This window comes from Phyllostomus discolor, chromosome 13, assembly GCF_004126475.2.
Source record: "Phyllostomus discolor isolate MPI-MPIP mPhyDis1 chromosome 13, mPhyDis1.pri.v3, whole genome shotgun sequence".
NCBI lineage: Eukaryota > Metazoa > Chordata > Mammalia > Chiroptera > Phyllostomidae > Phyllostomus > Phyllostomus discolor.
In genome coordinates this window covers 29,750,851-29,822,043 of record NC_040915.2, presented here as the reverse complement: position 1 = coordinate 29,822,043, position 71,193 = coordinate 29,750,851, and the positions used below count along the sequence as shown (strand labels likewise).

The 71,193-nt window shown below is 40.2% G+C and overlaps 3 protein-coding genes and 1 non-coding gene across 9 annotated transcripts; 2 read left to right on the top strand and 2 right to left on the bottom strand.

The window, feature by feature from the left end:
* Nucleotides 1-14,195: 14,195 nt before the first annotated feature.
* MAT2B (methionine adenosyltransferase 2B) lies at nt 14,196-25,905 on the bottom strand. Of its 2 annotated transcripts, none has more exons than XM_028528725.2 (7): nt 25,640-25,905; nt 19,835-20,029; nt 18,403-18,517; nt 18,064-18,216; nt 16,421-16,614; nt 15,489-15,602; nt 14,196-15,111 (listed from the first exon to the last, which is right to left on the bottom strand). In XM_028528725.2, the coding sequence occupies exons 1-7, from the start codon at nt 25,667-25,669 to the stop codon at nt 14,941-14,943; spliced, it is 972 nt and encodes a 323-aa protein (XP_028384526.1). In that variant the 5' UTR covers nt 25,670-25,905; the 3' UTR covers nt 14,196-14,940. The 2 variants fall into 2 exon arrangements, with proteins under 2 accessions (XP_028384526.1, XP_028384525.1); XM_028528724.2 differs by lacking the exon at nt 25,640-25,905 and adding an exon at nt 23,727-23,917.
* An 11,324-nt stretch (nt 25,906-37,229) lies between these two features.
* On the bottom strand, nt 37,230-59,067 carry HMMR (hyaluronan mediated motility receptor). Of its 3 annotated transcripts, none has more exons than XM_036014345.1 (18): nt 58,985-59,067; nt 55,780-55,878; nt 55,273-55,352; nt 53,438-53,485; nt 51,871-52,059; nt 50,769-50,855; nt 50,580-50,680; nt 49,150-49,224; nt 48,837-49,015; nt 48,221-48,369; nt 46,792-47,006; nt 45,506-45,622; nt 43,347-43,493; nt 42,696-42,848; nt 42,515-42,614; nt 41,694-41,870; nt 39,013-39,175; nt 37,230-38,367 (listed from the first exon to the last, which is right to left on the bottom strand). In XM_036014345.1, the coding sequence occupies exons 4-18, from the start codon at nt 53,450-53,452 to the stop codon at nt 38,348-38,350; spliced, it is 1,887 nt and encodes a 628-aa protein (XP_035870238.1). In that variant the 5' UTR covers nt 53,453-53,485; nt 55,273-55,352; nt 55,780-55,878; nt 58,985-59,067; the 3' UTR covers nt 37,230-38,347. The 3 variants fall into 3 exon arrangements, with proteins under 3 accessions (XP_035870238.1, XP_028384530.2, XP_035870237.1); XM_028528729.2 differs by lacking the exon at nt 58,985-59,067 and adding an exon at nt 58,431-58,843; XM_036014344.1 differs by lacking the exon at nt 58,985-59,067 and adding an exon at nt 58,431-58,843 and having other exon boundaries at nt 53,438-53,482.
* On the top strand, nt 44,130-44,234 carry LOC114510540. Its single transcript, XR_003685700.1, has one exon. It is a non-coding gene; the product is annotated as a U6 spliceosomal RNA (small nuclear RNA).
* On the top strand, nt 58,995-65,237 carry NUDCD2 (NudC domain containing 2). 3 transcript variants are annotated; one of them, XM_028528730.2, is made up of 4 exons: nt 58,995-59,265; nt 61,388-61,436; nt 61,653-61,804; nt 64,094-65,237. In XM_028528730.2, the coding sequence occupies exons 1-4, from the start codon at nt 59,101-59,103 to the stop codon at nt 64,175-64,177; spliced, it is 450 nt and encodes a 149-aa protein (XP_028384531.1). In that variant the 5' UTR covers nt 58,995-59,100; the 3' UTR covers nt 64,178-65,237. The 3 variants fall into 3 exon arrangements, with proteins under 3 accessions (XP_028384531.1, XP_028384532.1, XP_035870241.1); XM_028528731.2 differs by having other exon boundaries at nt 59,062-59,289; XM_036014348.1 differs by having other exon boundaries at nt 59,076-59,289; nt 61,728-61,804.
* Nucleotides 65,238-71,193: the final 5,956 nt, after the last annotated feature.

Genomic DNA, 71,193 nt, shown 5'->3' with positions numbered 1-71,193 from the left:
TTGAATAGGTTGCTAAGGTAATTCTGCTACAGACGGCCCAGGGATCACGCTCTGAGAGACAGAGCTGGGAAACTTTATCTCATGACACAGGACAAACAGCCAGGGCAATGGAAGTGTCTCCAAGTCTTACACTGTCTCTGACTGATGAAGTCAGGAGGTTTGCCTCTAGCTAGCTGTGAAAACGCTGAAGAGATAAAGATGTTCTGAGCATTTGGGATTTACTTCTCAATTTCTCCTTTTAGGAATGTGCCAGCGTTCTCACCTGGGAACGTTAGGCGATGCTGCTTTGCATTTATAGTTTATTTTGCTCAGTAATTATTCACAGAGTGTTTTACAGGGTATATGTGGTCTCCCCAGCTTGGTCATAAACTTCTGGGTAGCTGGAAGGTTTTAAATTTTTTTTAACGACATGGAAAGGGAACAATTGTGCTTAGACCAGTGTTGTCGAAAAAGTACATCCAAGGTCATTGAGTGTGTATTTTCTACTACCTCAATTCAGCTCTAAATCTGGAATATGATTCCTTTTAAGTTAGAGACCAGGAGTAGGAATTTGAGGGGCAAAAGGTTAACTTTTTAAAGTAAATGAAGCGTATGTTTTATAATCAAGGACAGTTTTGTTTTAATGCGATGGTTCTCAAAATATAGTCCACAGCTGGCATAACAAAGGATGTGACCTTGTCAAAAATGCAAATTCTCAGGCCCATGCTGAATCAGAAGCTCTGGGGGTGCACTTGGCCGTCTTCATGGCAACGGGCTCTCCAGGGACTCTGTCTTAGGCAGCTTGGTTGCTGTGATAGAATACCACAGGCTGGGTGGGCGCGGGGCTGACAGTCCTGGAGTCAGAGAAGGCTAAGCCCAAGGGGCCCGCAGATTTAGAGCTTGGTGAGGACTCCCTTCCTGGTGTGTAGATGGCTGTCTTCTCGCTGTGGCCTTTCCGAGCCGTGCGCACATGGGCAGAGAGAGGGAGAGAAGAGGGAGGAAGAGAAAGGGGGGTAAGAGAAAGCTCTTCTTCCTCCTCTTCTTATAAGGGCACTAATCGCATCATGAGGGGTGACCCTGAAGACACAATGTAAACCTAATTACCTCCCAAAGGCTCACATCCAGACACCATCACATTGGGGACCAGGGATCTGACATGTGAATTTGAGGGGGACACAAACTTTCAGTTCATGATATGTTCCAATGCACCTTTACACTTAAGACATGTTGGGAACCACAGGATGATCTGTTTTGCTACGGATTTTAGAAGCCAAAGAAAGACATACTTGAAAAGTATAAAATAGTCAAGCTACCATGTAATCAAAGTGTACAATCTACTTGCTGGAAAACACTAATCATAACATGTCAGATGTGCATGAAAAGAGATCCCTTCTATTGTTGGAAACTGCCCTGCCTGTTTTTAGAAGCTGTAACCCCCCATGGCAAAGGCTCAGTAACCTTGGGACCCTGAGCCACTAAGGAGAAAAGGCTTATTTCCTTAGCAGAAGCACTGCCTCTGCCCACTTTACTTCACCCTGCCTGGCCCCAAGCACATGACCGGTTAGCCAATGATGGGTAAGATTTCTCAAGGGAGAGACAACCTAAGACAGGCATGGTCATGAAGGGGCCCTCAGGAAAGGACTTGGGGGGCTATGGAGAAGGGGTGATGGACCCTTGCCCCTTGGCTTTGACATAGCCTGAGTCCTCATTCTGTCTGCAAGAAGTCTCCTAATCTCTTTGGCTGCCTTACTTCCCCTGCCTGACTTAAGCTTGAAACAGTGCTGGAGGTGGGTGCGGCCCTGTGCTGGAAAGGGCAGGTTCCCTAGGGTGATGAGGCCTAAGAAAGAATGCATAAAATCCTGTGAAACGTGCTTTGCTAATACCCTCATTTTAAATGATAAGGGTCTAAGCATGAAGTGAGTTCGTTTCCCCGAAGTTTTATGGCCCTTTAGCTATTTGACCCTGACTCAGAATAGGCCCTCAGAGTTCTTTGAATGTTATCTGTCTGATCATTACTGCCTGACAATGACTGATGAGCTTTCCATATACGCCCTGTATTCCTATGCAAATTAAGCCAATACAAGCCTGTCCAGGCAAGGGTCAGAGCTCTCTCCCCTTGAGAGAGTGGCCGTGACTTGGTAGTTCATGTGAATTTGTCTCATCTCAGCCATAATGCCGTGGACACTGTGAGCTGGAGTTTGCGTCACTCGATATATGTATAAAACAAGTAAAAGAAATATATAGAACCTATTGAAAATATTTCCGTTGCTTTTTACAAAGTGCTTTGGCTCACGTGAGCTTAATAGAATCTAATTTCCCCGAGATGAAGAAGAGTCCTATCATCTTCCTATTTTACAGCTGCAGATACTAAATCCAGGGAGGACCTGGGACGAGTCACATAGGTGCAGAGAGCTTCCTAAATCTCTCTTTGCTTCCCTTCACCAAAAAACCATTTCCTTCTTTTACTACAAGTGAACTCCCCTAGCCTCTCCCCCTGCTTTGCAAAGATTGAGGTAAACGTTACTTTTCCAGAGCTCCTTGCAAGTTTTTGTTGTTTGTAGACTTTGACACCTGTTTTCATTCACAAATGAACAGCTTGTCCTCATATTAACCAGATGGAGGGCCACCTCTGGTTCATCGGAGTTGTAAGATGAGTAAGTGGATTAAAGAGCCCAGCATTTGGAGTGCTCGCTGCTGGCCAGATATCATTAAGAAAGGAGGAGCGGGTTCTACTGGGGCTTCGGTGAGGAACAGGCCCAGTGGATGGATGACCCGGGCCTGCTTCCGTTACTGGATGAGGAGCCGAGCTGGCTGCCGCACGGCGGGGACTCCAGAATTCTGCTGCTGAGAGGGCACGGGGTCGGCTCTTTCCCTGAGATGTTCAGCATTTAGATCAATGATTCTGACAGAGCTTCTATTAACCACCCGTCTCGGAATCATCTGAATGTTTATCATAAAATGCAGATTTCTGGGCCTCTTCCAGGACCCACTCGTTTAGGATGAGATTTTGAGTGTAGGGACCAGGAACATGCTAACAATCTCTCTTCAGTGGAAATCACTGACTTATTGTATCCTCAAACAGACAGAATTCCCAGAATCACCTAAAAAGGACTGCACAAATCCACACTCCATGAACAATAACTCTGGTAGAGCTCGTGGCTACCAAAACCTCCAGCCATTTAACCCATGACACACCACAAGTCCTTGATAAAGAGAAGAATCCACGTGCCAGAAGCCTCCTAAGACAGAGATGCCAATTCTCGGCCTCAGCCCAACCTAGGAATTGGAAATTCTGGGGATGGAGCACCTTCTGGATGAGTCTGAGGCAGGCTAAGATTGAAGGACTGCTACTCTACACCCGTGCTCTTCAAACTTCAGCGTGCATACGAACTACCTGGGGATCTCGTTAGAATGCAAATCATTTCAGTAGGTTTGGGAGCTAATGGTCTCCCAAGCGGTGTCGATGCTGCTGATTCACAGACCACTCTTTGAGTTGCAAAACTCTAGCTTATTTTTTATCTAATGTCATGAGGAAAATTTCCTACTGAAAAAAAAAAAAAGACTCAGAAGCAGGTCCCCAGGCCCGGGATGAAATGGCTGGTTGATTAGCACGCTCCAGGCATGGAAAGCGAAGCTGCTACACGCATCGGTTGGCTTTGAGCTTCGCACACTAAGGACGCGTTCATCCTGGTGGTCCCACGTGCCGCCCTCCAGGCCCCTGGGCATCAAGATCACGGAGTTTTCTGTGGCTGGGGAATGAGGCCCGAAATGGCTCCACCAGGCTCAAACTCTGTCTTTGGCAGAAGTGAACAAACGTCACCAGTCGCAAACAGGTGACTGTTGGTTTTTTCATGTGACACTTTCCTCATGACACTAGATAAATAAGCTAGAGTTCTGCTACTCGAAGAGTGGTCGGTGAGTAAGCTGTGCCGTGTCACTCCTAGGGAGTGTCACATGACACCTGGGGCACCTGGGGAGTCCCTACGTCAGTCCCAGCCCACGTGGCTGCCTTGATTTCCTCGTTTTTCCAGTGACGGGTTGGGGGGTCCCCACCTGCACTTCAGTCCTTCGTATTTGTATGTGCTGTATTGCTCCTGGTGCCTGACAACTGCCCCTGCCTGCCCTTTGCGCTTGCCAGTTCAGCAACGCCATGGGCGTTCTGTTCCTCTGCGTCGGCCTCTTGATGATCCCGGGATCACAAGCTTTGGCAACATGTGTATGAATTCAGATGCTACATGGTTCTTGTGCTTGTACTTCTCACCTTTACCTTGGTAGGCTTTAAATTATTCAGCCTTGATGTTCCATCACGCTGAAATCACTGATTTGGAATATGGTCACATACAGGATTAGTTTGCTGGCTGTCAAGGGTTTACTAAGTAGCTCGTGTCTGCCGAGATAAGGTATGTATAAATTAGAGAGTGAGGATTTGCTTATAATAGGGACCTACCAGAATAATTTGTGCAATAAAGGCTCTGAATAGCTAGTAGGTTTATAGAATTTCTCTAGTGTAATTAGGAGAGGCATTGTTGTGTAATGAAGAAAATTAATTAGAACTAAATGTTCAGGGAATGTGTGGTGAGGTAACCGAAGGCATATTTGCAGCCTAATTGTTTTTTGGCAGCTGGAGGCATTTTATACCCTTTCGGGGTGTTTAGTTAATGGATATTTTAACATGCCCTGCTGTTTGCTTTTCCTTAAACTACTCCCATTTTTAAAAAAACGTCGATCAGATGTTTAAGCCAAGTATACATCCTATTGGAAAAATGCCTCGATTACCTGGTTTATTTGATCATAGTCTGTCAAACAGTAGCTTTTCGCAAGAAGTCCACACAGGGTAAGTGGCGTGCCCTCCTATGCCACAGAATTGGAGCTCTACCATATGCTTGTAAAACACAAGCACCAAAATGTTCTCTAACGTACTCTTTGCAACAAGGTAGAGTTTTTTAAAATGCATTATATTTTAAAATAGGACATTACTTATCCAGTTGATTATTTTTATAATATACTTAAAATTTGTATCTCAACCAGACATAGATTCAAATCCTGCCTCTGGCATTTACTGTGTGATCTTGGGGAAATTATTTAAAATACCTAAGGCTTAGTTTCATGATCTACCAAGATAAGAAGCCAGACATTATATGTGAAAATGAGACAAAATAAGTATATTTTATTCATTTGGGGCATTTTTTATTTCCGATGAGAGAAATCCAACGTAAAATAACTCAACAGGGAAATAACTTAATTACAATATTTCTCCAAATGAATTAGAAAAATATTATATAGTTTCTGCATGCCCTTCAACCAGCTTCCCCAAATGTCAACCACTTGACTGCCATAAAGGTATTAAAAACAGTATATTAGTATTGATGACATGCTTTGACCTGCAGACCTGATTCAAATTTTGGTAATTGTCTCTTTTCTGGTCCGGACGCCACATTGCATTAGGGCTTCCTGTCTCCTTAGCTTCCTCCAATCTGGGACAGTTCCTGTCCTTATTTTTCTTGACCTTAACAAGTGCAAACACCTCCGCCATGACTCAAACTGAGGTTACGCCTTTTGGGTAAGAAGACCCAGAAGTGATGCCGCATCCTTCTCGGCGTGTCGTCATCAGGGCACACGCGTCAGCGTGGCACATTGATGTGATGTCAACCTTGATCCCGTGGTCCAGGCAGTGTCCACTGTAAGGTTTCTCCACTGCACAGTTATCATCTTCCCCTTTGTAATAACGAGGATTTCATGAGGTGACATTAAGACAGTGTGAATATACTTTTCTTATACTTTCATTCACTCATTTTAGCACCCATCAATGATTACTGCCTACAATTATCACTGTGGTGTCTGACAAATGGTTTTGTTTCCACCATGCATGCTGTATTTACTAACTGGAATTCTACTTTAAGGGAGAACTGTCCCATCTCCCTGATTTGTTTATTCAATTATTTATGAGTATGGACTCAAATATATTTATTCTATGAAATATACCATATTTTATCATGTGTGTTGGGCACTTTTTGCCCCAATTTTTGAGCAAAAAAATAAGAATACACATTATACATAGGTAGCAATAATTCTGTAACTTTTAAAAATTCTTTTACTTATTCTTATGTTAGAAGTGTGACTCTAGAAAGCAATGATATCTGTATGCAAAGTAATACCCTAAAATATGATACTCAGTTTTATTTTTAAATGTAAATAAAAAATTGAATTTAAAAAATTAAGATGATTTTTTTTCCCTAAAAGTTTGGGCCAAAAACGTGGGAGTGCATTATAGATGGCAAAATACCTTAATCTATTTCTACTAGTATTATTATTGCTAAAGGTGCCCCAGATTTACCACTGGGAGACCTTTCAAATTGGTAGTTTGCAAAAGCTGTAGCTCTAAAAATATTAGTATGCTGGTGTTAACATTATTATGTTTGTTTCTTAGCTCTTTAGATCTTGAGGTCCTTTAGGCCAAGAATTGTTCTTTATTCTTTGCACTATTCCCCACATGCATAGGAAATTACATATATAGTAAATACTCCATAAACGGTTGTGGGTTCACAGACTCGTACTTATATACGGCCAGGTGAAGAAAGGGGTAGAGAGAGAAAGATTTGTGCAAACCGATGGTGAAAATAGTACAAGGGCTTATTTGCAGAAGCACTGGAACACAACAGCCTCTTCATAGTCTTCTCGCTGCACGTAAACAAGTGTAACTGACAGCTGGCCGAGGCCTGTGCACTCACTCGCTGTTGTGAGAAGTGTAACGGCCAAGATAAAACTTTTCCATCTCATCCCCGGAAATCATATACCCTGTCATGCCTATCCTGTAACCCAGCCTTGCGCACAGCCATCTGCAGTTATGTTTGCTGGTGGAAAATTAATAGCCCGTGTGCTTTCCCAAAAGGGTCCAGCTTGGACAAGGAACCGCCCACCAGAGCGTGCAGTTGGCAACAGCTGGCCCCATGGCCCGGGACTATGCCAACCGCTGCCGAAGCATTTGCCACGGGTCATTGCCGTTCTTGGAGCACCAGCCCAGCCCCCTAGCTCTCGGCAATATGATACAAACCCACAAGCAGGTGGCTGCAGCTCCGCTCCATTTCGCCATTCAAAACATTTCCTGAAGATCATATTGATGAGCAGTGCAATGCAGAGGTTCCACATGAAAAGCAAGTACACCCAAGAACATGTAACTTGTCACCGCCTCAGAGAAGGCGCGGTCCTTGCCTAGGTGGAGTGTCGAAGTCTTGTCAATGTGAAGGGTCAGGATGCCTGAAGTTAACTCGTGAGGAAGGGAACATGTTAAACCACATTCCCCATCAACACACAAACATCAGCTCATTTCATTGGCAGAGGATGTAGTTGAGGAGACAGTGAGGAAAAAGGTTACCTAACACTTTGTATTTTCTTAAGCACTGTAGCCATGAACTAATTTTACAGGGCTATGTTAGCTTTCTTCTCGTCGGTATTCCCATTTTACTGCAGAGGAAACTCAAGCTCAGGGAAGGGACTCCACGTGCCCGAGGTGATGCAGCTGGAGAAACGTCAGGACCTGCATCCGGGCCTGCGTCTGCGGGGCTTGAAGCTGACGCTCGCCCTGCACCCACCACGAGAACCTGCGAGCAGCAGAGGTGAGCAGTGAGGGCTCCGGGCTACAGGAATCCTGACTTCACCCCTGACCAGCTGTAAGACAAACAACATGCTTATCATCCCCGTTTCTCCATCTGTCATTTGAGCACAAGAATAATAACTGCCCGAGAGGGTTATTTTGAGCACACATGGAGTTACCCAAAGGCAGACACCTAGAAATGCCCTTCAGCATTGTCATGTCAAATGCGGACTCTGGAGAGCCTCCGCACGCACCCACGTCGCTGAGAGTTAGAAAGGAACTCGGTCAGGTTGTTAATCAGAGGAAGGTGGATCAAAGAGAAATAATGGTCAGGTTTTGGTGTATGGACCTGTGGAAGGGAGCGGGGATGAGCTCACCAAGAGTGAACACGGACACCCACAAAAATCGAATAGAATGCAAATGAAGACCCACATAGAAATCAGAGGTGCCCTGCAGCAAGGGGGTATCCCAATGTTTGCTTTTCCTTGGCTTTGTTCTCGTTCCCTATTCTTTAAACAGAAAAGATATCACTGCATCGAACCATCTCCAAAGGAACCGTGTAAAAGGCAAAGTCTACACAATCTGAACTCCTCCGAGGGACGGAGTTTACCTTCCTCTGCTCAGGCAAAGGCTTCCGGAAACAAAGCACCCACTTTGATTTCTACATGAGCACTGGTCCCTGTGGCTCAGTTCCTTCTCCACAGCTGGGTTCTGAGCCCCGGGCTCCTGGTGACTTTTCAGAGGGCTTCGTGATTGGTTTGCTTCTCTGGGATTCGGATCAAGATGAAAAATGAGCCCAAGGTTATTTGGAAACAGTTCATATTTAAGAGACCTTCAAACCCTCCACAAATAAGTGGCCTATAAATATTGTATAACCCTGGAATCACTTCCACGTGCCCACGTTTGTCACAGGGGAAAACATTAGCGATGGGCACATCCGTACTTCACAACTTTGGGTAAATTTTATTTTATTGAGGATAAAATAGTTTGGAAGAGTTGAAGTTATCACTTGACTCAGAAGGGAATAGCAGTTCATTCATGAGGGAGGGAATCGGTATTTGGATTTCCCAGCATCGTGATGAAAATACTCTATCTAAATGACACCTATTTGTGACTGGGTATCCCCAGCCACCAGCACTCAAACCACGAGCTCCCGTCCCCACCAACTCATCATGGTTGTTCTTGGCGCTTGCGCTGTTCTGTGGTCACTGGGGTGGGGTTATGCAGACTGAAGATCATCTATGTTTCAATTCCTAAGGAAGAAACTGGATGCAACTGTCTCACGCACACTTTACTAAAAAGTAAAAGGGTCTTTTTAATCCCAGTCCGTCACCACCTTCCTGTGGCCCCGGGCCCTTTGGGCCTGCTGGCCCCGCACCGCTGAGCCACACGGGCCACGTTTCCAATGCAGACCTGCTGGCTCAAAAAAATCAGCCTTTGCAAAGCAGCTTGTGACGCACTCTGAAGAGCCCAGACAGAAATGTAATAAACAATGTTTTGAATTACATTTTGGACATTTAAAAATGCTCTGGGCTCAATTTCATAAAGCATTTGCATTTGTAATGGAAAAAAAATACATCTCTGAGCTTCCAGTCTCAGGTTAACAGACTCTTTTATGTTGTAAATTTTTGCAGGAGCAATTACAAACTGTACACAGACTCATTATTTCTCGAGCACTTTATCGGGACATTTCCCCACACGTCTAATTTGTCCTGTCTGAAATGTAACTTCACATGAGGGATTTTCTTAATTGCTTTTGAAGCCCTTCCAAGATAATCAACGGCTTTTTGGAGCATGACAAAGGACAGTAGACAATAGTGCCAGTCTCATCTTCGGATCACACTGAAATTTCTGGGTAAGAGACAGCACAGAGAGGCAGCGCTTGCCTCTGAAACTGTTCCGTGTCTCCATTTTCACTTGGTTTCCATTTTCATCTGTACCACTGTGATGGCTGTCACTTTGGGGGTAGACGCAGTCAATATTTACACAAGAACAAAATACAATCTTTGCTATTGTGAAGAATCTTCACCAAAGATTAAACAAAGATGAAATAAAAATAAAACAACCAGATTTGGGGAGAAGGAAAACTGTCAAAGGCTGGTTTTGTTTCTGTTATCCTGATTTAACAAATTTAAGCAAATGATGAGACATACGATTTTGGAACATTTTTACCTTGTCCTGGCTGGTGTGGCTCAGTGGACTGAGTGCTGGCCTGCAAACTACAGGATCACGGGTTCGATACCCAGTCAGGGCACATGCCTGGGTTGCGGGCCAGGTCCCCAGTAGGGGAGGTGCATGAGAGGCAACCACACACTCATGTTTCTCTCATTCTCCCCTTCCCCCTCTCTAAATTAAATACACAGATTCTTTAAAAAAAAAAATTTTGAGTTTTCAAGCTGCCAATTTTAAATCACTTTATTTTCTAGTTACAGAACAAACTGCATCTAATTTACATGGCAGACAGGAGGATGGTCATCCACAGATATCCGCAACCTGAGCCCCGGTACTTACATGGAAGATTAGACTTGTAGTAGGTGTGATTTAAGGTTACTAACCCTCAGAAGGGGAGATTATTCCTGACTCTCTGGGATACCCAATTTATTAATCACATGCTTCCTTAAAACTGGAGCTTCGCCAACTGTGGCCCGAGAGAGATGAGACAGAAGGGTTGGGGAGAGTCACCATGAGGGCTCAACCCACTCGAGCTGGCTTTGAAGACAACGGAAGGAACGTGGTGACGTAGAAGTTGGGAACAGCCCTCAGCTTACAACCATCAAGAAAATGCGGACCTTGTTCCCACAGAAGCAAAGAACGGAATTCTACCAGCCCAAACAAGCAGGAAATTTCTTTCCTAGTGACTCCAGAAAGGCACGCAGCCTGGAGACACCTTGGTTTTAGCCCAGGGATTCACGCGTCAGGCATTTCACTGACAGGGTGTAAGATCATACATCCGAATGGCTTAAGCCACCATGCTGCTGGTGATTTGTTACAGCCTCGTAGAAAACTAATATACTACAGCAAATCACCCTATTTTGGCACCCAGATCATTCTCAATGCGGCTGAATATAAGATATATAATATTAACCTTCCTATCATTTAATATTTAGTCAATTCCCAGTCAGGGTACATGCCTGGGTTGCAGCCATGACCCCCAGCAACCACACACTGATGTTTCTTCCCCTCTCTCTATCTCCCTCCCTTCCCTCTCTAAAAGTAAATAAAATCTTTAAAAAAAGAAAAAAATATTTAGTCAGCACCACCCTGGGCAAAGGAAATTCAAATACTGCTTGCGATTACGTCTCAAAAATGAAAAATATAAAAATTCCCACCTCAGTAACTTAAGAAAACTGACTGGGACACAGGGTGAAGGATAAACATTAGCCGTCTTCTGGATCAACAATTGTTAATACGCCAAGCCGACCCCCCATCACCTCCCAAGAACTGCTCTTGGCGGAATCAGAGAACTGACTGTTCTTAATTTTAAAGCTTAACCTTAGTAGTCTGTACAAAGTCCCCAGGAGCTCTAGAAATATTTAAACCATTTTAACTCAAAGACCCTCGAAAAGGGAAGGAATCATGCCTAATAACCGTGTCACTTTTTCCAGATGAAATCCGGGCAGTATTAATAGCCAAAAATAAAATGGTTAATTCAGTGCTTTATTTGTATTAAATGATGACCTTATCTAAGACACTTATCTAAGACACCAATTTTGGTCAGCTAGCTTTCCTAAAGGCGTAACAGCAAAGAGCAGCAATTCACGTTGGCCAGATTACAAAATCCGTTAAGGACGATGTCCAACAAAAGGAAAGAGTGGTCAGCTCATACACTGTGTCAGGAAGGGATTCATGGCCCAAGCCTATGAAAACCCATGTAAGAAGTTCCATTTTAAGATGGTGGCTAAAACGAAAGTATCGTATCTCGCTAAAACTCCAGTGAAAAATATATTTTTTGAAAGAAGAAAATAAAAAGACAAAATAACATGAACAAAGAGAACTGGAAAGAAGAGGACAGTAACAAAATCTGGAAAGCTGGAAAGAAAAGGGCACTAATGGTCAACAAGTTAACCAACCCTTAAAGGCTGAACTGTGAACAATGGCTGAGAACATGGAGAACCAAAGCCATTGACTCTGAAAATCCTGAAAAGGCTCAGACCATATACATCCCAGTCTTGGATGAAAGGGAAGGGAAAGAGCATGGAGAAACGAGTGACATTAGATTCCTGGATCCCCTCCCTGAACTGCTAGATTACTGGACTTCTATCCTTTGGGTAGACTACCGTATTTCTGGATTGGAAGGAGGGAGGTGGGTGACATTTCTGAATGAGGGGGAAGGTAGAGCAGTGAAAACAGGAAGACTAAGTGGACAGGTGAAAGCTGAGTGCTGATTACAGGACCTGTGAACTGTGTGGGAACGCAAACACAGGGACCCAAAATCACTCACCCTGGTCTGGGGCCTAGGTCTCTACCAGATGAACTGCACACACTTAGGTATGTTATTATATAATAATATAATATCAAAGGCAAACTTGGTTCTAGCAATGGCTCTTTCCATCACTAATTATGGAATCTCTATGGTAGTACCAAGTATGGCAGCCCCCGCAAGACCCACCCACAGGCACTTGGTAAGGGCAATGCTCCATTGGCTAGTTATCTGTGCTTCAGGCATTTGCACGGCAGACGGGTGAGACAGGTGGTATTCCTCCCACTTGACCCTAAAAACCTGAGACTCAAAGAAAAACACAACTTGCTAGGAGCAAGTGGTTGAATCACATCTGAATCCAAGCTGGATTTTCTTCACTATACCCAACACTGCCTTTCAAGTCAGAACCTTCTCTCGACTCGCCTATCCACTGTTTGCTGCTCGTGACAGGGTTTGGCCCATAGTCACTGACATCAGAGCCATGGCCCAGGGCGGTGAGGGGCAGAGGGGGCACCTGGTGTGATTCGGAGCATGGTATTTATCGATGATGTGAACAAATGAATAAAGGAGCTGCAAATATGGAAAGAGGGAAGCTAAACTAAACCCTGGGGAGCAAGACCAGAATTAGAGGTATCAATGTAAATTTATGGTGTCTTATGCAGAGGTGTCAAAAACGTCAACATCTCGAGAGACTGGGGAACTGCCCTTGACTGAAGCTAAAGCGTGACGACCAACCACCGCCACACGTGATGCTGGACTGGACAGACTCCTGAAGGTCATCACTGGGCTGGCTGGTGAAGTGTGAACAGGGTCTGTGGGTTAGATATCACTTGCATCAATGACGGTAAATTCCTGAATTTGACTGTTATGGCACAGGGCTGTGTGGAAGTGCATTCTTATTTTTGGAGAACATAATTAAGCTTATATACTATAAAGCGCATGATTTGGCATCATGGCTGCAACACACTCGTAAATGGTTCGGGGGAGAACATATACCCTATTGAGTGTGCATCTAAAAAGACAAAGAAAATGACAAATGTGGCTAAATGCTGGCAACTGGAAAATCCAGAAGGGGAATATAGGCATTCTCTATGCTATTATGGCAACTTTTCTGTAACACTGAAATTTCGAAATGAATTATGAAAATGGCATGGCCTTTCTAATATAAACAAACGCCAAGGCATTTAAACGAGAAAAGAGTGTGGGAAAACGAGCACTACGCTGCCCTGTGTGTAAGCAAAGGGATGGCTGAGAACACACACACACACACACACACACGCACTGTGAGACCATCTCACACGTGCAAAGCGCATCTAGAAACACATCCCACAGGCTGACCCATGCTAGTTTCCTGCTCAGTTGGAAAAAGCAGTGGCTAGAGAAGGAGAAAGGTTTTAACTTTGAAAACCTGAATTTTGTACTACATGAAGTAACAAACCCACCCAGAATTTTTCAAATATATGAGCAACAGCTGGCTACCTTAGAAGTACCTAGCAACATTTAAACCTAAATTAACAAGCACCGAAATTCTATTTCTGTGGGTCCAGGGTAGGGCTCAGGAACTGAGCGGTTATTACTTCCCTATTTATAAAACATAGTGTGGTTTGGGAATTGCTGCTTTAACCAAATCACCCAAATCTTATCTTCTCCAAACCCCCAATTCTAGGTAAATTAGGACTTTCTGTCCAATGAGAGAAGAAGAGCATAATCTAGGGAAAGAATACCCCACAAGTAAAATCAGAAAATCTGAAACCAGAGTCTGCACTGACCTCCAAACAGAAGCCAAATCATATAAGCCGTCTACCTTTTCCAGTTCCTTCCTAAGGACCAAAGAGATTGTTGAGGTAAGGTTACCTGAGTATTACTGGGTATAGGTAGTAATTCAGATATTTGGCATTCTTCAGAGGGAATATTGTGTAAATACGTAACGAGATTACACTTATTTTAGTTTAAAAAAAACAACCAAATGACACAAGTAGATACAATATCTGTAACATTCTAGATCTCAAGTGGTAGGGTCATCCTGTTCCTTTTTATCATGTTTTGTGTCTCAATATAGTAACTATATTCTCTTGTATGCATCCGTTATTATGTGATAAGAATGTAATTTTTAAAAATGAAAGCAATAAAATAACACTTAGTTCAGATGGCTGGTTCTTACATGTAAGAAAAGTAAATACAAGAAAACTAACCACTACCATGCCAACAGTACACGTTTATTATTATTCGTGAATGGTCAAAAGACTTACAAGGCCCATTATTATTAGTATAACCACATATATGAAACATCAGTGACATGGAGTGAAAAGGACAGTTTCATATACATTTAAAAATTACAGACACACACTTTCTCAAGTGTTCACCACACGCTGCTACAAAAGCAGGCGGCATTGAGCGGCAGGAGTACCAATAAACATAACATGTGGAAATATTATCTCAAGCATAAAAACTGTACTTAGGTTGCAAAAATAAAGTTTCTTTCTTCAGACATTTTGATCTGGGCTCAAGCAAAGCAAACAATGAACAACAATGATTTTCACACTATTTAACACCTTAAAACAGAAAAGGGTCGAAGCTGCAATAGTCCTGAAACTGCAGAGGTTAGAGGAATGAGCAATGCGTTTCACCCCCTCCCTCCGAAAAGAAGTCTACAGCAGATCTGTTTCACCCTGGCTCTCGAATTCTGCAGAATCATAATCTACTACACTCAAACAGCAAGTGAAGCCAGAACAAACAAAACAGGGAAAAAACCCAAACATCATTACTTCAAACAAGGCATTATTGACCGTAGTTTCTTTACATAATTTCACTAGTGCAAGAACATCATTTACCTGAAAGATCATAAGTCACAATTAAAGAGCACTCATACAAAACTATTTCTTTTTTCTGTTTAAAAAGTGCCACATACTTCTATCATTAAAAAAAAAAAAAAAGACAACACACACACACACTAGTGAAAGACCGTCTGTCTCCATCTCTTATCGATGAGGAAAGGCCAGAGCGACTCTTTGATTCCAATTCGAAACGGTGTTCTCTGGCCAATGCCCAGGGTCTCCAACTTGGAGCAGTCCAGCTGGGCATTCCTTGGACGCTGTGCTCCCAAGACAGGACTGTCAGTTATCTTTAAAGACAAATAAAAACAAAAAATGAAAAATACGTGAAAGGCTGTATGTTGAGGTTTTTATATTCTCTACTTCACTTTGCCCCCAGTGCAAGATACCTACCTGACTTGATCCCTGGAAAAATTCTGTTTTGAAAAGGCTGCCACAATCAAGACAATACTTTTTCCATAAACATCACATTCTGATGGGCTTCTTTATACTTAACAACTTAGTAACAATATAAACCGCCAACATGCAAGTGAAGGTCACTGCGATTAATACTGGAGAACCAAGTCACCAATACATCCCAAGCAATAAGGAAATGTCATCGACAGTACGCACTACAGCGATGGCTCTGGGCTTGGGAGAAGCGGGGCTTTAAATGCCGCGTGCTTACCGGCCGTAAGTGGCTGATGGGGAGGTTGAAGGCATCTGCAATCGCACACGCCATTTCATACTTCGTCATCTGTTCGTTGCCGGACCAGTGAAAAGTCCCCTTTATTGACGGATCCTGACAAGAACAGAAAAATTCAAAATAGCTTCAATTTTCTGAGCTGAGTGGAGTGATAGGGTTTGATAAGGTAATTTAAAGGCCCAGCAATTAAAATGTATCTCTCCTTTCTAAAATGCTCTCTTCAAGACATTTAAAATCAAACCCCTATAAATATTCCCAGCTAACATAAAAAGCAATTTCTAAAATTTAGCCTTGAGAATTTTTTTTTAATAAAAAACATAAATGACTCCATTTTATTAAGCAGGAATTCCAAAATGATTAGATATTTTTCAATCCTCACCTGAGGACCTGCTTGGTTTTGAGAGAGAGGGGAAAGGGGTGGGGGAAATCAATAAATACCCTCAGAGGAGGATTAAAAAAAAAGACGTCACTAGCGATTACTAGAAAAATACAAGTGCGAGTAGAAGAATGACAGACAAGGTCTGCAGTATTTGAGAAAGTAACACAAGAGTAGGATATTTTTAATATTCATAAATACAACCTACTATCTGTAAACTATTTTTGCTTGGTCTCCTTGTAGTTCTAAAAGAGCACATTACAAAGTGCAGCATAGGAAATACAGTCAAAATACTGTAAAACTATCTACGGTGCCAGTTGGGTACTGGAAATATCAGGGGGAGCACTTTGTAAAGTATATGATTTTCTAACCACTATCTTGTACACCTGAAACTAATATAAAAACAGAACTGAATGTAAACTGTTCATTGAAAATAATAAAGTGATTTAAAATAAGAATAAAGCTCTTTAACTTTCACTCATTTTCAGGACTTTCACTAAGATGTAAGATAGAAAATCTTCCTCCCAAAGCCTCTCACCAGCATCCTCTTCTCGGCTAGCTGCCGGCACACGGTGGCTACGTCCTTGACGTGCGTGGGGAACCTCTGCTGCCAGTGGTCCATGTTCGCCGACTTGTTGCTGAACTGCACTTTATCAAACATGACAGTCACAGCGCTTTCTTCAAGCTTTTCAACTTCTCCATACAGAACCGGGATTCTCAAAACAGCAGCCCCTACAGACGAAGAAAAGCAGGTAATACCTGAAAGCAGACTGGTTCGGAAGTCTTGATGTAAGATGAAAGTATGTGGACTGAAACAGTATCGTAAAATACTTACAACAGACCACGATGACAGAGCTTACCTGTAATGCCCATTTAACAAATGTGACCCTAAATGTTTTTAAATTGTTCTCTCATTTGGTTTTTTTTTAACATATAATTTATTATGATCATTAAAAATAACACTGATTATGACAACTAAATGCAATTAGTGATCCTTGATTGGATCCTAGATTAAAAGAATAAAATGCAATAAAGGACATTATTGGGACAACTGAGAAAATTCCTACAGAGTGTAAATTATATTGCAGTAATGTTTAATTTCCTGAGTGTGATAACTGCTCTGTAATTATATAAAGAACATCCTTGTTAGAAGATACACAGCACATTATTTTGAGATAAAATCCAACTAATTCTTAATGAGTACAGAAAAAAGAACCATCTGTACAAAATACATGCGGCAAAATGTTAACAGTAGGTGAAATCTATATAAAGGATATGTGAATATTCACCACATAACTCTTGAAACCACTGATTAAAGAATTATGAGCTATTTAGATTTTATGTTGGTCCCTAATAAGGGGTTACAACAGGCTAGATAATTGACACTTCAATTGAAAATCAAACACTTTAACTTACTGGACAATCATTACAGATATTCAAGAATAATTTCTGCAAGATAATTTACAACACACACAAAAAAAAAAACCCCCTGAAAAATGAAATGTGTATTAGTGCAGTACCTATACCAGGGGACATTTCTCAAAGACATAGCACAGTCTCAGAAAAGCAGTTTAGTGCAGAGGACTGCCAAACTGAATGCTATGCAGCCAGTGATAGGAAAGTGATATCCTAGTGATGTTTCCATTATCCTGAACTGCAATGTCAGGCGGGTGGTGGGGGCAGCACACAGACTACAAAATAACATGCAAATATTTTAAAACATTAATAAGAAGTGCCTTTATACATAACCACATTTGGTGCTTCTTCCTGAGGTAGCACTATAAGAGAACTTACACTCTTTACAATTTTAAATTAAAAGAAAAAATTTTTTTTCCAGGAGAATATATATACATGTAGATACAAACACACAAAGGAGAAAAGAAAAACCACACAAATACCAGAATACCCCAATCTAAGAGAAATGATAGTGACCTAATTTTTTGAAATTAGATCACAAGCATTTGTACTACAGAATTTGTTTTCTATAAATAATGGTATTTATATAGGCAATGATGCTGGGAACTACCTGGAAGGACTCACGAATTCTTCAAGACTTCTAAAATTCTAATCTTTCTTTTTTTTGTTAGCTAAATTCTGTAATAATTTATTTTTTTAAATTAAACACACACATACCCCCCCTAAACAAAAAGGAATCCTCAAAGCAAAAGATTGTTGTCTTACCTAAATTGTTCTCCAGGACAGCCTTTTCTCCTTCTAGTTTTGTTTTGCCGTACAGGTTCAGGGGACATGGTATGTCTTCCTCGCTGTACGGAGGGTTTGTTCCATCAAAGACATAATCTGAGCTAATATAGATTAGAAATGCTCCGACTGCAGCTACAAAACAACAACAACAACAATCTATTAAATTAATACATGACATTCATTCTTTATTGGATTTTGTTAACGGCTTATGCATCACATACAGAAATAAATCTCTTAAAAGCAACCTACAAAACTTTAATCTTCACCAACTCAGCAACCATTTAATATTTTATGACGAGTTAATGAATTTGTCATTACCTGCTTCCTTTGCTAAATTCCCAGAAGCATCCACGTTAAGCTGAGCAGCAGCATCTGGCTGATTTTCTACGACATCTGGCCTTCTCTCTGCTGCACAGTGTACTATCACATGGGGCTGCAAGTCAAGCATTGGTTTTTAACACACACAAAAATAAAATAAACGAACTACAGGCTTCCAACAGTAAATTAGTTCACAGAAAAAAATGTTAGGTCAACATTCTTTCAACTAAACAAGCATTGTACTTTGTCACGCTTCCCTTTTTCAAAATTCAAACTTCCTTAAGAATATATGTAGGATCTGAAAAGGAAAGAGCAATTTAACAATCCTCAGGCAAAACCAGACAAACCTGTGTCAACAACTGTATTTCTAAATCAAAATAAGCTTCATGGGAAAAAAGAGCTCTCATTTGTGTGATTAGTATGACCTACATGTTAATAAATCTATATTAAAGGAAGAGGAATAGCAATTGCAAATCAAATTCATATGATCAAATATCTCAAATCACTCACTGAAAGAAAATCAACTATTACGAAAATGATATTCCCAGCTGAGCACGGAGTGTACCACCTATAATGTAAACACTGTGCAAGGAATGAGGATTTCACTGACTTGGTGGAAAAGACGTACGTGGAGGAACTGTTCCAGTATCAGATGATGGATGTCAAGATAGAGGAATGGAGAGGGTCCTTGGCAGAGAAGGGGCACCTGCTTCCCAGCAGAGCTGAGCCAGTGCTAAGATCTGGGAAGACCCCAGAGAGGCAGGACTAACCTACCCACATACCAAGTCTCCTCCTTCTCAGCGACCCAGGAAGCACGATCTTAACTGTTTTCAAATTTCAATGTGCACAATCTGGGGTGCTTATGAAATGCAGACTCCTGAGTCCTATAACCGACTCACTCAATTAAAATCTCTGGGAAAGAGGCCTAGGAAAAAGTTTCCCAAAAGACTCTGATGCTGGTGTCACTTGGTCCCTATTTTTAGAAAAAACTTAAACTCTCAATTTGATTAGAGGTGAACAGATGCTACATTTTTCTGTAACTGCACTGTGACCATGGCCATAAGTTATTCACCCTCTCTGAGCCTTTGTCGTCTCTGAACTGGAAAAACTGTCCATTTTGCAGTGTTGTAAGGTTTACAGATATTTTAAAAACAGCTGCCTAGAAAGTGGTATTTAGAAAAGTACTACAGAAACACAAGGTTTTTATAAAACGCTTCATACTCTGTCTTTTGTCAACCTATGTCTGAAGGTAATCACTTTAAGGATTACATACACTGGGCAAAGCTCAAGAACAAAGAAGTGTACTGTATGTTGTCACGTGATAGGTCAAAGCCTAAGTACAGCGACTTCCTTGAGAGAAGGAACATTTTCTACATCACCCAGGTGATTCTTAAGTTGGTTGACATGTTAAAATAAGCAGACTGCACCATACCTGAAAATCATAAACGATGTGATGAACGGCATTCGAATCCAACAGATTAACATGTTCGAATTTGGGTCTTGCTCTTCTGAAACCACAGCCAACGGCATGCCAATTACTCTGCTGAAATTCTTTGTATACGGCTCTTCCAAGAAGCCCAGTGGCACCAGTGATCAGAACCCGCCTACTGGGGATGTTAACTTCCTCCTAAGAAGGTGAAGGGGGGAGAAAAAGAATTATTTACTTTAAAAATATTTCCCTCAACGAAGTTAGTCAACATCATCATCCACTAAAGACTTGGAATCTAAGTACTTTTCTTCATGTCCCATATCTATCAGCCAATTCTTAAGTTAGAACAAGATTAATCAAACTACATTGATAACTATATCACTTAAGAAAAGTTTTAACAATCTTACCCCAGGCAAAAAAAAAAAAAACAAACCAAACAAAAAAAACCCTAAAATGATACTGCAAGGAATTAGCAAGTCATAAAGACTGATTTCCTGTGTTTATGGTCATGATATACAAATAAGTAACAAACAGCAACTTTAATTACATTCTTCAATTTATAAAATTCACAGTTAAGTTTATGCTTACTTATTTTATACTCTGATTAAATATTTGAGCTATATTCCACCAATCTGTTTATACAAGTTGACATTTTTGGTTTCCAGTTTTTAATCCCAAGTTTTCTTTGGAAACTCAGTGGTTTATATTTTGATAGGTCCAAGTGAAGAGAATTCACATTCCACAGGAATTTATATGAAGGAAAAATAAATTTGATCCTCTTGGGACTAATATTCTAAGTTTAACCAAACTGATAAATGTTTAGGAATTAAAACTACATTTTCACAGGCCAGCTAATACAGACATGGAGGATAAGAGAGAAGGAACATCTAAAATATTCTAAACTTATGTGTCACAATTGTGAAAAAGAAAAGTCCTCACACATTAAAATTAAAAAGGAACCACTATTTAGGAAATAAAACCAAGACAGGGTTTCCTCTCAAAATCTTGAATTATTCAGTCAACATTTACTATAAAAAAAAAACACAACAGGAGTTTTATTAAGTTTTATCATCTTGAAGCTTTTTATTTCAAAGGGTTGCTGTAGTCACCTAAGGCTGAGTTGTCAAAACTATTCATACAAAGACTCATGCTTAGCCCTTAGTTCAGCTGAAACACTTAGCAGACTATACATTTTTAAAAAAAGAAAAGGCCACCAAAATCAAGTACTTCTATCAGAGGAAAAGCCTGAAACAGAAGGGCTGAGACAGTGTAAAGGTAAAATTTTAAAGATTTTTTTTCTTTAGGTCAACCAATTTCAAGACGTTTTAAAAGCAGACTGAAAATTCAGCTAGGCTTTCTGTTGCGAAACCTAGCCCGAAGTCAACTGAGCTATGAAAATAAGGATTTCAGCCAGCAAAATATTTCCTTTAAATTTTGGCAACAAAATGCCTCCACAACGTGAGGAACCTGAAGTCCAGAGATGTGAAAGGTTTTGCCCACAATAAAAGGGCAAAAGGTTAAGTACAGAACTTGGGTCCCCTTGCTTCCGAGGTCCAGCCAACATGCATTCTGAGTTTTGCTTCAATCCTTTGAACTTATATTTGGTGTCATGATGTTTAAATTTTATCTGCTCTGCCAAGGACTGTGCCATTGCGGAGTTAGCCCACCTCTACTGATCTAACTCTCTGGTAACATGAGAGACATTAGGACAAGGTGACTGAGGTTCTTCCAGCTTCACAGTCCTACGGTTCCAACATTTTCAACATTAGGCATATAAGCCACTTTTACTCTTTTCACACAGTCTCTCCAGAGACAAAATGAGCATGGTGTGTCATCAGTATAGGGGCCAAAACAAGATTTCCATTTGGATTGTAAGCTTATTTGTTGGCAAATAAAATATGCATCACTCTAAAAAAATGCCAAAAATAACTCTTCTATTTTTGAGTTTCTATATATAAACAGAACTCTACCTAAAGCTTCTGAAAGCATACTATTTTGATTTTTTTTTTAAAAGACATAGTCCTCTGAAGATTACTCTGGACTGTTCCTCTATAAAGTTAGTCCTGCAAGACACAGGCATGACCAAACATGCCTGGAGGAACTCAGAATGGAGGAATGAAATGCTGTCTCGTTCATCGAGACCACAGTCAAGAGCTGAAAATATTTTGTGTGCCTAGACAGTCTTTCTCAATCTTTGTTACTTTATGAGTAAGTAAATTATATCATCACTTATCCCTTTAAGTTTACTCTGAACATATTTCTCTTACTGAATAAACTCTTAGATGGACAGAATTCAGTAACGTCAAATGACCAGACTTACAAAGAAAAATTCCTGAAAAATTAAACATACATAAATGTAGAACTAGCACTTTTATTATGCTATCTCATCAAATAGTACCAAACCGTAGAGGTAAAAAAGAGAAACAGCTCTTTAAGAACGACCCAAAACAGCAAGTAGTCTGAGTTAGTGATTTCTAACTTAGCACACCTGCACTAAAAAACGTCCCAGAGAAAGTAGTGAAAAAAATCACTAACACCTACAGAGGGATCTTCATCTCCCGTGGTAAAAATACTTTGCAACTTTCAGAACGTCTTAAACTCAGTGACGTTTCACGTTCCTGTCTTTCATTGATCCTCACAAGATTTCCCCTCCAGGGAGATCTTTCAAGACACACCCTGAACTTTAAGAAGCTTTTCAAAGATCCCGTGACTCCTTAGGTGACCTTGTTCTAACTCCCGTCACGCCCCTGTAAGCCCCGGCCAGTCCGAAGAACCGAAAACCACCCGAATGCTTCTCTGACAAACTGGAACCCAGTCCTCATTCTCACGAGTGAGTTTTAACAGGGTTTGAGAGCAGCAAACATGTCCCAAGCTTTTTTGGTTGTGCCATATTTAGGGAAGGAAAACCCACTTTCATTAGTCTACTGAACTCCTGCGAAAAGTTTGTATACGTACACACGTGAAGATACGTAAACATAAACGAACACTAGGTAACGACAGGTAACCCACCGCTATTCGGGGTACACAGGGACAATACAGAGGTTTAAACAATCCTTCTATCCTCACTTTACCCCTTTCCCCAAATCCCAAAGCAATGTGAAAACACCAAACGTACTACATTTCGGAGGCGTTAAAATTTTGCATTATCGAGCACGGCCATCCCCTATAACCTCTCTGGCATCAGCGAGACACACCGGTCTGGGCATTTCCAGGCTTCGCATGCCCAGCGCTCGATGCGTTCCGGGGACGGATGAACGCTGGGAAGCCCGGCATGAAGCAAGGTGGGCGGGGGCGGCGGACCCAAACGTAGTAAAAGCCTTCCTTATGCAACCTCCGTAGCGGTTCTAAGCCGCAAACAGACCCGCATTTGAATCCCGGTTGTTCTAAACGCACTTAATGAACTAGGACGAAGGACTTGACCTCTAGGCCTCAATTTTCTCATCTGTAAAATGGGATAAAAAGGAATCTCCCAGTCACGAAGGCGTAACATCGAGCCTTGCATAAACTAAGACTTCAGTAATCTCCAATGCTGTTATTTCTGAGAAGCTACCTTTCCCCTTCTTCCTAAGAGATACAGATGGACCGAAGGCGAACAATGGATGCAAAAGAAATTAAGATACAATCAAAACCTCGACAGCTCCCCAAACCCCTCTTCATTCCCGGGAGAGGAACCTCAAAACTGAAGCCCGATGCATTCATTTCCTGCAGCAGAGCCTAGAAAACACTCAAAGGGTGTGCGCGGAGGTAAACAAACTCGATGGCACCGCCTCGGCCTCTCGGGGCTCAGAAGGTGGCGCTAAGGAAGCCGACCCGGCTCCGACTCAGGCGGGATGAGCCTGGAAAACCAATGCTCTGCACCCCGGTTTCCCACGAGACCCCGCCACGACTCCTTCACCTCGACCACTCGGCAGTCCCCCGGAACAAAGTGGATGGTGAGCTCCTTCTCCCGCCCCACCATGTCGGCCGTCTTCGCTTTGCCGCGGTAGTGAGCCACCACTTCCTCCACCTCAAGACCGCGGTGAGCCGCAGCTCCAACGCCCTCGACCCGCCTGCCCTGGGTCCGGGTAGACCCTCTCACCACTTCCGGCTTCCGCCGCCAAGGCCGCGCCCATTGATTGGCGAAGCTGCACCGTTGCCCCAGACAGGGGGCGGGCACAATGGGAGACGCTCTCAGCCCACGCGCCAACTCTTAAAGGGATACACAAAACAAAAGGCCTTGGCCTTAAGCGGTGAATAATATGCTTTGTTTGCGGGATCATGGAGTTGTTTATTTTTTGTACTTTTCTTTTTTTTTTTTTTTTGTTCCAGACTAGGGATTGGATTGCCTGGAATATAAAAAAAAAATCAACCAGGCATGTAATATATAAAGTGGAATAAAACATTTTAAAATCATGGGTGAGGGGCCGTGAGGCCAGAGAAAGAAAGCACCACAGACTTGTATCTCTAGAGCATTAAGAGTGTATTTTACGGGCTTTAGAAAAAGAAGAAAAAAGTGTTGACGTCGGAGTCATTTCAACCTCAAGAGCCCATTTGTCGTTCTGGGATGCTAAAAAGTAGGATCAAAAGTTGCAGAAGGAACTAAGGGGAAGGAGTAATGCTGAACCACCTGTATCACACTTTTAAATTAAAGAAAATTAAAATTAAAAAATTAAATTAATTTTTATTTAAATTAAATTTAAAAAAAACAGCGAAAACAAAACCAAAAAAAGAGTACAGACCCTGTAGGGTTCGCCAGTGTCTCATGGGACAGTCTGAGTGTGCTTGCCCAGACACACAGATTACCAAAACCGAAAAGTCGCTCACAAACGTGATTGCTGCTCAGACTTTTATAACCCCCCTTTTTTTTTTCAAAAGTCCCTTGACTTTCCTTCTTATTCAACCCCAACGAGAACTCTTTCCTTATTTGTGGGAACGTAGTGTCTTCCGACCAGTATTGGAAGAGAGCCTGAGGCCCTTACTTTGTAGTTTGTTTTCACCGAGACTGTTCAGCGGTTTAGCATTATTTAGCGAGTCCTGGAGAGCACCGCCCCAGCCCTAAATGTGCCAGATCTTCAGACAACAAAGAAAAGGAGGGTGGGGGTGGGGGGAGAAGCTTCGAGATCCTCTTCTAACTGGGATTTTTTAAGTCTTTTGCAATGTGATGCAATCTAATCTTTGGGGGGAAAAGGGTATTCAATAAGAAGATTTAAGGAAAAGCACGTGCAATTAGCATTTGGGCTCAGAGAAGCCTTGTCTAGAGGAACAAGAAGTTTACTGCATTTGAGGAGCTGGTCTGATACTTGCAGGTAAAAACGTGGTATATAGAGTTCTAGAGGCATATGTGTGTGCATGGTTTTTAATCATTCTCTTTAAAGATGAAAGTTCCTATGTGAATAAAAACGCCACCATTATGTAGGCACCATCCGTATTCATGCTGTGGCTAAATCTATAAATTTGAAGCGAGCAACCTGGAGCTAAAAGTTTATGTTAGCAGATTCAATTTACGCCAAGACAAAGGCTGGAGCACACACTATAGATAAAATCCTTATTCGTACAGAATCTTCACCTACATCATTGCATTTAGTCTGGAAATGAAACCGCTGTGTTCTGTTCTACATTTTATTTTATTTTTTCAACTAATGAGACTTAGCTGAGTTCTCCACACAGGGTCAATAATTAAACTTGGTTTATTCTTTCATGTCCCAAAGTTACATGTTTTAAAGAAATGAATGACACCCATTCATTTTCGTTTTTTGCAGATGTTCACCCGGGATGATTTAAAGAAACTAACTCCAGAATGCTTCATTTCCTGAGCCGCTTAGCTCTTACCTGCTCCATGTTCTCCGGCATTTCGGGCATGGTTCCAAAATGATGTCAGGAAAACAGATTTGGGATGAGTTTCAGCCTCTGCCTCCTCTGGCTGGGTCTTTGTTCTTCTGGCAGAGAGCACAGGCTGGGAAAACGTGAGCCTCTCAGCTGCGCTCGACCTTTTAAATTAGCATTTTGATGCCAATCCCAGAATCTCGTGCAGCTTTCAACGTTGCAGTAAACTGGCAGCTGATTCCCCGTGGCAGTCCTGAAAATACCCAATGAGAAGTTTCCTGTTTAATTGCCAGACTAATGAGGGTGCATTAGCACAACCATTGGCAGAACTAACTTATTTTTAAAAGAAAACAGCAACAAAACCTTTCTGTAAAGACTTGTTGCAATTTTCTTTTGCAGAAGAACAAGCAAGAGCCAATGTTTGGAAAGCAAGCAGACCAAACAGCAAATTCCTGTTCTGAAATATTTTATTCAGTTATGCTTCATTATGACAGAATCTATTCAGTGAAATTTTCCAGCACTTTTCCCCAGTACTTTTAAATTAACTATTCCAAAGGTCAGTAAGAGGCATGTGGTAACAGCAAGCAGAAATTAAAATGCAACAGGTCATTTCTTTTTTTTTTTAAGATTTTATTTTTTTTTTACACAGGTTGGAGGAAAGTGGAAAGAAACACCAATATGTGATTGCCTCTCACACAGCTCCCACTGGGGACCTGGCCCACAGTCCAGGCATGTGCCCTGACTGGAATCGAACCAACAACCCTTTGGCTGGTAACCCAGCACTGAACCCACTGAGTTACACCAGCCAGGGCGCAACAGGTCATTTCCATTCACATTGTCCTGCCCTCTGTTTGAAAAAATAGTATGTGGGTTGAGCCTTAAATTTGGCCAGGAATTAAGGACTTCTAGATCAGTAATTAAATTCCTAAACCTGCCTGCACCAGGGAACAAACGAGACAATCATTCTGAAGGAGTGGAGCCCAGTGAGTTTATTGTTAATTATTTCAAGGATGATAAATGTGCTCAATATTTTGAACCACTGCTTTGGATTATGGCTCTCTAACAATTTAACAACAAAACTGCCATTCAGATAGACCTAAAAAGATTGTTTAAACTCTTTATACACTCCCCACCTATACTACAGAGCCCAAAGTAAGCTCTATGTGGCATGGCATGCAGAGTCTATGAGTAATGAAGAACTTACAATAATTTAGAAGTGAAATTATTCTGTTCTATTATTCTATAGAATTCTATTTCTATAGAATTCTATTCTATAATTATTCTATATTATCTTCTGTTCATCAGAAGATAATATATTTTTTAAATATTTTATTTATTTATTTTTGGAGAGAAAGGAAGGGAAGGAGAAAGAGAGGGGGAGAAACATCAATGTGTGGTTGCCTCTCATCTGGCTCCCACTAGGGACCTAGCTTGCAACCCTGTCTGGGAATCAAACCTGTGACCCTTTGCTTCCCAGGTCCGTGCTCAGTCCACTGAACTACACCAGCCAGGGCCAAAGATAATATTTTTAAAAATGAATAAGAAGAGCACAGACTGGAAAAATGGTCTTGACACAAATAACTGCAAAGGACATATTCAGACTATATAAAGAGCTCCTACAATTCAATAATTTTAAAAAATGGACACAAATTTTGAACAGTTACTTCACAAGGTAAAGACACAGAATGGCTAATAATCATATAAAAATGTTACATAGCACAAGGGTCTCAAGGCTGGGTGGTTCTTACTAAATGCTATTCTTGTCAAACGTTAAAATGTAGCCCAGTAGTTTGCAGACTCAGCTGTAACCAGATGTGTTGTTCCAGAACCAAACCTGATAGGTTTGGCCAAGTCCAAAGAAATCAATATGTATTTAACCAGCCCTGACTGGTGTAGCTCAGTGGATCGAGTGCCAGCCTTTAACCCAAAGGGGTGCCAGTTCAATTCCCAGTCACCACTGAACTGCAGGGTACATGACAGGCAACCACACATTGATGTTTCCTTTTCCACCCTCCCTTCCCCTCTTTCTAAAAATAAATACAATATTTATAATGTATATATAATTAACTAGCATATATAAACAATGGCTAAGCCTCCCTTTGGAGCAAGAGAGCTTTGGAGGTAAATCCCGTCTCCTTTACACGCTACAAGTAAATAAAACTATCTAACAACACCATATTTTGTTCTTAAATAGAATACTCCAAGCAGCAAACCCCTTGAGTTCAGTAATAGAAAGATGCTCAATATCAGGGTGTTGGGAACCTACCTGCCTGGTTTCAGAAGCTGTAACCCCTCCTGGCTAAGGCTGAGTAGAAAGGCCTTGGGGCCATAAGCCATTAAGGAGACAAAGCTTATCTTCCTTGTACAGGTGCTGCCTCTGCCCCACTTTACTTCACCCTGCTTGGCCCCAAGCAGATGACCAGTTAGCCAATGGTGGGTAATGTTCTTCACGGAGGGGGGGGGGGGGGAAATGCCTAAGACAGACATGGTCATGAAGGGGCCCTCAGGGAGGGACTTGGGGGGGGGGCTATAGGAAAAGGGGGTGATGGACCCTCTCCCCTCAGCTTTGACATAGCCTGAGTCCTCATTCTGTCTGCAAGAAGTCTCCTAATCTCTTGGCTGCCTTACTTTCCCCTGCCTGACTTAAGCCTGAAACAATGCTGGAGGTGGGTGTGGCCCAGTTCTGGAAAGGGTGGGTTCCCTAGGGTGATGAGGCCTAAGAAAAATGCATAAAATCCAGAAAACCTACTTTCCTAATACCCTCAATTGAAATGATAAGGTTCTAAGTATGAAGCGAGTTTGTTCCCCAAAATTTTATGGACCTTTAGCTATCTGACCCTGACACAGAATAAACCCTCAGAGTTCTTTGAATGTTATCTATTGTTTAATCATTTCTGCCTGAAAATGACTGATGAGCTTTAGGTATACACCCTGTACTCCTATGCAAATTAACCCCAGTAAAAGCCCATTGAGGAACAGGTTTCTGACCCTTCTCCTTTGAGAGATCAGCCATCTTTCCTCTCCAAGCAGATCAAGTCTTGGTAGACTTATTCTCGACCTCGGTGGAAGGGGGACTCTGGGCAAAGCTCCCCCACAATCAGGGAAACGTGAATCACAATAACATCGAGATACCGTTGAATGCCTAACTAACAGAATGGCTAAAATTAAAAAGACTGATCACATCACATGCTAACAAGCATTCTGAGCAACTAGAATGCTCATTCATTGCTGGTGGGAGTATAACATAATACAGCCACTTTAGAAAAACTGTTTGCCAGTTTATTATAAAGTTAAATATACACCTACCCCTTGACCCGGTAATTTCATTTCTGGGTGCTTATCCAAGAGAAATAAAAGCATATATCCCTAAAGACTTGCACAAAAATATTTATAGTAGCTTAATTAAAATAACCTAAAAGTAGAAACCCAAGCATCCCTCAGCAGATAAATGGATAGACAAATTGTGGTATATCCATACTGGGGGGTATTGCTCAGCTATGCAAAGAAATGAACTGTATAAATTAATCTCAAGGTCTCTATGCTGAGCAGAAGAAGCTGGACACAAAAGAGTATGATTCCATTTATGTGAAATTCTAAACTAGGTGAAACGAGCCTATGGCAAAAGAAATCATCTTTCCTTGGAGAAAGGGTAGGCATTGGCCGTAAATGAACTTTCAGAGGTAATGGAAATGTGTTATGTCTCGATAGGTGTGTGGGGACTGTGGTTAAATATGTTTATCAAAACTTCTCAAACTAAAACAATTGAGATCTCTGCATGTCATTGTCTGTATTACTGTATGTAATTACAGGTCAATTTTAACACAGTAATACAGTCATACTTTGCAACATGTGGGGGACAAGATACTAGGTTGAGGTAGTGTCATCCATGGCATTGGTACTGAGTGATGAACTAAATAGCCAGTATTTAAATGTCCAAACTCATTAGGATCTAAGAAATCAAAGCTTTTTTCCTTGTTACGATATGCATACATTTTTCAAGTTTGAGTCTAAGTTGGTATGATGCCCCAAGGGTAAGAAACAAAGGGTTTTGTTTCTTCTTTTTTACAGTCTCCCGTCTCTTTGTAAACTACATCTGCTTCACCCATCCCAGCTGTTTCCATTTCGATGACTGTGACACCCACAATTGAGGCTTTGACCTCAATTCTCTCTCAAGCTATGGTTTCTCCATTCCAGGTGCCTCACAGGAATCTTTACCTGTATGTTCCTCTGGCATGTCAAACTCACAGGTCCAAGAAACTAAAATAATATTAATTCATTACCTCGTTCACCGAACCCAATCTTCCTCTTAACCTCCCAGGTTTGTGTGAAAAATGCTATTAGACTAATCATCCTGGCTAGACTCAAACATGTGCATGGGAATTTGTTATGGGATACAGATAACCAATAAAAAAGGAAACATTAAAAAGAACAAGGCTGGTTTCCTGTTGAGGGAAAGCCCCAAAATTCTAAATTCAGGGTGGATTCTGAAGAACTAACATGTAGCCTTAGTCAAATTCCTAACCGCTTTAAAAGGAGAGACGTACATACAAAGGCAAAGCAAGGTTGAATAGCAAAACCAGATGCCAGGTAGCAGTGTAGCCTTCCCAAGTAAACGATGTATCGCTAATCTAAAAGATAACACCGGGCAGTTATTTACGCCCCCAACAGTCATTAACCTCCTGCATGGGGACGTGGTGATGGACTTCGGGTGGAATTTTAGTTTTCCTGGCAGTCAGCCCAGCATGACGCGATGCAGAGAGTCACCGAGTTCAACGGTCAGTTTTACATCTCCCAGATGCCTTGGCTGCTGGAGCCATATTGCATCTCTAAAGTGAGTTCCCTTACACACTCCTAACTTACTTATACTAAAATAAATTCTTGACAGATGTAAAATCTTTAAACAAAAATGTGGAACAAAAGTAGTAGAGGTGAACGGGTAGAATAATCTTGGAGCGAGGAAGCCGTCCTTAAACAAAAATCTTCGGGCTGAGAGTCGTCCTGAAAGAAAGGGTTCCTTGAGCTATGTGCTGGCCCGAAAAAGGACCAGGTCCTGGAGCGTGCGTGCAATCCAAACCGCCAAGACTGGACGGAGGACACAAACACGTCCCCCGTCCTGGGGATGACAGGGCTGTTTCGTACAATAAGTTTGGGGAAGACAGACTGAAGTTTCAAAAGGATTTACACTGGCTCTAGACAAGAGGGAGAGCAGGGAAAGGGGGAGAAGAGAACGTTCTGGGACAGGCGAATAGTGCAGGAGGAAGAAGAAACGGGTGCTTTTGCATCGGTTGTGGGCAACAGTCTGCAAAGCGCGTTCCTAACCTCCTCGGTGCCCCAGGGTCTGGTGGTTCTCTATTCTTTCGAGGAAAGGGCTGAAATGACTGCTGGGTTCAAAGTTGCTACAATTGCACGTTCAGGGAGGTGGGTGGTCTTTGTTGGTTTGGGCCTGCAGCTACTAGTTAACTCCCCTCTCGCTCATCCTCAGGCCTGCCGTAATTCACGGCATCTCAGAATTCTCTCTTGTCACCTTGTGTAAGCACAGCATGAAATTCAGGAACCAAAAGTGAAAATATCAACAAAGTGGACTGCATAGATTTTTGTTAACTATCTGCATAACAACAGCGATAATAATGAACAAAGTCAAAAGATAAACTAGGAGGCCCTGAGCGGTGCGGCTCAGTGGGTTGGGTGTCTGCCCGCAAAGCAAAAGGTTGCCGGTTGGATTCCTGGTCAGGGCACATGCCTGGTTGCAGGTTCAGTCCCAGGTTCCCAGGTCAGTGCACATAGGAGAGGCAACCAGCCAATCAGTGTTTCCCTCTCGCATCGATGTTAATCTACATGTCTCTCTAAAAAACAAACAAACAAAAAACTGGGAGAAAATCCACGTAACGCGCTTGAGACATGAAGAGCTAGTTGGCAAGCTATATGAAAGGAACCAGAACAGGGCTAAACAATTCTCCTGACATCCACGGAGTGGGAAGTGTAAGCCTTCCCTTGGAATTACTATATTTTGAACAATAATACAAGGAGTAAGGATAGAGGATTTGAGTACATGTCTGTTCACGTTGGCGCATTTTATGTTTATAAACAAGAGGAAGTCCCAGCTCAGCTGTTTCGATTTCCAGTTAAGCATGTGCTAATGCCGTCGGAAGAAGGAATGTGTGAGTCAGAACTGTGAGGGGCCTGAGCTAAAATTGTATATATTTGTATAACTTTTCAGCGAATGTAGGGGAACTTAAAAACTTTTTATTATTATAACATTTTTCAAGGTTATATAAAATACCCTATACTTTCTACCCAAACTCTGTCCTCTTTTCATCTAAATCAGACCTACTTTTTAAAATTAACCTTTTTTTTTTAGAGCAGTTCTAGGCCCACAGAAAAATGGAGGTGAAAATATGGAAGTTTCTCAAATATATCCTGCCCTCACATATACACAGCCTCCCCTGTTATCAGCATCCCCCGCCCAAGTGGTACACAGGTGACAATGTATGAACCCACTTGGACACATTACTATCCCCCAAAGTCCACAGCTTACATTCTGTGGGCTTCGACAGATGTATAATGGCATGTACCCACCATCATGGTATACTACAGAGTATCTGCACTGCCCTAAACATTCCCAGTGTTCCTCCTATTCATCCCGCCCCAGCCTGCAAACTCTGGCAACCTCTGATCTTTTTACTGTCATCATAGTTTTGCCTTTTCCAGAGTATGATACAGCTGGAATCATACAGCACGTAGCCTTTTCAGACTGGCTTATTTCGCTTGCTAATATGCATTTAAAGTTCCTCCTCCTTGTTTTTTTTTTTTACAGAGTGACAGCTCATTCTTTTTAGTACTGAATAACATTCGATTGTCTGGCAGTACCACGGTGTATTTGTATTTGTCCATTGATCCATGATGGACATTTAGGCTGTTCCCACATCTTAGCTGTTGTGAGTCACAGGGCAATGAATATGGAAATGCAAGTATTTCTGTGAGATCCTCGTTTCAGTTTGAATGTGATGGCCATGCAGTACATGTGCTCGCTCACTCAGTGGCGACTAGTGCCCACACTGACTAGTACAGTGAAGTCCTCATGGTTCGCCCATTCCAGCCCACTCTCCTTGGCTGCCGGGTTACATCGATGTTGCACGAACCGTTCTGGTTATATTAACAATGGCTAGAGTTTTTTCTGGACAGATTTGTATATGCAAATTCTCGGCATTTTTAATCAGGTTATTGGTTTTTTGTTGGTTTTTTTTTTTTTGCTATTGAGTCACACGAGTTTCTTATATTTGGAAAATTAACCCCTTATCTGATACATAGTTTGCAAATATTTTCTTCTCTTTCGTAGGTTGGCTTTTCACTGTTGTTTCCTTTGTTATAAAAAAAACTTTCTAGTTGGATGTAATCTAACTTGTCCATTTTTGCTTTTATTGACTGTCCTTTTTGCGGCACAACCAAGAAATCATTGCCAAGAAGCCTTTCCCCTGTACTTTTTTCTAGTAGTTTTACATTTAGGTCTTTAATGATTCTGAGTTGGTTTGTGTGGGGTTTCAGATAAGGTTCCAATTTCATTCTTTTGCATTCGGACACCCAGTTTCCTCAGCACTATTTGCTGAAGTGACTACCCTTTCCCCACCGTGTGTTCTGGGCTCTCCAAGCTAGTTTCCGGATTTCTCACAAAGGGGACTTGTTTCTGCATTGTTACTGAGTCAGTGTATCCTTGGGGGAAAGAGGGCCGAAGGCTTCCTGGCCATCCTGCTGATGTCACCACTCAGCTTGGTGTATCTTTTCACACACTTTCACTTTCCACTTATTTTTGTCTTTATACGTGAAGTACATTTTTGTAGGCAGCATATAGTCGGTTTTGCTTTTTAATTTAATTTGGTCACTTCTGTATTTTAATTAGGGCATATAGATGATTTATATTTAATGTTGACTATTGACATGATTAAGTTTAATTCACCATATTGCAATTTGATTTCTTCCCCCCATTTGTCCTTTGTTTTCCTTTCCCTCTTTTTCTGCCTGCTTTGGAATAGAATTTTTTTTCATTCTATTCTATTTTATCTTTTTTCTTGGCTTATGGCTACAATTGTTTTATATTAGTGATTGCTTTAGGTTTTAATAATAATTGCATTATTAACTTAATCACAATCTATCTCTAAGTGACATATCATTTACATAGACTTAAGAACCTTATGATCACACACTTCCATTTCTCCCCTCCTGGACTTTGAGCTTGCTGTCATGCTCTAATTTTTTTAAAAAAATATTTTATTTATTTATTTTTAGAGAGAGAGGAAATGAGGGAGAAAAGAGAGGGAGAGAAGCATCAATAAAAGAGAGAAACATTGATGTTTCATGGGTCCCAACTGGGGATCGAACCTGCAACCCAGGCATGTGCTCTGACTGGGAATCAAATGGTGGCAGGATGATGCCCAACCACCAGAGCCACACTGGTCAGGGCATGCTCTAACTTTAAATGTGTGTAAACACCAAAGTATGTTCTTTCTTTTGCTGAAACAATGATCTTTTAAAGAGACTAAAGTACTAAGAAAAGAACAGAGAAGAATGCCATATATTCTCCCACATGGTCTCTAAGTGCTCTCTGTGCCTTGGTAGACTCCTATTTCCACATGGCCGCACTTTGCTCCTGCCTGAATGTTGGGAGCTGCTCTGCCTGGTTTCGGAAACTGAAACCAGACTTCCCATGGCCAAGGCTGAGTGAGAGACCTTGGGACCCTAGGCCACTAAGGAGAAAAAGCTTCTCTCCCTGGCAGGAGCCCCGCCTCTGCCCACTTTACTTCACCCTACCTAGCCCACAGTGCATGACCAGTTAGCCAATGATGGGTAAGATTCCTCAAGGGAGGGACAATCTAAGACAGGCATAGGTCATGAGGGACCCTCAAGGAAGGACTTGGGGGGCTGTGGAGAAAGGGGGTGATGGACCCTCGCCCCTCAGCTTTGACATAGCCTGAGTCCTCATTCTGTCTGCAAGAAGTCTCCTAATCTCTTGGCTGCCTGGCTGCCTTACTTCCCCTGCCTGACTTAAGCCTGAAACAATGCTGCAGGTGGGTGAGGCCCTGTGCTGGAAAGGGCAGGTTCCCTAGGATGATGAGGCCTAAGAAAGAATGCATAAAAGCCTGTGAAACCTGCTTTGCTAATACCCTCAGTTTAAATGATAAGGGTCTAAGCAGGAAATGAGTTTGCTTCCCCAGTTTTATGGCCCATTAGCTATTTGACCCTGACTCAAAATAGGCCCTCAGAGTTCTTTGAATGTTATCTATTTGAATATTACTGCCTGACAATGACTGATGAGCTCTCCATAGACCCCCTGTATTCCTGTGCAAATTAAGCCAATAAAAGGTTGTCCAGGCAAGGGTTGGTGCACCGAGAGAGTGGCTGAGGCGCTCCAAGGCGCTCTCCCCTTGAGAGAGTGGCCTTGCCATCCATTTTCCTCCACAGGACTCAGTAGTCCGTGTGAATTTGTCTGGTCTGATCCATAACGCTGTGGACACTGCAGGCCGGTGTCTGCATCACCTGGACGGCTTGCTTTCAGGTTTCTTGTAGTGCGGTTCTGCTGCTAATTTTGTTTAGTCATTTTGTCTGTAAATCATTTTGTCATCTTTGTTCCTGAAAACTCTTTTTGTTAAAGAAATAGCTGTAGGTTGGCAGTGTTTCTGTATCATTGCTTTTCAGCCATTTGATTGTGAGGTTTCATATTTCGTGTTCTTAGGATTCATTATGTTCCTTGGCTCTGCAGGTCTAGTTTTCATTATAATTGGAAGTGTTTCCACCATTACTTCAATTTTCCTGTCCCTTCTTTCCCTCCTCTAGGAAGACCAGTGACATACCTATCAATCTGCCCGAACTTGTCCCAGAGCACCTTGCTGCTGTTCATTTTGTAAATCTTGTTTCTGGCTCATTTTGGATAGTTTCTCCTGCTGTTTTTGGGGTCACTAATTTTTCCTTTTGCAATGCCTAATCTGGTGTTACTGCCATCAACAGTACTTTTTTTTTTAAGATTTTATTTATTTCTAGAGAGAGGGAAGATAAGGAAAGAGGAAGAGAAACATCAGTGTGTGTTGCCTCTCTCATGCGCCACCCACCAGGGATCTGGTGTAAAACCCAGGCATGTGGCCGGACTGGGAATCGAACTGGTGACCCTTTGGTTCACAGGCTGGCACTCAATCCACTGAGCCACACCAGCCAAGGCAAGAGTACTTTTGTTTCACATATAGTTTTTACAAGTTTGATTTGGGTCTTTTTATATCACATATTTACTAGGTCTTGGTATATATGGAATAACTGTTTTGACGTCCCCTGCTGTTAATAACCTGTGTTTATTTGGGTGGATTATTTTCTCACATAGGAAGTGTGTCCTGTCTCTCTGCATGTGTGGTAACCATTCAATTGGATGTTAGACTGAAATTTATCTATTTGGAGTAAACTTAAAATCCGACTAAGTACACTTGAGCTTTGTTCTGGGGTGTAATTCAGTTTCTTAGAAATAGTGTGATCCTTTTGGGTCTTCCCTATGAGATCTGTTAGGTGGGACCAGAGCAGCGCTCACTTTAGGACTGATTACAGGCATACTGCAGAGACAGTGTGACTTCCGTTCCAGGCCACCGCAATAAAGCGAGCCACACAGACTTCAGTTTCCCAGTGTGTATGTTTGCACTATACTATGGTTTATTAAGCATGCAATAGCACTTGTTTAAAAAAATGTACATACCTCAATTAAAAAATACTTTATTGCTAAAAAATGTTAACCATCACCTGGGCTTTCAGCAACTCATCATCTTTTGGTGCCAATAGACTTGCTTGACACAGGGTTGCCGCAAACCATTGATTTGTACGCACACACACAAAACATATATGTATCTTATTTACAAAGCACAATAAAGTGAAGTGCAATAAAATGAGGTAGATCTGTATTCCCCGACCCTGCGGATAAACCCTTCAGTGTGCCCTACTCAACGCCTCATAAATCACTGGGGTTTTCCAGTCTGGCCGGTGGGAACAGGCACTACTTCCACCCCTGTGTCAGCGTTGAGCACTACTATTCCTAATCGTAGGGGTAGTTCTTTCCCCGGCCTCAGGTAGCGTCCTCATACACGCGACTAATGAGTCCCTGAGGGGCCCTTTCTAGCTCTCCCGAGTTCTCTCTCTGTGCAGCTCTCTCCTCCCCGGTGCTCTGTTCTGCGAACTCGGGCCCCTTTGGTCGCCACCTCAGATCGTAGCTTTTAGCTCAGGGGGCAGAGCCCCCCTCTTCCCTAGCTCACTTGGAAAGGCTCTCAAGGCTGTGAATAGCGGGTGACGGTAGGGCTCACCCTGATTTTCCCAGTCTCTCAGGGATTGCTGTCTTTCGCTGTCTCATGCCTAGCATCTTGAAAGTCTTTATTGTGTATATCTTGTCTAGTTTTTGATAGTTTTAGGGGGGGTTTGTGCTTGTGGAGGGTAGGGTGAGGGTCAGGGAATCTGATACCTATCACTACATCTTGAACAGAAGCAGAAGTCTTGAAGTATTTAACTTTATTACACAAATTTCCTAATTTTTCCATTTCCTCTGAACTTAATTCAAGTGATATTTAAAAATTCAACTATATATTAAGACACAATACAATAATTTATTATGAAAAGATAATCTGATTGTAATAAGTTCGTTAGTACATCAATAGAGACATATTTTTTACATGTTTTATAATATACTAACTAACTCAGAAATTTTAGATAATTACCACTCTCTAAATAGTCTACTGCCACTTGTAATTCTATTGACAAGAAAGGGAGGGGCGGACACAGATAATAAACACACCTTTCATTCATGCATTAATATAACTTCATATATGTTGAATACTTAGGTTAATGACTTAATGTGTGACTTTCACTTCACATTACGGAAATAGTAATCAAATACCCACTAGTCAGGCTGATGCCAAGTGGTATAAAAAAATTCTTTGAAGAGTAGCTAAGAGCAGTAGTTCTCAGATTTTTGATGTATCTAAGAATTAACTGCAGAGTTTGTTTAAAGTGCAGATTTTCAGGAAAAAAGGCAGATTTTAATTTAGTAGGCCTGGGAGAGAGTCTAGGAATCTGCAAATTATTGACCTGCTTGTGACTCTGATAAGAGATAAAGAGATTACTATGCGATTAAGCATGCCCTTACTTCTTACTTGAACTGGGTTAAGTGTCTGGTGGGTGAAACAGAGGAAACATTATTAGGAGAATCAAAGTGGAGGCAAGAACAGGCCAAGGTGCTTTGTCCTAGCTTAAGAGGTTCAGATGAGGAAAGCTGTCCAGGATCAAACTAAAAACCTGGGGATCAGCATCTTGAAACCACCTAAGGTTTCAGAATAGGAGGGTAATGACAGAATAGTGATTTTTTAAAGGAATGTCAGCGGATGGGACGAATTGTAAAGCTGGAAAGCCAGGTAGGAGGTTTAGAATGAAGTGCTGAAAATGAGCATCAGGGAGGAGGCATTGGCAATAGAAAACAAAATGTCAGATGCCATATTGGGAAAAATGTTGAACTTGCTTTTAGATACCCAAAAATAGGAAGTTAATATTAAATATATTTCAAAGTATTCATAACAAACACAACAGTAACAACAGCAATAATAACAATGAAATAAAAATAAAGAATAGCAAAGAATAAAAATAAAATAATCTTCGACTGGTTTTTCAGATGTTTGCTTGAATGATTCCTGAAACTCTATGGGGGGCTCAACAGCAGTTGGTGTTGCCTGGAGGGATTATTAAAAGGAGCAGTTAGTATTGTAAGTCAAAACCAACTCATCATCAGTATAATCCAGAAGTAAGCAAGCAGACTCTTCTGTGAGGCAGATGAAGCAGGGCTTGCATTCTGTAGCATAATTTTATTTGTATTTCTTCACTCGCTTTTTTGGATCAATTTTGACCTATTGTCAAAGATTCAAAGATTCACGAAAAAGAGATACAACACCTACTTTCTTTTCCCCAAACCTAAAAATTAGACCTTTAGGTTAAAATGCCACGGGTGTGTCAGAGGGAGGGAATAGTTCTGGTGTAGGGTGGGCAGGAGCAAAACAGTCAGATGAGGCTTCAAGGAAGAGGGAGTTTGAACCGGGCTTGAGGGGACAGGTGGGAGCTGGACATGTGGAAAACAGAGCATATGGAAATAGGAAAGAAAAGGCATTTTACAGAAAAATCTCAGAAGGATGTACCCTGGCTGGGAATCGAACCTGGGACACTTTGGTTCCCAGCCCGCGCTCAATCCACTGAGCTACGCCAGCCAGGAGAAGGAATTTCTTATGCAGCAGAAATGGTCGACAAATTTTCAGCTCATGAAAATGGACAACTTGCTAAATGCTGCCAAAGGAAGGTGATACTTCCATACGTTCTTTTCTTACCTTCTTTTAGTGGGGTTTTGGGAGCAAAATTTTCTTTACTTTCATGAAGAAAAGCCTTCGAAGGATCAAAGTGTTTGATACCCAGAGCTTTATTCAGTTCCCCCTGAAGTTTTCTCTCGTTTTGCTTTATTTTAGAAAGCTGGGAGCGGAGTTTGCACACCTCCTATGTAAAAAAAAGTACAGACAGTAAACAATTACTTAAGCTCACGACAGTGAAAAGTGTAATCAATGTTATGGACAAATTCTGAAGTTGCTAAGATATCAAACCAAATGGCAAAACCCACTACTAGATAGAGGCTTTAAGACTTGGATTACGAAATGACCTGGAACCACGGTGACAAAGGAGAGAACAAGTCACTTAGATCTTCTTGCTGCTCTAGAGGTACACAGGTACGTTTCTGATAAAAGTCCATCTCTAACTTACATGCCAAGATCAGCTTCCAGCAAGAAAGCACTTGGGCTCTGCTGCCCCGCTTCCTAGTGAAACTAAAAGTTGGGAAAAGGCAACCATCTAAAGCTTCCAAAAGGGGTCCTAAGGCAAAACAGCCAAGGAAGAAACATCTACTCAAGCAAATCTACAAAAATGTGGTCCAAAGGCAAGGGTCTGTGGTATGTAACAAGTCTGCTCCCTCCCCTCACAACTCAGGAAGGTGACATCTCCACGCCAGACTGCTGCAGCTGAGAACCCGGGCCTCCCGCTCCCCCCAGCTCCCCATCAGAACACCAGCATTTCTCATCTTATCCTGAGCTACCTGTTGCACCAGAGAGAGAGATGCAGGTGAAAACCACAACGTGGTATTACGTTACATGCACTAGGACAGCTGGCATCAAAAAGTCTGTTGGGAACTGCCCTGCCTGGTTTCAGAAGCTGTAATCCCCCGTGGCTAAGGCTGACTAAAAGACCTTGGGACCATAAGACACTTAGGAGGCAAAGCTTATCTTCCGTGTAGGGGTGTCACCTCTGCCCTCTTTCAGTTCACTTCACCCTGCTTGGCCCTGGGCGGATGACTAGTTAGCCGATGGGTAAGATTCCTCAAAAGAGGGATGACCTAAGACAGACATGGTCATGAAGGGGCCCTAAGGGAGGGACTTGGGGGGCTATAGAAAAATGGGGTGATGGACCCTCGCCCCTCGGCTTTGATATAGCCTGAGTCCTCATTCTGTCGGCAAGAAGTCTCCTAATCTCTTGGCTGCCTTACTTCCCCAGCCTGATTTAAGCCTGAAACAATGCCTTAAGCCTGAAACAATGTCAGAGGTGGGTGCAGCCCTGTGCTGGGAAAGGCAGGTTCCCTAGGGTGATCAGGCCTAAGAAAAATGCATAAGATCCTATGACCTACTTTCCTAATACCCTCAATTGAAATGATAAGGGTCTAAGCAGGAAGTGAGTTTGTTCCCCCAAATTTTATGGCCCTTTAACTACCGGATCCCAACTTAGAATAGCCCTCAGAGTTCTTTGAATGTTATCTATTGTTTAATCATTACTGCCTGACAATGATTGATGAGCTTTATATATACACCCTGTATTCCTGTGCAAACTGAACCCAATAACCGCTTGTCAAGGCAAGGGTGGAGGTGCTCTCCCCTTGAGAAAGTGGCCAGGCTGTCCCTTTTCCTCCCCAGGACTCAGTAGTCTGTGTGAATTTGTCTTATCTCATCCATAACACTGAGGACCCCAGGAGCCGGGATCCGCATCAAAGTTGGGTAATCACAAGTGTTGATGTAAAGAAATTGGAATCCCCATGTGTTGCTGCTGGAATGCAGAACGGTGTAGCTGCTTTGGAAAACAGCCCAACAGTTCCTCAAGGGATTAAACAGTTAACATATGACCCAGCAATTACACTCGTAGATATAACCTGAGAGCAACAAAAACCTAGGTCCACACAAAAACTCAGACATGAGTGTTTGTAGCAGCAATGTGCATAACAGCGCAAAGGTGAAAACAACCCGAATGTCCACCAACTAAGGAACGAATGAATGAAATGTGACACAGCTGCAAAATAGAATATTGTGAAAGAATGGCATGCTGATGCATGCTACACAGGTGAACCCTGAAGACAGGGTGCTGACTGAGAAAAGACGGTTACAAAAGACCACATGTTATTTGGTTCTGAAAAGAAAAATGTCCGGAACAGGGAGATTTATAAGGGCAGAAAGTGGATTAGTGGTGGGAAGAATGGATAAGAAGATAAGGAGATAGATAATAGCTAAAGGGTAAGGGGTATCATTTTGAGGTGACAAAACTGTTCTGAATGCACTTGTTTGTAAATATACTAAAAGCCATCAAGTCATACATTTTCAGGCATGTGAACTATACTTCAATAAAGCTGTTAAAAAAAACCCTTAAATGCTTATTTTTGAATACTGCTTATCTTTACGGGGTAGTATTTATTTGCTTCAAGGATTTTGCTACTTTACAAACAGTAATAGATGTATACAGCTTTATGAATTCTTCCAATCATTCCAGTAATTTTCAATATACCAAGGAAGTAGTTAGAAGACCTGAGAACACTAATACCCATCTGGTCAACATTCTGAAATACATCCTTAATTCTCAGGTGGATTTTCCTCTATAAACTATCACTTTTTTCCGTATACCAAAGTCCTTCATTTTACTTAAGCGTTATAAAAAGAAGGAAAAAAGCCACACCATATTCAACAGGACCAGGTATTATTTTACGAACCGATTTGAGTTGGCTATTTTCATCTTTCAATTTCACAACATGCTTGATTTTTTGCTTTAGGTTCTGATGACCCAACAACTTAGCATACGAGTCTCTGAGCGCGTTCAGCTGTTCCTGAGCGGCACCGTGTTCACTCAGCAAGGCCTGTTTCTCTGCTTCAAATGCATCCAGTTGTAGCTGAAAAAGAGTTTTATATATATATATAAATTTAAAACTGTTAAATCTTACTAGTCTCCATCAACTACACAGAAAACACAGGTAAAAGAAAACTTAAAAATGAACAAAAGCAGATTTTGTTGACATATTGTCAGGTCTCTCCATAAATTCTCTATGAGATTCTTTTTCAAAAACTCTGTATTTTTCCTTTTAAAGGTCAGGAAAAGAAACAAGCAGTTCAGCTAGCCAGCCTAACTTGCACCAACTGGATCACATTATAACTCGTACTCATCATCTGCTTCAGTGCCAAGACTAGCACTTATCCTTTTTCTTTTTAAAGATCAGTGTATTAATGTGAGATATACCGAGAAAGATCACAACACAATAATTATCACACAGTTACACAGACTAATGATCGAAAGAACCTTCTAAGCTATTAACTTTAAGTCTCTTACTGGGAGGTATTTTCATAGCTTATAAAGGCGGTAGTAAAATGTATGCATAATTTAACAAAACTTATCAGCCCTTTTTCATAGGAAGTTGGCACTAAATGCACAGCAAAACGGTCTTCCAGAAAAACCACGTGACTGTCCTGACTGTGGCCAAGAACAGAGTTGAATTGCTAAAACAAACACAAGTAGCAAGTTCAGTCCTAACCCACAAACCTGAAAAGGCTTTGTTTTGTTATACAGTTCTTCATAAAGGAGACGCCACTTATTCATTTCCTCAGTTAACTCTGCCACTGTATTTTCCTTTCCAGCCTGTCTGTAAGGGAAGATTAAAGACCCGGGGTCATAGACAAGAAGAACTGAGGTGCCTGGCTCTCGGGTTCTGAGGCTGGATTACCTTGCTGCTGCTTCTTCCAGCTGCTGCTTAAAGTCTTCCCGTTGCTGCTTCAGTTGGTTCTCCAGATCAGTGATTTTTTGAAAAGAAGAAACTGTGATGTCTTTAATTTCTGCTTCTTTAAGTGCTGATCTGGTCTGAAGATCTAAAAGCATCCTTGGGTTTGAGAGAGGAGAGTCTCTAAACATTTTATGACCACTTTAATAACTTTTCCCGTACTTGTTTTTTAAGCTTAAGGACCTCTTCAATAATTTTATCGTTTTAACTGGGTAAATTCTTTAGATTTTACTTATTTTTAGAGAGAGGGGAAGGGAGGAAAAAAGAGGGAAAGAAACATCAATGTGAGAGAGAAACACTGATCAGTTGCCTCTCCCATGTGCCCTGACCAGGAACCGAACCAGCAACCCAGGCATGTGCCCTGACTGGGGATCGAACAGACAACCTTTTGCTTTGAGGGACAATGTCCTGCCAACTGAGCCACATCAGTCAGGGCGAACTGAGTAAACTCCTAATTTGCCGTTTGAGATCACCCAAAGCACGCCGTGAAACCAACTATAATTCCCTGCAGCACTTAATAGGTGGCTTTCGACAACGTTAAATTGTCTCAGTGGTTGGAGGGCCACAGGGTGGGCGGGCTTGCTTTCTGTGACATACCTTGCATATTCTTGATTCGAGTTCTCAGCTGCCAGTATCTGATGCTGAACATCCTCTGCGCTTTTCTCAGCCTTGGCCACTTTTTCCTTAAGCGATGAGTTCTCCCGCTTAAGATCTTCTATCTCACTAGCTGTTAATGCTTTATAGCTTATTAATAAGGAAAGTAAGTTAAAGGGTTTTTCTCACTACTGTATACATGGCAAATATATAGCTGATGAATTTATACTTCATAAAATTTTAGATAAAACAAAACCTTAGTATCTATGCATTTACACAAGAATTAGTATTCCGAGGTTAGTACTAATGAGCTTATACGGCATGTGCTGTTCATTAAAAAAAAAATCAACTGCCTACTATGTGTAGGAAGTATGCATACAGGGATGAAAAAAAAACTATGAAATATGAAAATTACCCTAAAATCAAAATTCTACAATTCTTGGACCTTCTGTCAGAGTTTATGGTGTTGTAGGGAAGATAGGAAAATGCCTCCCCAGGATTTTGCAAAAAAAAAAAATTTTTTTTTGATAAAAAAAGGAGTAATAATTAAATTCATGGTAAGTGTTATGAAAACAAACAAACAAAAAAACCTACACAGCTCCTTAACCTGATAAGGAGACCCTATATTTTGGTTGGTTATTCAGAAAAGGCCTTTCTGAGGAATTTAGAGCCAAGCTGAGACATGGTGGGAAAAGAAGGTTTAGTGAGGCTGTTCGGGGAAAGCATTTCACAGGGAAAGATGCTCAGAGGCAGGTAGAACATGGCGCTTTAAAAGGGGAGCCTGGAGCGCTCGCTTTGGCTGCAGATACTGCACCTGGAACAATGCAGAGATGACGAGCACGTCCCTTGTGCAAGGATAATACGCAAATTCATGAAGTGTCCCATATTTAAAAAAAAAACAAAAACAACAAAATAAAACAAAAAAGCAAAATGAGAAAAAGGATGAAACTAGGGCCTAATAAATAAGACAAGCAAGAGCAGGAGCCAGACAAGACGGAGGTCACCCCTTACTGCAGCCCCCCATGGGGTTCCCTGAGGGCTCTAAGGAAGTGTGGGTATCACTCTGGAGACGGGAGGAGAAGGGCCTGGGGAAGGTGCAGGAGGGCAACACTGGAAGGCGAACTAAAAGACGATCATCAGTCCAGGTGAGTGAGAAAGAAGGCTTGGACTAAGGTGCTGGCAACAGAAAGATGCGAGATCTCTTTTGAAGGCAGAGTTTTAAACTTCCGGAAGCGGATGTTAGGAGAAAGGAAGAGGGAAGGATCAAAGATGACCCTAAGATGGATGGAATGAGAAGCTCGGAGGATGTCATCGACTGAGACACAGAAGAGTGAGACTACGGGTAGAAAGAGATACAAGGAAGACCAAGAGGAGTTTCAGCTACTGTTAGAGGACAGTGAGGTGTCTACTTGGAGATGTCAAGCAGGCAGCTGGATATATGGGCACAGAGCTGCATGGAGATGTGTGGCTTGAAGAAACATTAAATGGTATCAGCATGCTGACGGTGAGTGGAGTTACAGAATGGCTAAGCACCTCCTACGGCACTGTTTTTTACTGTAGCAAGAAGGGAAATCCCAGTACCCCACTGGGAACAGCACTAAAAATTACATAGTATAAAATTGATGTAATTTACATGTCTGCACTGGCATAAAAATTGTAATTAGGATGTGATCTGTATGTGCATGTACACATGTTATATGTAACACATCGCATGAAGGAGCAGATCACTGGGAAAGAAGGCACTAGTCAATGACTGGGTACCAGGCCATTCATTACCCACATGGAAAAACAAAAATAAATTTGACCCTGTATCACTACACGCACAGAAATCCGTTCTGGGTGAAAAAGTGAAAGTGAAACAAACTTTTCAAAGAAGAATAGGTGACTATCTTTATGTTCTTGGGATAGAAAGTAGGTCTTCAATGAGATGCAAAAGTGTTCATGTAAAAACCTACAAATTAACCGCATTAAAATCAAAGGGAAATTACTGTATATACTAAGACTACCATGTAACACTAAATGCCCATGCATGGCCGGTCACTGTGGAATTTAAAGCGATACCAATAACTTTATTAGTGTGACTTTGTTGTTGACAGCCCTCCCTGGATAAACACCCTCCCTGCTCTCATGTGGTTAAGAGTGCGGGCTCCCAACACAAGTACCTTTCGAACTGAGCGGTGACATCTCCGAGGCCTTGCACCGCACTGTCACACCTTTCCTGCAAAAGCAGGGCGGCCTGAGCGTGAGCAGCATCACTTTTCTCGAGTTCAGCTTCTTTCCTAAGAAGAAGAGACAATTACAAGACCAACTGCTAACTACCAATCATTGCCCTAAGACAGAGATTAGTATTTACCTTTGACACTGGGGACATCTATATTAGCTACTGGAGAGCTTAGACCTGAATTCATGGCCTACTTACCATAGCGTGTATATTATGTGGGCTTCATCTCGCCTTTCCTGTTCTAATTTTACTTTTGTTTTCATCCTCACTTACTTATTTCTAAATTTATCTTTTCATATCACATGTATTGATATAGTTAGTTTAAACATTTTTTTGGAAAAAAGTAGGATAAAAAGACTCAAATACAACTGTTAACAGCAAAAGCCCAGACTGAAGAATGTGAAGAATTACTAATTAAAAAGCATTTGGGATGAATAAAATTTAATTGTCTGCACATAGACATTTAAGAAACACTAAGTACAGTTAGGGACACTTTGTTTTAAAAGTTCTTTTGAAATGAGTCATAGGGTTATGTAGATTTATTTTCATTATATCAATAACCCACAAAAAATTGTTGTTCAAAGATTCAACAACTTATGTAGTGGACTATTTTGCATAGATACATTTCCATTTTTGTGTATATGTACATCATTTTATTTACATAGTGTAGGTTGTATCTTTAATTACCTTTTTTTGAGGGAGCACAAACACTTCAGAAATAACAATCAAAAAGTAAAATGGGAAAAAACAACCACAACGGGAGAACATTAAAAATTAAGAAATGTATCATTACAAGTAGAAAGACTAAGATATGCTTTATTTTTACTCCACTTCCATACTGCTTTCATCACGTTATATGTCTTCCGCAATATCTACTTAAATTAAAATATCTGGTTTGATTATTGAGTTCACATTGTGAATAATTTTATTATTTGAATCCTTGCGTTTTCATCACTGAAAAATTTTCCAGCAAGGACCGTGAACTAGACGTGAGCCTACGTGTCATGTGTCTCAGAACTGTGAGCATCTCTTGTGGGATACTATTTTTATTATTTCCTTTTCTGTTTCCTGGCAGTGATTAGTGATTATTTTTTTAAAAATAAAACAACACGTTTTTATACATGTCTGCTTTGGTGGGGAGAGTATCAGAATGTAATCAGGGGGATTGTTTTGTACTTTGTAAAAATCTGAAGTCATATGTAAGTACAAGGTCCTGTTAATACAAACCCCTTCAGCTTTTCTTCTAGAAGCACCAGCTCTTCGGCTCTGGCTTTTGCTTCTTCTTCCAGTTGTCTGACCAGCTGTTCGGCTTGTCCCTCCTTTTGCTGTAGTTTATCCAGCTCATCCAGAGCTTGCTTTAATTCTTCCTCAAAGAGATTCCTTTCTTTCATTATTTCTTCTTGGAAAGAACAAAGCTTCTGCTGAAGACTAGAAGATAATTCCTTCATCCAATAGAAAACCGCCAAAATTATTTGAAAGGTTTAAATAATTTAATAATTTGCGAGGTTTTAGTAAGGACAGAAAAATGTTCAGATAATGATGTAAGAATACCAAATTCAACATCCTCAAGGAAATTTGAAAAAATATGAAGATACCATATTTACTTTGTTAGGGATTATATTCTATAACTTGTCAACATTGTGATAAATGGTATTTTAGTCTTTGTTTCTATGTAACAGATATACACAAACACACTTTTTGTAAAACTAAAAGCATGCTCTACAACTGGTTTTATTATATTTTTTGGTCATATATAAGAAGGACTATTCAATGATAGTATAAAAATATTTAAAGTTACATGTATACCAATAAAAAGATAAATATAAGTAAATCACCACTGTAAAAAATTCTGACACTATAAAGAGAAAATTGCCTTTGACTCTTTTCCACCTCAATCTTAGCTTCCCCATTCCAGAGATAACCACTTTAGTAAATATATATATGCCTAATGGTCTTTCCTATGTATTTACCTACATACATTTAAAAATGTAAATGACATATATCGTGTATGAAAAGGTCAAAAAACCATAAAAATGATTGTTGAGGTATTTGCAAGTTGGTATAGATAGATCTACTTAATTCTTTTTGTTGCAGCCTCCCCAACAATATGTATATACACATCATATTGCCCAATTCTCACCAAGGGATTTTTAGCAAATGTTTAAATTTGTATCAATCACATAAGTGGAAAAAAAAGGACTTTTATCCTTTCAATTACACTAAGGCAGAACTGTTATGGGCTCTCTGAATTTCTACTTCTGCCATTTTTTTTCCTAGCGGACAATCTTTTTTTCTCATTGATATGAAAAATAGTTTTTATGTAACCTGGATTTTAAAAATGGCCAGTTTTGTTTCTTGTGTGATTAGATGCTTTTTTTACAGCTCAACCATAAATGTCTATGTAGTAATCTAACACAAGAATGTGCTGAGAAGATTTTTAAAGAATTTCCTTATTTTGCTTCATCTGGGTGCTTGTAATTTTTTTGCATTATCTAGAACACTGTGGTGAACACCTTTGTAGTTAAATATGCAGCGTAACCATGATGATTTCTTCAGGATAAAACTCTAAAAGTATAATTGGTGGATCGAATCTGACCACAGGGGAATGCACAATACGAAATAAGCACCAGTTTGACTTTATACTGCAGTAAACTACCTTCTCTTGTTGCAGAAGGGCATCAATTTCCAACTCTCTTTGCTGTAGCTTTTCATGTTCTTGTTTTTCAAGAATTAACTTCTCTTCTAAGTTTTGCATTTCAGACTTCAGATTTTCATCCTCTTCTCTGTCCCTGTTAATGAGGTCTTCTAGAAAAGGGAAATGTTAACAATTCTGTAAACAGACACTAATAGTAACTTTGAACACTGCAGATTCCGATAATATTTCATTATACATACACGGCATATTAAGAGATCAAGTATTTTCAAACGGGGAAAACAGAACCCCCATAAGTTTATCCCATTGCTCTATATGTTATATAATAAACCCCTCAAACCTAGTTTTATTTATCTACCAATTTTAATACCCACAAGTAGAGAAGTCAAATACTGCATAATTGTATATGTTTACATCAAGACAAGCAACATGTCAAAATACAGATTATAATAGACTAAAATTCTCATATGTAGAACAGGATTTTTTGTTGTTGTTTATACAATTATTTTTAAAAGTTGTTTATTTAAGGACTTTATGTTGTTTAAACATAGCAGTGCTTTTCTTAAATATTGTCCGTAATACCCAACTGCAGAAGGTAATACCGTAAACACTGGAATACCTTTTTCTTTCTCAAGTAGTTGACATTTAGCATCCAGGTCTTCTACTTGTTTGGACAAGATGACAATGTTTTCCTCAAGAGACTGCTTAAGACTTAAAACTTCATGATTCTTCTCTTTCAAATTTTCTTCTAGCTGGGCAATGTCTAGCTTGTATTTTTCCACTTGGTCTGAGGCACAACTGCGTTAAAACAAATCATTTTGAAGAGCACATCTATTTAAGCGTATGGAAAATTAAACGAAAAGAGATGAAAATGATATATTCACTGTACTTCAACAAAATGAGGACCAATTTAAAACTACTATTGATATTACCTTATTTCTTCAATGTATTCTAAGAGTTTTTCCGTATCAGATTTTTCGTCAAGCGTTTCTTTCTGTATTGAAACACTGAGAAAAAGGTGCATACATTACTACGTACAATTTTCACACATGATGCTTACTTTGTTCCAGATACTGTTATATCAGGCAGGCTGATTCTTCAGTTGAAACTCTGAACTATTCATTTATGTGACATCTCAGGTTGACATTTTAATGTATGCAAATGGGAGACATTTTTTAAGTGAGAGAGCTTTTAAATATATTCTGATAAGAGGGCTGTGATGAGGAGAGTCACCATCTGCAACACTCCAGCTTTTCTGTAGCTTTCCCCACCCACCCCCTCATACAAAAGAGCATATTGTATGCCAGAAAGCCTCTGTTCCAGGCTGCCTAATGTGCAATTACTTATGTGTTAACCCTTCTTCAATCACCTCAATTTAAGAAATGGGCAAAAGACTTAACTAGGCACCTTACAAAAGGATATATACAGTCAATAAAAATATAATTGACTTTAATAGCAACAAATTAAAATCATGAGATACAGCTACTAGAAGGGCTTAAATCACACTGACGACACCCAAGGGTAGTGAGGATGTGGAACCAGAGGATCGACTGTACGTTGCTAAGTGGGCATGTAAAATGGTTCATCTACTTTGAGTTTCTGAAAGTGTCATATGCAGACTACACTGTGACCCAGAAACTATACTCCTACATATTTACTCAAGAAAAATAAACACATATTGATCAGTATCAGAATAGTAAATAAATGGAGCTTTATTCATATATGGAATCCCATGCAGAAATTAAAAGGAGCAAATTATAACACACACACGCATGCTATGGTAAATGCTCCCCCAGGCCCAGCTACTTTATGATGCTGAGATCAGAACGTGATTGCGGGGTGGGGGGGCCTGCATGGGGAGGAGCAGGGACAGGCACCAACGAGCTTTTGAGGGAATGGCAATGTTCTCCATCGTATTCAGGTGGTGGTGGTTTGGGTACAAACCGCTGTCAAAAGTCATCAGAGTGACTATTTGTGATCTGTGCGTCTTATTGCGTGTCAATTATAGGTCAGCAGTAAAAACAGGGCTAGGATTATGCATTAATCACGGCCTCCTACACCAGTGCTTCTCAATTTGGGTCAATTTTACCACAAGATTACACTATTTGAAAGATTATGAGGCCTTTCCTCATCACCGATACAGAAGACATACAAAAATAGTAATAGTCATATGTCTTTTCAGGCTAAAATATTTAGGAATGAATAGGTCTCAACTATCACGTGGGAGAAGAAATAAGGCGATTAGAGGAAGGCAATGGGGTAAATACTGTGGGAAGGTTAACGTCTCAGAAAACAGCAGCAGGTGAGAGCGGTGAGCCCTGAACTGGTTACTCAATATTTCCTCTTTCCTTGAGGCACTCACAGTTTTCCCTCGAGCTGTGCTCCTTTCCCCTGAGACTCCTCGAGACTCTTCTGGGTGACCTGCAGTTTCACCTCCATGCCTTGTTGCTTAGCCACCATACTCTACAGGACAGAAATATGTTGCAGGAAGTAAGAAATCGTTCAGATCCGAAGGACCGGACACAGCACATTTAGCAAAGGTATCACTCACCCTCATCTTAGTTTCTCTTCTGTTTCTAAATTTCATCAACTCAAGGCTTAGAACCCTCAGATTCTTCTGGTTACCATCTTCAGAAAACTAAGTATGACAAACATGTACAAGATTGAGAAATATTCTCTGCTAAGTCATATATCCAATCACATAAATATCGATTATCCTAGCAATTATTGGGGCTGTTACATGCCTGTAATATACTCTGACAGAGCAAACCGCCTCTGCCCAGTACCAGGGTTACTGTTTTACACTGCTATTGTCCTCGCCCATCCTGTTCCTTCATGCGACTTTCTGGTTTATTTTAGTAGCCTAGGTGGCCACTTACCTCTGTCTGCTCGAATGTGCATTGCAAGGCTCTCAAACAAAGTTTTGGAGAGGATTTTGTAAAGGGCGTTTGCTTAACAAAATGCATCTGAATTGCCCAGTCTACTTTGAAATATGTGAGGACTAGAGGGTCCATCCCAGGTCAACTAAATCAGATCTTCTTGCAGGGGGCTCAGGAATCTGTTCCCTTCCCCTCCGTTCTTTCTTACACACCCTCACTCCATCTGTAAACTAAGTGCCTGGCACAGTATGGGCCCCGAATAATGTCTCTTAAACTGAACAGTGATTCACGGCATCCTTCTACTTCTATAATAAGCAAAATGACCACGTTACGTACTAATAGTATGTTAACATTGAACATACTTTATGTATTAAATACACTTATTCTTTTTGCATTTTATGTATTCCCAAAAGAATTTGAGGTGAAAGCCTGCTATTATAATGCTACTTATTTCGAAGAAAGGTCTTTAAAGTGACTTCTAGATGTATATTCTGCAACTTTGAATAATGTCCTTATTTACCAGAGTTACTTTGAAAGAAGGTGAGAAGAAGTCAGATATTAAAAATTAACTTGGTTCTAACTTCTTGTGTGTCAGGTACAATAAAAAAAGATACAATAATAATTCCTACTGGAAATAGCATAATATTTAAGGTACATTTAGTAAAGGAAAAAAAAGTCAAAACTAGAGTCTAAAATTCCTAAACAACTAGTATGTGGGAAAGAAACACGTTTATTATTTAGTCAGTTGTAAATACTGTCACGTGGTTCAAATACCTTAGACTTTAGCAGCTCATTTGTCCTGGTTAGTTCGGTAAGCTGCTTCTCCAGGGAAGCGTTACCTGCAGAGAGAGAGGTTTTCTCCCTGACCACGGCACTTAGCTTTGCTTCCAGCTTCTCCAGCTCGGCCTCCAGATCCTGGAGCCGCTTGTCCTGAGCACCACGTTCCTGCACGAGGATGCGGATCTGGGAGGAGACAAGGTGACCAGGGAATGAGTCACTGACACGATGACAGTGTAAATGGCTACTACTGATAATTGCACTAAAGTTCCAGGAAAACTTCTGATGGTGACAGGACGCACGTAGATATTCTAATTTCACTGGCTGTTTGAACAATCGTAACTTACTTTATGATGCAGCTAAAAAAATCTGTAAGCATTTCAAGAACACAGGATTTTAATCGCCATAAACCTCCCAGTGTAACTCAACTCTTTATTCATCTTTCAGATCTTTGAGAGCTCTTCCTTTCCCCAACATAAGGTTCTCTATGATTATATTATTGGTTTATAACTGGTGTTTATAGCTTAGTAGAAAAAAAGACACTGAAATAATCTACATCACACTTTTGCAGCTAAAGAAGTTTAAGCCCCACAATGGCCTGTCAACTCAAATGCCTGCATGACCAAGCAGATAACATAACAAGCAAAGAGAGCCAGGTGGGGACTGAGGAGCAAATGGGGGTTTACAGGGGCAGCCCCGCACAGCCCTGCGGATCGTTACCCAGGAGGGGAAAGTAGGAACTCAGCTGTCAGATCTGATTTTGCAACAGAAGTCAGAAATCTGAATTTGCTTTTGCACAGAACTTTTTTTAAAGACTTCATTTATTTATTAATTTATAGCGAGAGGGGAAGAGAGGGAGAGAGGGAGAGAAACATCGATGTGAGGTTGTCTGTCATGCACCCCCTACTGGGGACCTGGCAGGCAGCCCAGGCATGTACCTAGATTGCGGATTCAACCAGGGACCTTTTGGTTCGCCAGCCTGCGCTCACTCCACTGAGCCACACCGGCCAGGGCTGCACAAAACGTTAAATACTGATAATTAATTCAAGTTAAAAAAACAACAAATACTTTGGGGCTTAAGTAAAATAGAGCTCTATTTGCCAAAAATCTGAAAGATTAACTGATGCAAATGCACAAATGCAAAAAAGTTCTAATCCTGGCACTGCCACTTACCTGCTAGCTGAGATTCACCAATTCCCCCCATTAATCTCTTGCATGTATCTTCAGTAAAATGATAGCCAATATTATTAAAATAAATACAAAAGGATCAGAGCAACCAGGACAGAGATTTGCAAATTACATTGGCATATTCTTCGTCCTGAGCCAATGTTCAACCACAACCAATGGAAAGTTTGAATACACCAAAAGAGTATGTCCTCTGGAAAGTGGAATACAGTGTCCCAGCCAAGGAATGATTTCCCTGTGGGCACTTGTTTGATGGTATATTTGCCACCCAGTGCGACTCCTGATGCTGCAGCGGAAGCCCTACCTCCTCCTTCTCTGTGTAACTCTCTTTCCATTAAAGAGCACATTTAGTTTTCAATAAGTCGAAAGCATTGCTTACCTCTTTTTCCAGCATCTTCAAGTCTTTATCATTCTTTTGAGATTCCTTCTATTTAAAAGTCAAAAAACAGCGATAATCAAATTTAAGTGTCACAAACATTGTAGCCAAATTTGATTTTTAGTTATCAGAAAAGATGAAGGATTCCCAACAGTTCATTTCTGTGTTAAACATTTCCTTGACTCTATGAAAGATTTTTTAGGTGACTTATCTGGTTAATGAAGGTCAAGTTTCTTTAGATCTAAAAATATTTCAGGCTTGAAAGTTTCCACCCCAATAGATTAGGTTTTCCTTCTAGCAAGTCCAGTGAAAAGAACAGGTAGAGCTTTATGAATAAAACTGACTGTTTCGAATGTTAAACAGCAATGCATTTTGATTACTTAATTAACTCTCTATCTCAGAAAGAAAAGGACCTCACAAAGAGAAATCAACTTAAACTTAAATACAAAGAAAAATGCAAAGAAATCGAGACAAACTGAAAGAGAACCAGCTCCTATTCTAACCTACTCATTGTCTTTATATCTAACAGCCTTTTTGAGACAATGACCCAAAACAGAATATCTTTGCCATCTAAAATGGAAGAAAATGCATAAACATCTTAAATGAAATGTGTTTTATATGTTTCTAAGTTGGGGGCAGGGAGGAGGCACGCCAGCTTCATGTTTATTAATTGACATTAATATTAACTGATGGCATTTTTTATTAAGAAAGGACTATTATTTTGGGGTTTTCCACAAACTTGAAACTTGTTTATTTTTTTGTTTTTTTAAGAGAGATTTTGAATTCTATAATTAATTAAAAATTTCAGAACGATTTCTCCAAGAACGTCTGTATCAGTGCTGTACCACAGAAATATAATGCAAGCCACATATTCATTTTCAAATTTTCTAGTAGCCATATTTAAAAAGTAAAATTTCTAATAATATATTTTACTTATCCCAAAATATCAAAAATATTATTTCGACAGGTCATTATATAAAGTTATTAGTGAGACCTTTTTTGTTGTTGTTGTTCCAGGTCTTCAAAATTCGCTGTGTATTTTCCACTTATAGCACATGTCAATCCAGGTTCTAAATTTTATCAGAAATATCTCTTTGTGTTGAGATTTCATAAAACAGATGAGAAAGTAGATTTGCATGCCTGAGCTGTCCTGAACACATTTCAGAATATTCCAACGACAGTTTTTAAATATAGGCATGTTCATTAAAACTAAATAAATACAAGTCTAAGCTCAACCTACGGCTTCAGTTTCTCAACTTTGAATCTTTTTTCACATTAAAATATCAATTTGTGGATCTCTTTAAGAAAGTACAACTTGCTTTTATGAATGAATGGAAACAGTAATAGTAGGCTCTTGCACAAGCAATAACATGAAGCTAATAAGAATTTAATCTCCCACCACTCCTTGGCAGTTTCTGAATAGTAAACATCTTTTAGGCATTAGACTGTTTTTTGTTTTTCTTTTCTACTACTTACCTTCTCCCAAAACAAAAACAAAACAACTCAAATGATGGTTAACTAATAAATCAAAGCATCGCATAATTTTTAAAAGCTTACTAGGTATTATAAAATGTATCTAGATATAAAAATGACTAAGTGGAGACCATTTTGTAATTCTGAATTAGGGGCACATTTAAGTACAATATATTTAATAATGGTGTAGGTAGAAGTGTGAAGCTCACTAGATTCCTAAAGATAGTGTTTCATTGATTTACAGGTTTACTTATAACTGATAGGTGTTATTATTAACTTAACCCATTCTAGTCAAATATAATACCTTTCAGGAATAATTTCAATGACATAGTTAATAAACCAGATAGAGCATAAGAGCTCCTCACCTTTAATCCCAAAGTCTTAACTTTTCTTGCTGAAGTAGGCAAGGTAGTATCCTTGTCAACAGCAAAATTCTGTTGAGATTCTGCAACAATTGAACCACAGACAAAACACAATTTCAAAATTTCTTATTGTAACTATTAGTCAATCAATATAATGTTATTCTTTTCTGGACTTTACAATTCCAAATAATTAGTTGCACAATATTTTTCACACATCTAACATTTTTCCAGTTTTCCTAATGTTCTCTGACAAAAGGCTAAGATAATTACATGAAAAGGTAGACTACATATCTGTGTCTTGCTTCATTTTCCTGGTTATTCAACAGTGCTATGATAAAAGCATTATTCTGTACTCGACCCTTTTGTAAATCCATCAAATAAGAAAATTTAAATATAGACGTAGTTTCACACTTTTAGAAATACTATAAAATCAATAAATGTATTACCGTTGTTCATAACTTTAAAATTTAGGAGATCATATAACCATTGTTTTATTTTGGGATGCATTACCTTTTTGTTTTTTAAATCGTTGTGATTTCTGAAAGGACACTGGCCCTTTCAACACCTCCGAAGTTTTCACGTCATAAGCACCTGGAGATGGTGCACAACCTGGAGGAAATGTAAAACATTAATGTCTCATCTGATGGTACTTACAATGCCAAAGTAAAGTCAGTAATGTAAATGCCATTAATAAATGCCTTGTTTTTTCAAATGTAAAAATAGCATCCATTTGATATGAGGAACAATATCATTATCTTCCCAAAGGCCCTTTATTTCGATTGGGTCAAAGAACATGGGCAACTGGGCAAAACAGCAAAGACAGTCTTGGGATGAATATCCTGTGAGAACAAGCGACAGGGCTTTCTTAATAAGCCTTGACTGTAAGAAATAACATGCTTGGAATCTACTCAGGGTCACTGAGGTCAACCACCATCAGATTCTAGAAATGAAGCGACTCAAAGTGTTTAGCCCTCAAGATTTAGCCTGGAAAATGTATAGTGATGATCCATCCCTGGTTAATTCCAATATATCAGAAAATTTATAAAGTCATAGACTGTATCTATACCCCAGAAATTTATATTGTATAACCTCAGGTGAATAACTGGAGTCCCAAACTGAAGGCATGTCAGAGTGCTTATACATGGCAAAGGTAAGATCTGGCTCTCAGAACTGACAGTAATAAAAATATCATTGGCATAAAGTTTTAGCTGACCGGGAGTCAATAGTTATACTATTCTCTGAAAAGCTATTTACTTCAGTCCAGACTATCATGCAAATAGAAAGGAACAACAAGGAGTTTGACCATTCCAAGGCAACCCCGAGTGTCCCCTGGTGTTTTTCAAATAGCATGATAGAGGCTCATTATTATAACTTGACTAGCATTTTAAAAAATATTTTATTTATTTATTTTTAGAGATGGTAAGGGAGGGAGAAAGAGAAGGAGAGAAACATCAATGTGTGGTTGCCTCTCATGAGGCCCCCACTGGGGACCTGGCCCGCAACTCAGGCATGTGCCCTGACTGGGAATCGAACCTGCGATGCTTTGGTTTGCAGCCCGAGCTCAATCCACTGAGCTACATCAGCCAGGGCTGACTAGCATTTTTTAAAACAGTTGAAACAACAGAAAATATCAGTGTGCTCACATGTGGCAAATGTAAGCACAGTTTTGTGTAGAAATATAAAAATATATCCCACACAGAAATATATAATTTATTTCTCACCCTGGGACAAAATAAAAAAGTATTAAAAGTCAATTGCTTTCAATTCTAAAGGCCATAAAAACATCAAGGACAGAATTAAGTTTCCTCTACCTGGAACAATGATCATGTATATATACTGACATAAAGATTCCAATCCCAGGAGCTTTCCAATCTAAATGTAGTCAATAAGGGGTAGAGGCAGTGAGTTTCCAATCAGGAGAGAGTATTAAAATGAAGTGTAGGATTCACTGGGATATCCAAGGTAAAGGCAGACTTAGCAAAAAGCATCAACCTTAGCTACCTCGTGTTTCTCACACTCCACACCTGCTAACGCCATGGAGTTAACAATAGGGTGAGAGCAGTTTCCCTAAAATCAGATTAAAGGTGGCACATCTTAGAGCATCTGTTTTACTCACTTGGGATAGGGGTGGGAACTTTAGTGGGGAACACATATTTTAAAGCAAACAGGGGACTCCAAAGGAAACTGCCACCACTATTGTAGACAATGCCCATTGGGGGAAAGTAGGGATGAAGTGATGGTTATCTTTTCTTTGTTTTTAGGGACCCTTTTGTGAAAAAGTGTGGGAAGCACTGTTCTAGACTTGGCAGAGCAGCCAGGAAAAAAGTGATGCTGAATTCTAGTGTTCTAGTTCATCGCTGGGTGCACACTCTTAAAAGGGAGTCAGGGCCAGTAAAAGAAGGGATGGTGGAAGGTAACTAAGCAGAACCACGCAAGCTGAGAACTATTAAAACCATATTTAGGCCCGGTTCCATGCACTAGTTTTGCCAGTTTGGTCCTGTAACACTAAGGAAATCTAAGTCTCGGTCTTGTTATCAGTAAAATAATGAATAATATTTAGGGTTACCTCTCCAGCATGTTGGGAAATGAAAACACAACTAATAATCTATGTGATGATGTAGCAGGCTGCTTGGGGCACCGCCAATACTAGCTGCCATCGCTTCATTGATAGTGATTTCGATACTGCCATAATTTTACAACCACAAGCTGACTTTACCAACCTTCTTTCTTTTGTGCCTAAATGTAATATCTAAAAGGAAATCCACAAGTTCAGGCAAAAAGCATGGTCAAGGGTTTCTTCGTTTTTTTTCTTTTTTTACCAGTAAGGCCTTTCGCACTTGACCACTGACTAGTTACCAGCGCTTCCTCACCCACGTTCCTGCCCTCTGCTTCAGTGTCTACCCAGCACTGTTATGGGCTGCATTCTCCAACTGAATGGAAGCTGCATGGAGCAGGGACTTTGCTTCGGTCACTGCTGTATCCTTATCATCCTAAATAGTAATTGGCATGTAATGAATGCATAGCATGTGTTTCAAAAACAAAATATCAATTGAACGAGCCCCGTGCCAGCCCTAAAACCGCCTATTTCGCTCTCATAGAATCAAAAGGGGCAAGGAGCGTGACAGCGACTCCCGTCCCTCAGTTCCTTCCCCCGTACGCACCAGAAGGGTCATTGAATCGTTTCAGGGGCGCCTTAGGAAACGACATGCTGACGACCAGCTCCACAAACCGAAGGGTACCAGCGCTCCTCGGCAACTTCCTAGTGCAGCTTTTGGAATTTACTGACTTCAAATTCAAATCTCCCAGCTCATTCCCCGCCCACCTAGACATTAACCAATTGAAAAACCAAAACCCTGGATACACCAATCCAGGAAGGGAACATCCAAGAGCATGCGCATTAAGCTCTCCCCGCGTCCAATTAGGTGGCTTGTGAGTTCAGGGGGGACGCACCCAGTCATTCCTGGCGTTACTCAATTGTACCCTTCGCCCTAGTAGCATTTGCGCAAGCGCACTTCAAATCTGAGAATTTTGGAAGCCGGCTTGTGGCGTCATTCCGGTGGAGATGCAGTGAGTTCCATCCTTATTGGTTCCAACCCTCTCCCACCCTTCCTTGGATGTCAACTTCTCTGGATGTCAGTTATTTCGAATTGGGTTCTGACAGTGTCCTAAACAGCCACTGAGAGGGGAAATCAAATACGCTGAGACCTCAGCTGACATTCCCGCGCATGAGTGGTGACCCTAGCGGAGTGGCCGGGGCGGGGCCTACGCGTGGACAGTCAGCGCACGCGCGCATCCCGCTTAGTGCAGCTGTCGCCCGGAGGCACCTGGAGTATGTCGGCCCCGTTCGAGGAGCGCAGTGGGGTGGTTCCCTGCGGGACGCCGTGGGGCCAGTGGTACCAGACTTTGGAGGAGGTGTTCATTGAAATTCAGGTGCCGCCAGGCACTCGCGCCCAGGATATCCGGTGTGATCTGCAGAGCCGGCATGTGGCGCTGGCAGTGGGTGGCCGCGAGATCCTCAAGGTAGCGGCAGGTTGGGTCTTGCGCCTTCCCCAAATTCCCGAGTCCTACGGTTTCCGTAGGAAGACTGTTGGAAGGCCGTTGGGTTTTTCTGGCTGGCGGAGAGAGCGATAAAATTGGCCTGATTTTGGTCTGGTCCGATCCCCCATCTCCAGGGCCAGTCCTGAGTTGACGTGGAAACTTGGGGAGCCCATTTTTCCGACAATTTTGCTAAACCAAATGAAGCTGCTTCTGTTGTGCCTTAGCGGGTCTTCAGCTGAGAACCCTGTAACTAGATCGTTAAAGAAACACGCATTTATATCCCATACACACTGCTCCAGGCACCGCCCTAAGTGCTGGGGGAACAGCGTCGAACGAGACTAACAGGGATCCAGAACCCGAGTTACGGCAAGCAGGAAGGCACAAAAATCCTGAAATAATAGGCAATTACAGGGAAGCAAAGAAGAAAGTCAAGGGTAAGGATAACGGGATGAGGACTCAGGGGTGATGTCAGGTGATTTTTCGATGTACACCTAATATCGAATACCGACAGTATTGATGCCAGGTAATTTTTTCTCATCGAAAAATTAGAAAAATTCTGCATGTTTCTGGAGTGGTTAAGCAGATGGTCAAGAGGTGTGTGAAGGGAATAATACCCCGTTTATTCTCACCAGCGCCCTTTGGGTGTGGGGTCCACCTTTGCCTTGTTAAGCTTTATAGTTAAACTCAATTAAGTCGAAATTAGATTCCTTTCTCTGATTACATGCCCAAGATTTTTGATGGCATGGTGAAAATTGTTTGGTAGGTTACCTGGTTCTGCCGTTAGTTTTTGTAATCTTGGGCAGGAAATTTTTCAGTGACTCCAAAAAAACGTCCATCCAAAAAGTTCGGTAATTACAGGACCATTTTTATAGGACCAGTTTGAGCATAACATAGTATCCATGTGAATAAAGAGCTGGGAGTAGTTTGTGATCTGTTATAAGCACACAGCACAAGTTAGCTCTTAGTATTTTCTATAGAAGTGCTTTGAGTGCCTTTGAGAAGAGGAAGGTTCATGTGAAAGACATTAACTTATATCACATGGATCCAAATAACCTTTCTGAATATTTGTGTAGTTGATAACTTCTAGAACACTGGTCTAAGGTCACAGTTCAAATTTACCTTAGTAATTCCAATAACTTGGGAATTGAGCGATAATTCTTAGCTCTAGGATATTAGATGTACATTTATGCCAGTAGGATTTTTTTCACAAGTATTGACATGAGGAAAAAAATGTATCCTTTTTTAACATGATATTTTCTAAAACAAATTTGGCAAGCAGCACATCAAAACAGGTTTCAGCAGATGCATTCAGTTCAATTTACATGTTGCTTCTTAAAACGGGTTTCTAAAAAAAAAGGAACTAATTGGATGTCATCTATAGTATGTGCTAAAATAATTTTTAATGCTAAGTTGCCCAGCAAAGAGATTGAGCCAGTTTTTAAAGTTTGTTTTATTTTATTTTATTGTTTATTTTTTAAAGATTTTATTTATTTATTTTTAGAGAGGGAAGGTGGGGGGAGAGAGAGAGAGAGAGACATCAGTGTGCGGTTGCTGGGGGTCACGGCCTGCAACCCAGGCATGTACCCTGACTAGGAATCGAACCTGCAACACTTTGGTTCGTAGCCCATGCTCAATCCACTGAGCTATGCCAGCCAGGGCTTAAAGTTTATTTTAAAAGACATTTCTTATTAATTTCATCAGGAGAGCTCCTGTAATTTATCTTAATTGATAAAACATTTCAGATACAAATTTCATATTTGGCTAATCAGTGATCGGTAGTATTTCTTCATCTTAAAGAGCTTAAGGAGCCCTGATCTTTCTTCAGAGAACCCTGTATTCTCTGTCAAAGTAGATACTCCAAGCAGTGTAAACTAGGTTCCCTTTCACTTGCTAGCAGGAAACTTAGGGTTGAGCACTTACCCATGGGTTGAAATGGTATAAAACTTTATCTCTGTGTTCTGTCCAAATTAGACAATTATATGTGGATTAGATAGGAAATTAGGTAAGTCTTAGATCATGAAGGCTTTATGAATTTAATGAAGTTTCTATATTTTTAGTACCTTATATGTTTATTTTTCAGGGCAAGCTCTTTGATTCTACAATAGCTGATGAGGGAACATGGACTTTGGGTAAGGGTAATCTATTACAAGTCTTAGAGTCTTTAAAAATTAATTTTGTCTTGGAACTTAGTGTGTTTTCACTGTTTTAAGTGTTTTGTCTGCAGCTTTGGAAGATACAATAATAGAAATGTGTTAACAATTGTATGGCAAGATTACCTGATGGTTTCTGAAAATATATAATTTAATAAATGAACTCCAATTTCTTTGTGATTTTTGTTTGTTTAGAGGATAGAAAGATGGTTCGTATTGTTCTTACAAAGACAAAGAGAGATGCAGCAAATTGTTGGACTTCTCTTCTAGAATCTGAATATGCAGCTGATCCTTGGGTGCAAGACCAAATGCAAAGAAAGCTTACATTAGAGAGATTCCAGAAAGAAGTAAGTCAGATAACTATATGATATGTGTCATTCAACATCTTAAAAACATAGAAATATTTTTTGAAACTAGAACTCATGAGATTATAAAAATTATAAAAGTTCTGTAGAGGAATTAACAAAAATAAATGATTGGAAAAATGACTGGCCTTTTTAGATATGGATTTGATTTTTTAACAGATTTTCTTGAGAATATTATGATTTCTAAGTTTAAATTCATTTAATGTAATCAGTAATGTATGAATAAAGTCATAAAAACTCAATCAGTATAGACTTATATAGTGTAAAAAAATGAAAGGGTCCTTCACCATCATCTCTTCATTCCACACCCCTGTCTAAATCTCATTATATTGGCTTGTTTTGTTTTTAACATGAATGGAGAATCACACTGTGTATATTGGTCATGTTTCTTTTCTAATACTATGTTTTGGGTTTCTTTCCTTATTAGTACACATAGATAAAGCTTATTTCTTTACTGCTTCAGGGTGTTTTCTAGTCTGAATGTATTGTAATATGTAGGTACTCCTGTTTGATAAGATTTAGATTTCCCCATTTCTGCCTGCTATTTCAAACAAATTTTGTGCTTTCATATCTGTGAAACTCTTCAAATATTCCTTTAAGATATCTAGGAGAAGAATTACTACATCAAACTGTTACAATTTTCATGGATAATTTTCATCTACGTAGTGTTTTCCAGATGTGTATATCTCTAGCCTAGACTTTTCTCCTGGATTTTGGACTTGCATCTCCAATTGCATATTCAACAGCTCCACTCGGCTAAGAAACATACTAAACTTAACACGTCCAACATGAAGTTCTTAACTTCCCTCCCACATTTGTTCTACGTCTAGCCTCATCTTCATTGATGGACACAAGTTGTTCAAATGAAAAGAAACTTAGGGAATCATCCTCCATTCCTGTCTGTCTCTTAGACCCTGTCCATTTTGTCGGGAAGCCTTGCTGGTTCTGCCACCACCACTATGGTCTGGCTGTCCTCTACTCTTCTTGACTAGGTTACTTCAGCAACCTAATTGTTCTCTTCACTTCTCTCTTTGCCAGGCTGCAGTTTCACGCTCAGTCAGAGCAGTCCTTTTGCAGTGCAAGGCAGATTACATCACTTCTCTCTTTTGAACCCCTTCACACTAGTACAAGACAAGGTCTCTTACAGGGCTCAGTCTGGTCTGGCCTTCCTGATCCTCTGGACCTCCTCTCCTGCTAGTAGCCCCCTGGGCCGTTCTGCTCTAGCGTGCAGGCCTTTTTGCTCTTCCTTCAACATGTCAGGCCATTGCTTTTCTGTTCTTTTGACTGCAGTGCTCTTTTCCCACAGCTTGCCTGACTTCGCTGCTTTCTAGTCCTTCCTCGGTGAGCATTCTTTGAGTCTTGATCATCCTATGTAAATACCGTGAACTCTTCATTTCCCTTATTCTGCCCCACTTTCTTTCTTTTTTCCTATAGCACTTAACTTTTAACATACTACACACTGACTTTTAATATACTAGATAGTGGCCTGCAAACACGGTCCATGGGTCAAGTCCAGCCCACTGCCTGTTTTTGTAGTGAAGTGTTTCGGAATGCTGCTACGCTCATTCGTTTGTGTATTGTCTTTCATAGTGGCCACGACAGAATTGAGCAGTTATGGCAGACCATGTAGTAGTCTTCAAAACCTAAAATATTTACTACCTGGCTCCTGATAGGAAAGTTTGCTGACTCCTGCACCAGCTAACTGAATGGTTTATTATTTGTCTCCTGTTTGAGTGTAAGCTCCACCGACGCAGGGATCTTTGTTCACTTTTGAATTACATAGGACATTAATGGTGTCATCCAAACTGTAGGAACTCAATAAATGTTTGTTGAATAAATGAAATGCCCTATAAAAGCACTAAAGCCTGAGGTAATGCTTACTTCTTAGGATTATTATGGGGATTAACTCTGTTAATGTATGTGTAGCTTTCGAACCCTACCTGGCATATAGTAAGGTCTCAGAAATGCTAGCTATTAAAATCTGTGTCTACACTGATACTAACGGATGTGTTCGCCCATACACTTGTCAGCTTTGTAACACATATATTGAATCTTCTAAATATTTGTAGGCCTGAAAATTGAAAAATACCTTGTAGTTTTAAGTTCCATTTTGGTGATTACAGTGAAGCTTGGTACATTTTTACCTGTTTTTTAGCCATTTAGATTTCCTTTTTTCGTCGCTTGACAGTTCATATCTTTTTACCATTTTCCTTTTGGTTTACTTATATTTTTCCTTATAAGTTTTATCATAATTTTTTTCCTATCTTTTAGAATCCCGGTTTTGACTTCAGCGGAGCAGAAATCTCAGGAAACTACACGAAAGGTGGACCAGATTTCTCGAATCTGGAGAAGTAGCTGCTGCTGTTTCGCTGAGTTCTGTGGACTCGAGCAGGTGTTGCCAGCTTGGTCAAAGGAACAGATTGTGTGGGGGAAGAAGAATGTGGGTGCCTCCAGTTAACTAACTGCAAAATACATTTAAATATGGTTCTCAAGATTGCATTCAAATATGATTTACATAGGAAACATCTTAAATTCTGTGGGGAATATTCTATTGATATAATGGTAACTTTTTTTGGACTTGTTTTTGCTCAGCATTAAGTTTCAAATGCTGCATTTTGCTAGTTTCATATTTAATCTATATTTTTAATACAAAAACAGGTTATAGATCATATGAAATGACAGGTTGCCTTCAGGGAAAATTAAGTTTTTTCTTTTAATAAGCATGATGCAAGAATAATACTATTAAACTTTTCTAAATAGGAATTGTGTACCCCTTTGTCTGAGTATACCAGTTCACACAAGGAAATTGTATTACTGAGAAAAAATTTAGAAAAGGAAAAAATCTACAAATATATTCTGAGTAAGTTAACTTTAACAGTTAATGAAAATCTCTGAATTAGTGTATTATTTCCTGAGAGATCACTTTATGTCCAAAAATTAAACAGCTAACTGACAGGATTAGGTGAGGTGAATGTGGTTACTGGGCAAGTGCACCACGACTGACAAGAACCAAATCACGGTCAGTGATATAAATGGGTGACATCATTTGGGTATTCAGTGATCCAGACATAGACGTGAGGATTGTCTTTACATTTTATTTTATCCTTTTTATCTCCTTTTTAATTTAAAAATAAATTTTAAACAATTTTGAATGTACAGAAAAGTTAGAAGATGCAGAGTTTGTTTGTTTGTTTTTTAAACTTTCCCGAACCATTTGTGTGTGGGTTGATGACATGACACCCAGTTGTCTCTGCATGTCTCGGCTTGTACTTCCTGGGGAGGAGATGCTCTTACATGTAACTGCAGCACAACCATTCAAGTCCAGACACAAGCACTGACACATTATGACCAGCGAATCCTTAGACCTTCGCTTCATTCAAGTTCAGTTGTCCCAGTCAAGTCTTTTACAGCAAGAGGGTGCAGTCAGAATCATGCCTTCGCTTTAGTTGTCGCGTGTCTTCAGTCTGCTTAAATCTGGGGCAAGTCCTCATTTTTTCCTTGACTTTTACAACCTTGGCAAGTGCCAAGATTTCAGGCTAGCTTGAAGATTTCAGGCTAGTTTTTTTAAAAACAGCATTCCTCCTTTTGAATTATGTCTGGTATTTCATTATTAGAGCCAGGTTTTGCATCTTGGGCAGGAGTATTAAAGAAGTGATGCTGTGTTCTTACTGTGTACTATCATGAGTTAAGAATTTCACTTTGTTCTTTTGCTGATGGTGATTACTTAAAGTGGTGTCTGCCAGTCTTCATTGTAAATCTACTCTTTATGTGTTTATAATTAAGTACTTTGTGGAAGGTAGTTTGAAAATACTACCTTGGTTTTCATTACACTTTCATTTTATTGCATCTTTCTAGAGTTATAATTTCCTGCTTTATTCAGTGGGTTATAATCTCTTATTCCTAATACTTCAATGCTGAACATTTTTTCTATATTTGGTCAGTGTCAGACCCTTCTAGGTGTCATCTATGTCCTGTGACATGTCCCCATCATAATTTGAGCAATTTCTTAATCTGTCACACAGTACACCAGGCTTATTATGCTTTTCCTGCCCTAGCTCAAGAATCAGCAATTTTTCCAAGGAATCCTGGTTCTCATTAGTAGAGAACGACTTTTCGAGGCCAAGGTCTGTGTGCTAGTGAGCAGTTGCTGTTGATGTGTGTGAAGTGCATACGTTTACCTCTGTATATGTGTCAAAAACCGTGAGTTCACTCTTAAACTTGCATTTCTAATTTCATGGGGTCATTTTTGTCTTCTTTCTATATAACTCCTTTGAACACTCAGTGGATTCTATGATCCTTCATACATTAGGTTCCCTGTTCTAGGCCGTGACCCCATGAATGAATGCCTTCCTCACTCTGTTTAGGCTCCAGCACCTTATGCCAAGCACTGATATTCTTCACACCTCTTTGGACCCTAACCCCCCACTCCGGGCCCCTTCAGCTCAGCCACACCCTTTGGCCAGATCCCTATCTTGTTCAGGTTACCCATTCACTTTAGGAATGAATTGTTGGGGAAGAGGCGTTTTTTCTTTTGATTGGCTTCTCATTTGACATTTTTAAAAATTGTATATTTTGAATTGACATACAGTAAAATGAACTCTTTTTGTTTGTAGTTTTGTGAATTTTAACATGTACAGGTGGAGGAGTGGGCTGGGATGGGGGTAAAGGGCAGAAACTCTACTTGAACAATAATTAAAATAAAAAAAGAAAATGTGTAGAGACATATGTTTCCATGAAAATCAGGAGATTGAAGAGTTCAATTCCAAAAACTACTTCATGTTAGATTTGTCTTTTTGAGTTCATATAAATGAAATCATGAGTAATCTTTTTTAAAAACAGTTATATTGAGATATAACTTACATACTATATACACGTTACCCATTTAAAGTGTATAATTCAGTGGTTTTTAGTATAGTCACATATTTAACCATCACCATGGTCAATTTTCATTTTCTTACCTCAAAAGAAACCCCATACCTTTCAGCCATTATCCTTGCCCCAGTTCCTGCCTCAAGCACCCACTAATTTACTCTCCATCTCATACAGTTCCGTGTTCTGGGCATTTCATATATGTGAAGTCATAATCTGTGGTCTTGGGCTTACTGGCTTCTTTTGAATAGCATAATAGCTTAGAGGTTTTTTTCCCATGTTATATGCCAGTACATTAATTTTATTTTTGTGTGTGTACTAGCACACGTGGTAGATTATCCATTGGTCAGTTGGTGGGTATTTGGGAGGTTTCAACGTTTTTGGCTATTACGAGTAATGCTGTCTATAAACATGTAAGCACAAGTTCTTACATGCAGGTATATTTTTGTTTCTTACATAGGAGTTGAATTTCAAGTTACGTGGAAACTTTATGTTGAATACTTTGAGGAACTGCTGGCTTGTTCCAATGTGGCAGCGCCATTTTACATTCCCACCAGCAGTATGTGGGAGTTCCAGTCCCTCCACGTCTTTGGCAGCACTTGTTACGTGCCTTCTGATTCCAGCCGTATCAGTGGGCGTGAAGTGCTACCACAGTGTGGGTTCAGTTCGGGTTTCCCTGGCTAATTATACTGAGCCTCTTTTCTTCTTCTTTACCATTGGTGTATCTTCTTTGGGGAAATGTTTATTCAGATCCTTTCCATTTTTAAATTGGGTTATCTGTTTGTTTAAATTGAATTTTAAGAGGTTTTTAAAAAAGATATTCTGGATACAAGTCCCTGATCAGAAATGAGATTTGCATTATTATTATTTTTTTAACTTTCTTGATGGTGTCTTTTGAAGCGTGAATGCTTTCAGTTTTGATGGAGTCCAATTCATCATGCTTTTGGTGTTAATGTCTAAGAACACTGCATAGTCCCAGGTTATAAGGATTTTTTCCAATGTTTTCTTTTAAAAGAGTTATAATTTTGTTTTACATTTAGATTTGTAACCTACTTTATGTTATTTTTTGTATAAGCTGTAAAATATAGGGGGTTCATTTTTTGCATATGGATGTCTATTTTTTTCTGTATCATCTGTTGAAAAGACCATTCTCCATTAAATTGTTTTTGCACTTTTGTCAAAACTCAGTTATTCTTTATATGGGTCTTTTGGTTTCCATTCTGTCCCATGGATCTCTGTGTCCCTTTGTCAATACCACACCGCCTTGACAATTACAGTCTTATAATAAGTCAGAATTGGGTAGCATAGTTCCTTCAACGTGATTCTTTTTTGAAATTGTTCTGGCTATTTTAAATTTCTTTGCCTTTCTACACAGAGTTTCAAATCAGTCTATATCTATTGTACAGAAGGTTCTTCTGGGGTTTTCATTGGACTAGCTTGCAAGCCCTCTCAGCCAGGGAGATGGAGTGTCTCTGTGTTGAGGACTTCTTGATTTCAGTCATCAGCATTTTGTGGTTTTCAGCTTATGGAATCTTTGTATCTTTTGTTACATTTATTTTTAACGTTCATTTCCTGGAGCTGTTGTAAATGATTATTTTTTGAAATTTCGGTTTCTAATTACACACCGCCAGTACACAGAAATACGTGTGATTTTTGTTTGTTGACTTTGTATCCTGTGATCTTGTTCAACTCACTAGTGGTAGGCAGTTTTGTTGTTTATTCCTTGGTATTTTCTGCATAAACCACAAATGAGAACAGGTGATTTTGTCTGTTCTAGTCTATAGGTCTTTTATTTCCTTTTCTTGCTTCATTGTACTTGAGAGAATAGAAGAGGTGAAGGCAGCCATCCTTTCTTGCTCTGGATGCTAGTTTCTAGAACACTAAGTCTTTCACCGTTAAGTGTTACGTTAGCTACAGGTTTTTATAGATGACCAGTATCAGGTTGAGGAAGTTCTCATCTATTCATTCCTACTTAGCAGGAATTTTCTCGTGAATGGATTTGAATGTTCTCAAAATTCTTTTTTGGTATCGATTGATTTAATCATATGTTTTTAAAAAATGTTTTATTGATTATGCTATTACAGTTGTCCCAATTTTTTCCCTTTGTCCCCCTCCACTTAGCACCCCCATTCCCTCAGGCCATCCCTAGAATTTTGTTCATATCCTGGATCATGCATGGAAGTTCTTTGGCTGCTCCATTTCCTATACTGTACTTTACATCCCCATGGCTGTTCTGTAAATACCTATTTGTACTTCCTAATCCCCTCACCTCTTCAGCCATTCCCTACACTCCCCTCCTATCTGGCAGCCATCAAAATGCTCTCCGGATCCATAATTCTGTCTCTATTTTTGTTTGCTTACTTTGTTTTTTTTAGATTCAGTTGTTGATATGTACTTATTGCCATTTTATTGGTCATAGTTTTGATCTTTTTCTTAAATAAGTCTCTTTAACATATCATAAAATAATAGTTTGGTGATAAAGAACTCCTTTAGCTTTTTCTTGTCCAGGCAGCTGTTTATCTGCCTTTTTATTCTAAATGATAGCTTTGCTGGGTAGAGCAATATTGGCTGTAGGTTTCTGATTTTCATCACTTTGAATATTTCTGGCCAATCTCTTTTAGCCTGTAAAGTTTCTTTTCAGAAATCAGCTGACAGTCTTATCCTTTAGACTGATAATTTGGAGGATTATATTGACTTTTAAATTTTGAATTAGCTCTTATCTTGCCCCTTCTCAAACTTGGTCATAGAATATTATTTCACTTATATACCTGAATTTGTTTGTTGAGGATTTTTTGTGTCTGTTCCTTTGGGATATTAGTTGCTAGTTTTTTGTTATTGTTTTGCATTTTATCTTGGTTTGGTATCAGGGTAATGCTGGCCTTATAAAATGAGTTGGAAGTGATTCTCTTGTCTAGATTTGTAGAATTTAAGTCTTTTTTAAATGTTTTATGGGATTTGTCAGTAAGATTTTAAACAATGGTCAACGTTAAAAAATAATTACAGAACTTAGGCTATCTAGTTTATTTTAGCTAAGTTTTTCTCATGCGTGGCTTTCCAGGAGTATATTTATTTTTCTTTTTTTTTAAGTGCTGGCTTTTTTTTTTTTTTAAGATTTTATTTATTTTTAGAGAGGGAAGCGGGGGGGGGGGGGGGAGAGAGAGAGAGAAAGAAACAGAGAAACATCAATGTGCGGTTGCCGGAGGCCATGGCCTGCAACCCAGGCATGTGCCCTGACTGGGAATCGAACCTGCAACACTTTGGTTTGCAGCCCGAGTTCAATCCACTGAGCTATGCGAGCCAGGGCGATTCATTTCATTTAACTAGCAGAGGATTGTTACTGCCCCATTTCCTCAGAGTCCTTTTAATGTTTTTTGGTCTATAGCAGTATCTCTTTCATTCCTAATATTGGTCGTTTCTGTCATTTTTTTCAGTCTTTCTAGAGGTTTATCAATTGTATTGCTCTTTTTATTGAACTACATAGTTTTAGTTTTACTGATTTTTTGTGTTATTTTGTTCTAATTCATTGTATTTATTTACCCCTCCTTTTTTTAAATAACTTTTTCCCTTCTGTTTGCTTTGGTTTTATTTTGCCCTTTCTCTAGTTTTTCAAAATGGAAGCTTAGTTATCGATTTGAGAACTTTTTTTCCTTAATAGAAGCAGTTAATTGCTATGCACTGGTTTAGCTTCATTCCACAATTTTGCTATTTCCATTTTCATTGAGTTCAAAATATTTTATTTCTCTTGGGACTTCCCCTTAGAGACATAAACTGTTTAGAAGTCCATCGTTTAATTTCCAAGTGTTTGGAGATTTTGCCCTTATTTGTTACTGATTTCTTGTTTCTGGTCAGAGAACATACTTGTATGATTTAAGTTTCTTTAAAAAAACTTTTTTTTAGATTTTATTCATTTATTCTTAGAAAGAGGGGACAGGAAGGAGAAAGAGAGGGAGCAAATCACCGATGTGCGAGAGAAACATTAATTGGTTGCCTTTCCTACGCACCCTGACCGGGGAGCAAACCCGCATCCCAGGCATGTGCCCTGACCCGGTCAGTTGGTTTAATTAAGCATGAACAGTTGAAAATTGTTGTTTTTAGTTCAATAATTACCACCAGTTGATCTAAACAAACTAACACAATACTTGCAAATTACCTGTTGCTATCAACCACTATCTGGAATGCTGCTTAATTAGGTGAAGGGGGTGTGAACAGAACTTCAGGTGGGCTGGATCTAAGGGTGACGTGGCCTTAAGGATGTCCATTCGTAGTGATGAGTCCAAGTGATGTGTCACAGTGCCTAAAGGTAAATTTTTAAGTGCACATTAAGCATATTTGTCATCATGTGCCTATTTTAAAAAAGCATTAGCTGGATTGAGCTCGGGCTGCGAGCCAAAGTGTCACAGGTTTGATTCCCAGCCAGGGCACATACCTGGGTTGCAGGCCACGGCCCCCAGCAACCATACATTGACGTTTCTCTCTCTCTCTCTCTTTCTTTCTCCCTCCCT

Coding starts and splice junctions, on each gene's coding strand:
- MAT2B (XM_028528724.2), bottom strand. CDS start 23,789: ATGGTGGGGCGGGAGAAGGAGCTCACCATCCACTTTGTTCCGGGGGAC. Junction 15,603..16,420: donor TAGCCGAGAAGAGGATGCTG/GTGAGAGGCTTT, acceptor TGTTCTTGTCAG/GATCCGTCAATAAAGGGGAC. Junction 15,112..15,488: donor CCATCAGCCACTTACGGCCG/GTAAGCACGCGG, acceptor TTGTCTTTAAAG/ATAACTGACAGTCCTGTCTT.
- HMMR (XM_028528729.2), bottom strand. CDS start 58,599: ATGTCTAGGTGGGCGGGGAATGAGCTGGGAGATTTGAATTTGAAGTCA. Junction 50,856..51,870: donor ATGAGCTGCTAAAGTCTAAG/GTATTTGAACCA, acceptor TGTCATACTTAG/TTTTCTGAAGATGGTAACCA. Junction 49,225..50,579: donor GCACAGCTCGAGGGAAAACT/GTGAGTGCCTCA, acceptor CCTTTTTCTCAG/TGTTTCAATACAGAAAGAAA.
- NUDCD2 (XM_028528731.2), top strand. CDS start 59,101: ATGTCGGCCCCGTTCGAGGAGCGCAGTGGGGTGGTTCCCTGCGGGACG. Junction 59,290..61,387: donor GTGGCCGCGAGATCCTCAAG/GTAGCGGCAGGT, acceptor TTTATTTTTCAG/GGCAAGCTCTTTGATTCTAC. Junction 61,805..64,093: donor TAGAGAGATTCCAGAAAGAA/GTAAGTCAGATA, acceptor CCTATCTTTTAG/AATCCCGGTTTTGACTTCAG.